The sequence below is a fragment of the Musca vetustissima genome, unplaced genomic scaffold, assembly GCF_032173495.1.
Source record: "Musca vetustissima isolate MV318-11 ecotype Yass unplaced genomic scaffold, APGP_CSIRO_Mvet_v1 utg3767, whole genome shotgun sequence".
Classification (NCBI taxonomy): domain Eukaryota; kingdom Metazoa; phylum Arthropoda; class Insecta; order Diptera; family Muscidae; genus Musca; species Musca vetustissima.
Window position 1 is genome coordinate 675,545 of NW_026886007.1, and position 72,089 is coordinate 747,633.

Below are 72,089 nucleotides of genomic sequence, written 5' to 3' on the forward strand. Positions count from 1 at the left end.
GAAATTTGGTACAACGTATTGAATTAAGCCTAGAATGCTGTGTGCTAAGTTTCGTGAAAATCGGTTCAGATTTAGATATAGCTCCCATATATATTTTCGTCCGATTTAAGGTAAATGGTGCACAAAAGACTCTATATATCTTTCGATTTGCACGAAATTTGGCATAGAGTAGTGACTTAAGCCAGAATGCTGTGTGCTAAGTTTCGTGAAAATCGGTTCAGATTTATATATAGCTCCCATATATATTTTCGTCCGATTTAAGGTAAATGGCTGCAAAGTCCCATATATATATATTTTCGATTTGCACGAAATTTGGCATGTACTGAATTAGGCTCCCATATATATTTTCTCCCGATTTCAGGTCAGAATGATGTGTGCTAAGTTTCGTGAAAATCGGCTCAGATTTATATATAGCTCCCATATATATTTCGGTCCGATCTAAGGTAAATGGGGCTCCAAAGTCCCTATATATGTTTCGATTTGCACGAAATTTGGCATAGGGTACTGAATTAGGTTCAGAATGATGTGTGCTAAGTTTCGTGAAAATCGGCTCAGAATTAAATATAGCTCCCATATATATTTTCGTCCGATTTCAGGTAAATGGTGTTCCATCGATTTGCCCGAAATTTGGCATAGCGTACTGAATTGATACCTAAAGTCGTGAAGGGTATCATATAGTCGGCCCAGTCGGACTTTACTACTTTCCTTACTGTTTTTTTTTTTCGATTTCATTATAATCTCATTACATACATGCCAACCCACATCTATACAGATAATTACCTTGTCACATTGCAAATTACACTAATTACAATTTATGTTACATAAAACTGCATAGCGGCGAATATTTAATTCAATTTATTTTATGGTCATGAACTAATTTCCAGCATTTTGTGCTCAATGGGTGGCGGATGGAGGTGTGACAGATTAGAAATTATTGAAATAAGTATTTTAGCAGGGCCTGGATTTTTTTAAATATTTCTTCGATAGCCAACATAGGCGTGGCTTTTTTAAAAATATTTTTTCAAGACCTACCCATAGGCGTGGCTTTTTTAAAAATAAAAACCTGACACTAGGGCGTATAAGTAACGTCATTACTTATACGCCCTAGTTAAATCGTTTTCATTGTCTTATACAATCAATTACATTTCCTTTCTAAGTACCGACTTACTCGAAGTTTTACATAACAATTAATATTTAAGTATTTGTGTGTGTGTGACACGAACACACACACAACCACACACAAAGTAAAAATTAAGCCACAGCTCTATAAATTATATAATGTGAACTTTAATGTTCGGCACAACAACAACAGCAACAATTACTACAACTAACAAGTAATTTATATGTAACATGAGATTTTTAGGAGGGTAGGGGTGGGGAGCTGAGGCGACTACTTGCCGGGGAGTTGGGTGTGCATATGTGTGTGTGTGTGCGTGAGTGAATGTTTGTAAAACAAATGTTTATCAATGTCTTTTCACGACATGCTAGAAACCCAAAGCCAAAGGACATCACCATAATCACAATAACGTGAGTTGAGAAATTAATTAACAGCTTTCGGAGGGAGGGAGAGAGGGAAGTGCTGGTAGGAGATCTTTGGAGAACGATGAACATATTTTTCAAATAAACTTAGAAGGAATATCAATTTGCTACTGACACAAGATAAATATTTCTTTACTGCAAGATTTTGCAACCTAATGGCTTGGTGGAGAATAAGGGAACTTATTTTTCAAAATATTTGACTATGCCCTTTAGATGATTCTGTTTTGTGTATACTGATCTATAGCTGGTCTATACAGGCATCACAGGGCTGCAGGTCCTCTACACAGGCACCTTAACCCTTTAGCTAGATATCTGTGCCACTTTGCTAGTCTTTATAGCCTCTTGAGTAGTTTTACCTGACACCTCCATCGGGCCTGCCTAGATTTTTTGGAGTAGGTAGCCTGACGAACGCCACAGTAGATAAGGCGAAGGTTACAGGTACCTATATAAAAGTATCGAAGGGCAACAACGTTACTGTAAAGACTACATGAGCCAATAGAGACCTGAAAATCTTTAGAAACTTATACAGACCCATTGGAGGCTGGTGAAATTTGTCCAAACTACCTGAAGAGGGGACTCCAGGTAGTAAGATCAAGTAAAAGGGTCATGATATTTACTGTAAAGCCTAAAGGAACCAGTAAGGTCATACTGAGGCCAATCGACGATTATTCAGATTCTATAAAGTTCTTCGAAATCTTTCAAGTCTAGCTGAAGGGTAATGCTGAAGAGCTGAAGTCTACGGAAGGGTTTAAGAGCCTAGTAAGTCTGGTCAAACGTCACGTCATATACGCCGAAGGCCACCAAACCATACAGAAACCTATAAGGGCTTACTGAGTCTTACAGCATTTATTCGCACCCGTTGAAGGTCTCTGAATTCTGACAAGACTTGTTGATGGATCATCTAGAAGAACATAAGCCTTTTGCTGACCCATACCTACGCGGAGAATGACCCAAATGTTTAGTAGAAATGAACTGAAGCCAATAGAAGCCTGTAAGGGAGAACTGATCCATATAGGAGTTTATTCAGGCTCATTGAAACCAAAACTTGGTGAAACTCACAGGAGGCTCAATACACTCACTGAAGGCCCAATATAGACAAGCCGAAGCCTACTGAATACAATTAATACTTCCTGGAGGCCTTGGAAGTCGAGTAAGGCTCCGCGAAATTCAGGGAATAGAAGGCGATGACCACAGCAACCTATAAAGGTAAGAGGAAGGCTCACCGAATTCGGAATAGATAAACTGAAGCCTGTAGAAGCTCATAAAGGTCTACTGAAAGTCTATGAAGACTCGTTGAATGTCTCTGAAGTCTTTTTAGAAGTTCATGAAGTTCTCCGGTGGCCATGAACACTCTCGGAAGTGTTATATGTACAAACTGAACAGGAACCTCTAGAGATGAAATGAAACCCCACAGTATCTTTTTAGATCAACTGAAGCCTATAGAAGCTCCTAAAGGCCTATTGAACGCCCTTTTGAAGGTCTCTGAAGTGTTTTGAGATTCCGCGAATGTCTCAGGTGGCCATGAACACTCTCTGAAGGATCATATGAACCAACCCGGGCCTAGTGAAACCTGCAAAGAGTTGAAGTAGGCCATATGAGTCTTGTAAGACTCCACGAAAGCCAAAGAAAATAAAAAACGATAACCTTCGAAGCCTATAAAAGCTCATAAAAAGCTACTGAGAGCTATAGAAGGGTCATGCGGTCCAACCCAAGAAGGGTCATGCTTCAGGACCCAAGTAATGCTCGATAAAAGTCTCATAAGATATGACGAAGTCCACAGGAAGCTATAGAGATGAGATGAATAGTCACAATATTCGGTAGAGATCAACTGAAGCTTATAGAAGTTCTTAAAGACCTACTTAAGGTCTCTGAAAGTCCGTTGAATGTATCTGCTGTCTCCAAGACTTGATAAAAATCGCAGGAGGCTATGTAGACTCACTGAAGGTTCATATAGATTAATCGGTTCTGGAACTCTAGTAAGTCCGTACGAAAGTCCCAAGAGATCTAACCATGACTTCAGAAACCTACATAGTCGAGAGGATGAGCCACATGGTTCCTTATAGATAAAGTGAAGCCTACAGAATTTCACAGAGATCTACTAAGGTATACAGGAGTCTAGTACAACTTGCCGCAGGTATACTATGTCAACTGAATCTGAAGGGTCATGCGGATCAACTGTAGACTATAAAAACTTTATGAAGGCTATAGGACAGCCAGGAGATATTACATAGTGCACAGAAACCTATAGAGATATAAACTAAAGCCTATAGAAGCTCATCAAGATCTACTGAAGGTCCGTTGAAGATCTCTAAGGCCTCTTAAGATTCAATGAAGGCCTCAGGTGGCTATGAAGTATTATATGGATAACATCTGTAAAACTATGAACATCTGTAAAACTCCCTAGAGACCAAGAGATAGACCATTAAAACTCTACTGCGAAGACCTTTAAAGATATTCTAGAGACCATGAGAGTCCATATAAACTCCATAAAAATCACAGGAGATAAAACGATAACCCTATAGAGATAAAAGGATGGACCACAGGACTGGGAATATATAAACTAAGGCCTGCAAAAAGCCATAAAGACCTACTGGGTGCTACAGAAGTTAATTACGACCCATTGAATGCCTCTAAGGTCTATGCTTCTATTCACAGAAGCATTTCTGTGAAATGTCATATGAATGAGGCGAAGCCTACGGAACTCTCTGAAGACTTGCTGATATCCACGGTAGTCTAGTAAACCTCACAAGAGATAAAACAATGACCACCGGAACCCATAGAGATGAGGCAAAGGATCACAGGGTTCTCTATGGATAAATTGAAGTCTGTAGAAACTCCTTAAGTCCTACTAAGGGCTACAGAAATCGAGTAAAACACGTTACGGGCCTGAGAAGTCTACCAAGTCTTGCTGAAAGCGGATGAACTATAGCCTATAAAAAATTTCTGAAGACTCCGATAAGACTCGTTGAATGTCACAGGAGATATAGATGTAGCCTACAGCTGTTCATAAAGATCTACTGAGGATTGCAAGAGTTTATTCAGACTTGTTACTAGCCTCTGAAGTCTTTTGAGATTTGGTGAAAACCACAGGGGGCTATGTACACTAAATTAAAGGTCAAATAAAAGCCTGTAAAAACCCTGTTGAAGTCTAGAGGACTTTAATAAGACTCAATGGACGCCACAGGAGATAAGGCGAATTCGACAGCCGAGAATACAGGCCGTAGTGGGCCTCAGCCGGCCTTTGAGAACTAAACATAGCCTAAATTATGGATCTTGTTGACTTGAATAAATATGCAGACTCCCGCAGACTTGTAGAACCTTTAGAAACCGAAATATACGAGAAACATGACCACAGAGACTGGCTAAAGGCTATGATAGCTTCTTGAGACATGATGAGAGCCACAGGCCGTAGAATAGACATTTGTCGAAGGCCTTAGAATTCAATTTAGGTCAAAAGAACGCTCCATAAGCTCCCAAAGGCATTCGAAGGGTCACTGGAGTTAAGATCTCTCAGTTTAAGATATCGTTGAAGATTTCAGGAGGCTCGTTGAAGGTCACAGGAGGCTATTTAACCTCGCTGTAGTAACATATAATAAGATTAAATAGACGTTGCAGGTTATGAGGTGAAGTCCACAGTCGAAAAGACAGGTCACAATCGTCTTCAGTCGGTCTTTGATGACCAGAGGTAGCCTATAATTGTGATTAATATGCAAACTCTGTGGATCATATGGACTTAAATTATTATGCAGGTTCTGTGGCGATATATTCCTTAACATCGATTTCTAAAGCTACCTTTAACTACAAACTGAACCATAAATACTGCTAAAAAATTTCATTGCTTCGTATGAAGAGGCAATTCGCTTAATATCCAGGTCATTGAATAAGCAAACCGGACAAATAAAGATACAAAATTTACACAAAAAACCCATACTGTAAAAAAATCCGAATATCCTATAGTATCATTTAGAGGATAGCAAATACACAATCATTCGCACTCACACACACACACTGTCACATTGCTTTCTTTCCTTCCTTTTCGTTGTCCATTTAATGGATCTTAGCTTTATTTCTTTGGCACTCTGAACAGAATTGAGAGCAACACTCCAGCTCAGTTGAAGAGGCATTTCTTCAGAAATATATACAACGGCAAGAATGTAGAGCCAGAGGAGGAGGAGGAGAGCAGAAGGTGGGGAAAATATAAATAAAAATAACAACACTTGTAAGCTGTTATGCTGTGCATTTAATGGACAAATAATTGCCACACAGTAAAGATAGCGCTGAAGAAGAAGTGTGCGGATGAAAGAAAAAACGAAGTAAAAAAAAATGTGGAAAATCGGAAACTAGAAGTGGATAAATGGATGAATTTTAAATATTTAAATTTGTGTTGAATCCTTGGCGTATGATTAATATTCGTGGAATGAAATTAATAACACGCATACGCCCTGAATTAATAATAATTATACGCCCCTATGTATGTGATATTTTATTTTTTAATCCGAACATTCCGACCTGAGCATTGAGTTGGAAAATGTAAGTGGGAACTTTTTAAATATTCAAATTCTGAACACCCCTTGCGTATGATTAATATTTAACCAATGTAGATTATATTACTCATACGTCCTGAATTAATAATAGTCATACGCCCATGTGTGCAATAATTCTTTTATTTTTAGCCCATGACCCTGAAAATAAATATTGTTGCATGACCTTTGGGCCGCCAAAAATTAATTGATTAACTTAATCCTCACTTACATAATTCTTCTGCTTGCCGAAATTCTAATTGGAATTTATTGATTCGTTCGTACGAAGTGTAAGCCGATATTAGCCCAGGTGACGTCAATCGATTTCAATTATCGAAGAAAAAATTGAAATGAGGAGATACGAAGAAGTTCACAGAAATCTGTAGAGATGAGAGAAAGGCTCACAGAATTCGGTATAGATAAATTAAAGCCTATGCTTAATTTAAAAAGGGAGAGAAGGGGTAGAGTTGCGGGAAGACTTCACGAGTCAGTCCAAAGCAGCAAAATACAGTCCAAAGCAGCTAGATAGTCTATATGAGCGGGCAGAGGGACTTTGGAGGTTTTGCAGAAAACCCATAGGCCGTCGGAACCAAATTAATTGAGATTAATGGTCACATGAGGCTTCCAGAGCCATTCAGCAGCCTCTGTGGTCATGATTATCGTCGTATTCTTTGGTCTTCGACTTATCTCATGTGGCTCTCTACGGTTTCATCAAGTCTTTACATGTTTCTGTGGGGTTCTATTTACCCACATAGTACTCCTACGACCTTCACCGGCTCTCCTGAGGTCTTCAACGAACCTTTATTAGACCCCTGAGACTTCCACTTCAGGCTTCAGACCTTCAACGGGCCTTAATAAACTCCAGTGGCCCTTCGAATGACTTCGGAAGCTTATGGAGGCTTCTTTTCGCCAACATTGAATTCTATGGCCTTAAATCGGATTCTAAGGCCTTCGAATATTTCCTGTGGCTCCCATCCGGTCTAAATAGGCCCACCTAAGGTCTTAACGATTCATTATTAGTCCCTGTGACTTCCATTGAGCCTTCAGAGGACTTCAACGGGCCTTAATAATTATGGAGGCTTCTTTTCGACAACATTAAATTCTATGGCCCTTAAATCAGATTCTAAGGCTTTCGATTTGTCTCTCATCAAGTCTCAAGAGGCTTCTAGAGTCTTCTGTAAGTTTTTATGGTCATGATTATCATCTTTTACGGTTCCTGGGATTTTCAATAAGCCTCAATAGACTTCTATAGCCTTCAACAAGTTTCTGTGTTCGTTCTTTTCAACTATTTAGGTACCTAATACCTTTATTGAGCCGGGCTTGACTTCTTTCAACTTTAGCAAGACCTTAATGAAGTCAGGTAAGCCTCAATGAGAGTCTCAGAAATCTAAATAGATGGACAGAATGTCCCCAGAAATTTGTAAAGTGATATAGAAGTCTATTGAGGCTCAATAAAAGTCTCAGGAACGGTAATAGATGATAATCATGGCCACATAAATTTTCTGAAGGCTCTAGAAGCCTCTTGAGACTTGATAAGATCCACAGGAGATATCTCGAATGCCTTAGAATCCGTTTAAAGGGCCATAGAATTCAATGTAGGTGAAAAGAAGCCGCCATAAGCTCCCAAAGGTATTCAGAAGGCCACTGGAGTTTATTAAGGCTCGTTGAAGGCCTCTGAAGCCTCAGTGGAAGTCACTGGAGACTAGTAAAGGTTCGTTGAAGACCTCAGGTGGACCGATGAAGATCACAGAAACTTGTAAAGGCTTGCTGAAACCGAAGAGAGCCACATGAGATAAGTCGAAGGCCGATATTAAGGGTCATAGAATTCAATGTAGGTGGAAAGAAACCTCCACAAACAACCGAAGGCATACTAAGGGCTACAGGAGCTAAATAGGGCTCATTGGAGACCTCTGAAGCCTCAGCTAAAGTCTCAGGAGGCTGTGTACCCTTATTATAATATAATTTGGATGAATAGAACCCTACAGGAGTCCTGTAAAGGCTTTCTGAACCTACATAGATGAGTTTAGCGGTTAAAGAGACTCGCTGAAGGCACTGGAAGTCCACTGAGACTCGATGAGAGGTACAAGAAATGTGACGAAGATCAAAACTGGTCAAATGAAGCTTCTGTAAACTCCCATAGGCATACTGAGGGCTACAGGGCTCGTTGAAGGCCTATGAGGACTCAGCGAAAGTCTCAGGAGGCATTGTACCCTCGCTGTATTATTATATGGATGAATAGAATCCTACAGAAACCTGTAAAGTCCTGTTGAAACTACATTGACTTGCTGAAGACCCTGAAAGTCCACAGAGACTTGATGAGAGATACAGAAGTTGAGTCGAAGACCAAAACTAGTCAAAAGAGGCCGCCTGCCCAAACTCCGAAGGTACACTGAGGGCTAGGAGTTAATTAGGGTTCACTGAAGGCCTCCGGAGACTCAGCGAAAGTCTCAGGAGGCTATGTACCCTCGCTGCGTTATTATATGGATGAATAGAATACTACAGGAACCTTTAAAGGCTTGCTGAACCTACATAGACGAGATTGAGGACCACCGAGACTTGCTGAAGAACCTGGAAGTCTAGTAAAATTTGATGAGAAGCAAAGTAGATAAATCAGGGGGCTTCCATCTTGTCCTTCTAGCCTACCATGATGACTGCAGATCATCCACTAGGTTTATATAAACTTCAGATGCCTCCAGTGGCCTGCGAATTTCAATAGAGACTTCTATGCTACATCTGTTAGTCTCTGAGCCTCCGACAGTCCTTCAAATTGTCTCTATAGACTCATCTGGGCTTCAGCTAATCTACATATATTACTGGAACATGGAGCTTGTCCTCCTAGCCAAATTCGCTTTAGGTTCCTCTAATAAAACTCGTCGAACAGCCTGTATTCTTCGATTCTCATGCATTGTGACAGCTGTTATACGCCACATGGGTCTCTTATAATAAAATATTAACCTCTTTGAGCAGCAGCTATAATTTGCTGCATCTACAGAGATTCCTGCAGGCCATCCAGGAGGTTTATATATAGACTTTACATGCCTCCAGTGCCCTGCGAATTTCAATATCAATCTCTACGCTATGCCTGTTAGTTTATGAGCCTTCGGCAATCCTTCAAAACGTCTCTATGGACCCATCTGGGCTTCAGTTGATCTACGGAGATTCCTGGGCCTTTTAGGTCTCTCTCCTAGCCTCTTTCGTTTGTCATTCCTCTTTAGAATCCCTTTAATTTGCTTATTTTTTTGATTTTCCGTTGTGTACAATGTGGCGTATACTTGGTGACAGTTCGTATACGCCACTTAGGTCTTCTATACAAATATGAGCTTCCTTACACATTTTCAATTGAATTTTTAAGCTACATTTCTAATCGGAACCCTTAACATTAATTCCAATTTTTCTCCATCTTCTAATTCTAGGTTTCCGAACAAAAACCTATTGTCAATTTACTACCACGACGAATTTTACAACCGAAACGCTAATCCCATTGTACACTTAAAAAGGTTGCCGATTCCATTCAATTACCTTTCACCAATGTTCCGCTCAACCTGACAATGGCTTTGACGACACTGACACCCCAGTATGAACCTAAATCATCGCCGACCATTGCCGAAGCATCAAATGATTTGAATGTTGCTGAAAATCTACACAAGGCTGCTGTGCGATTGTTAACTAAACGCAGTGTCGTTATCCAAAATGCCATTGAAACGAAAGGTGGCAATGAAGCGGTTGGGCGCCAACAACATCTTGACCATCATCAGCCCAGTAGCGTCAGTGTAATAATGGATCGAAATTTAGCTGAGAGCATAGCAACGATACGTAAAAATGTAACAAGGGTGTTGCAGATGTATTTTCGTCAACTAAATGAAACGACAACAACAACAGCAGGACCAAGCATGCCCGAGGCTACTAACACACACCAACTGCTGACCAACGATATACAAACAAATGTAACGACAACGACGACGATGATGATGACGAACAGTACACCTACACATTTTGTAGCCAATGTGGTCGGAACAATGACTTCGGAAGTTTTACAAAATTCCACCAATGTTACCTATTACAATACCAGCCTAGCAAGTAGCGACAGCAACAACAACAACAGCAACAATGTGATATCAACAGCAGTGTCCCATTTAGCGGACGTTGCCAATGCCACCTTGGCTACGTCCACAACGCAAGCCACCAACCCGTCCCTAACATCGCCACACACCACCCTGACGTCGTTAATAAGGAATATAACATATCCTAGTTATGGCATACCAATTAGCAGTGCGGAAAATTGTTCGGCAATATTTAGCAGCTATACGCCACCGCAAACAGGTGAGATACAATGACTTATATTTCAATAGAAGGTATTCAAATCTATTTTAAAATTCTTCGGGTTTCATATTTTGGGTGTATGAGTAATAAAAACCTAATAAAGTTGTAAATACGCCCCCAGAGCCCGGCTAATTATATTAGTTATGCGCTCCAGGGTCCAACTTTCTGTAATTGGTAGAAAAAGAGAAGAAGGTTTAAGCTTCCGTAAGTTAGATAAAGGCCCTTGTGGGCTTCCTGGTTAAATATATAGGTGATTAAGATCCTCCAGCTGTCACTCAGGCTTCTGAGACCTAGCTGCTGCTCCTCATAAAGATACTGGACCTTTCTTGGCCCTTCAGCTCACCTTCATAAGCTCAGGTGGCCTTCACTATTTCTTCACATCCTCCGACAGCCTTTCAGCTTAGTCGGAAAGACATTTTGGGCTTTCACACCGTTTAACAAGACTCTTTTGGAACTTCAGCTCACCTATATAAGCTCATGTGTCCCCTCAATACCCAGCAGAAGCCCACAACGGATCGTTAGATCAAATACAAATAGTACTCTAGCCTTCATCTTGCCTGTATAACTCATTTTAGTCTCCGGCCGTCATTCTAGTCGATCATCTATATAGACTTCTGGGCCTTTCCGATTGTCTCCCTAGCCTGTTTGGTGTCTGTTTCCTCTTTGAATTGCTTATTTTTCAGATTTTCCCTGGTGTACAATGTGGCGTATACATTGTGACAGCATTTATACGCCACAGAGGCCTCACTGCAAATGATAATAGGAATACGGGCCGTTCATGGCTCCTTAACTCATCTCATTAAGTTTATGTGGCCTTCAGTACTTCTCCACATCCTCCTACAGCCTTTCAGCTCGATCGAAAAGCTTCATTGGACCTTCAGGTCGTCTGACAAGATCTTCGGACTTCAGCTCACCCATATAAGCTCATGAGCTCATTCATTTTGCATACAATCACCTCTCTAGACTACAATTAGCCTTGACAGAATCATTTGACCTATTTCGGACTCCATTAAAAGAACTCCATAGGCCTGCTGCAAGCCTTCAAGTCGCTTTTAGAGTCTCCCGAAAACTTCTGCAGCCTCGCACGATCTTCCTCTAAAATATGATGGCTTTCGATTCAACTTCCGAGACTCATGCCTCAATCTCCAATCCTCAATTATACTAGAGAGACTTATGTTGTCTCCGATGGCCCTCCAAAACTTAAACAGAGGTCCCTATATAGTTCCTAATCCTTCGATGTAGACCCTGTGGTCTTCAGATAGTCAACAAAGACTTCTCCACGGCTTCAGTGGATTTTCATTGACTCATGAACTCCTCAGCTCAATTGTACAGACTTCTAACCCAAATGTGAAATTCTTGGGCCTTTTAAAGGCTTTGGAGACACCCGAAACCTTCAGCTCATCTTTGCAATCTCCCTTTCCTGCAAAGCTTCCTCTGAAACATATAGGCCTTCAAGTCAACTTCGGAGACTCATGGTCTCAACCTCGGAACCTCAATTATACTTTAGCGACTTTTCTGGTCTACTGTGACCCTCCAAAACTTATACAGAGGTTTCTATATACTTCCTAACCCTTCTATATAGAACCTGTGGTCTTCTGCAAGGCTTCAGTACATTTTTATTGACCCACAACCTCCTCAAGATTTCCGAAATCTACTGCAGGTCTTTCTAGCATCGTTTGATCTTCCTCTGAACTATATAAGCCAATTTAACTTCGGACACCCATGGCGTCTTCATCTTATAGTTATAGGCTCCTGTGACCCTCCAGAACATTCTCAGAGGTTCCCAAAAATGCCTAACGCTTCAATGCTGAACCTGTGGCATTCTGAGTGTCAATATAGACATTTGTGAGGCTTTAATTTTTTTTTTAAAGACCCCTAACGACTTCCGTTCAACTATACAGACCCTCAGCTCAAATGTATACCCTCCTGAGACCTTCAAATCGCCTAGGGAGACTTCTAAACCCCTCTGTTCGTCTCTATAGCTTCGCATGAGCTTCCTCTGAACTATATATGCATTCATCATAATTTCAGAGACTCATGGGCTCTTCACTTGGTTGGTATAAGCTCTTCAGCTCATATATATACTCAACATTGGCCTTCAGCTGCTTAATTTCCGGAAACTTTATCTCCTCTGACCCCTCAGCCCTACTACGAAGTGATATCAGATTTCCTGTGGCATTCCAGAACTGATGCAGAGAGGATTATGTAGTTCAATACTTCTCATGGCCTTCAGATAGTCAACATAGACTTTTGTCAGGCTTCAGTTAATTTTTTTTTTTTTTTTTTGACCCAAACCCTCGTCCGCTCAACTATACAGACATCTACCTGAAATGTACACATTCCCAATCACTTCATATCACCTATGGAGGTTCCCGAAAACTTATGACTGACCTTCAACTCAACTTCGTAGCCTCATGGGATCTTCATTTGGTCGGTATGGGCTCATTACCTCAACCACATACTCCAATGATCACTAGAACTATCTTTACTCTCTAAATTTGGCTTTCAGCTGCCTAATTTCCGCAAATTTAATAGCCTCTGACCCTCAGCCCTACCACAAAGTTTTATCAGATCTCCTCTGGCCCTCCAGACCTTTTGTAAGGCCTCAGTTGATTTTTATTGACCCAAAACCTCGTCCTATACAACTATACAGACTTCTAACTCAAATGTTTACATTCCCTAGCCCATCAGATCACCTATGGAGGCTCCCGAAAACTTCTGTTTTTCTCTTTAGCCTCGTATGACCTTCCTCTGAACTGTATAGGCCTTCAACTCAACTTTCGTTGCCTCATGTTCTTTTCATTTGGTCGGTATGGCCTCATTAGCTCATCTACATGCTCAAATATCGTCTTCAGCTCCCCTATACCCCCATACTAAGTTTCCCCAGACCCTTAGCCCCACTAAAGAGACTTATCTGATCTCCTGTGGCCATCCAGAACTTATACAAACATTCCTAATGATTTCAAGTCGCCTAAGTAGCCTCGCATAACCTTCCTATGAACTATATATTCCTTCAACTCAACTACATAGATTCATGGGGTCTTCAGCTTGTCAGTATAGTCTTCAACAGCTTCCTGCACTTCTTCAGTTTATCTTCAGAGTAATATGTGTCCTTCAGCTCCCCTATTACTCAATACATAGTCTCCTCAGAACCTCAGGCCTAGTAGAGAGGCTTATCAGGTCTCCTTTGGCCCTCCAGAACTTATACAGACGTTCCTAAGTATTTCAAGTCGCCTAAGTAGCCTCGTATGACCTTCCTAGGAACTGTATAGGCCTTCAAGTCATCTGCACAGATTCATGGGGTCTTCAGTTTATCAGTATAGGCTTCAACAGCTTCCTGCACTTCTTCAGTTCAACTTCACAGTAAAATATGGCCTTCAGCTCCCACATTACTCTACACATAGTCTTCTCAGAACCTCAGCCCCATTAGAGAGACTTATCTGATCTCCTGTGGTCATCCAGAACTTATATAGACGTTCCTAAGTATTTATATTCTTCTATGTAGCCTCGTATGACTTTTCTCTGAGTTCTATAGGCCTTCAACGCAACTACATTGACTGATGGGGTCTTTTGTTTGTCGATGTAGACTTCGGCAGCTTTCTGCACTTCTTCAGTTCATCTTCACAGTAAAATGTGGTCTTCAGCTCCCCTATTACTCTATACATAGTCTCCTCAGAACCTCAGCCCCATTAGAGAGAGACTTATCCGATCTCTCTTGGCTCTCCAGAACTTCCTTCGTACTTTATTGCATTTAGGTAGCTTCGTATGACCTTCCTCTAAATTCCATAGGCCTTCAACTCAGCTATATCGACTCCTGGGCTCTTCAGCTTGTCAGTAAAGACTTCAACAGCTTCCTGCACTTCTTCAGCTCATCTTCGCAGTAAAATGTTGCCTTCAGCTCTCCTAGTTTTCTATACTTAGTTTCCTGAGAACCTCAGTCCTACTTGAGAGACTTATCTGATCTCCTTTGGCTCTCCAGAACTTACTAAGTACTTCATTTCTTTTAGATAGCTTCGTATAACCTTTCTCTGAACTATATAGGTATTCAACTTAACTCCATAGACTCATGGGGTCTTCAGCAAGTCAGTATAGGCTTCCGCAGCTTCCTGTACTTCTTCAGCCCATCTTCACAGTAAAATGTGACCTTCAGCTCCCCTAATTTTCTATACTTATTTTCCCTTAGCCCTAATAAAGAGACTTATCTGATCTCCTGTGGTCCTCCAGAACTTATATATAGGTTCCTAAGCTATTCAGTTCTTTTTGGTAGCCTCGTATGACCTCTGTCTGAGATATAGAGGCCTTCAACTCAACTACATAGACTCACGGGGTCTTCTATTTGCCGATATAGGCTTCAACAGCTTCCATCTTCCTTTTCAGTTCGTCTTCACAGTAAAATGTGGCCTTCAGCTCTCCTATTACTCAATACATAGTCTCCTCAGAATCTCAGAACCTACTAGAGAGACCCCTTTGGCTCTCCAGAACTTATACAAACTTTCTTAAGTACATTAATTCTCCTAGATAGCCTCCAATGAACTTCCTCTGAACTATATATGTATTCACCACAACTACACAGACTCATGGGATCTTCTGTTTGCCGGTATAGGCTTTGACAGCTTCCTGCACTTCTTCAGCTCATCTTCACACTCAAATGTGACCCGCAGCCCCTCAATATTTCCTGCTGGGACCTTTAATTCGACTTCAACGAACTCTCACATAACTTCCGCTGGCTCCTCTACATTTCTTTTCAAAGAAGCAGAATTTTTTTATTTTTTTTTACCTCCACCTGCTTCCTGTCCTGCACCAATTGCTGCAATTTTTGTCCAATCAATTATTGCAAATAATGAATTCCATTCACTTCAATTCAGTTCCTCGACAATTACGAACAAAAATTAAATCATTAGAAAAAACATTGTTGCCAGGACACTTCGTAGCGGGGGTGGTAGTGACCCAAATAAGTTTACTTTTAGTTCGGACATTTCTAAGATAAGGGTAAATAAATATATAGAAGCAAAATAATAGTTGTAAACGAAAAAGAATGCAAAAAGAAGAAGAAAAGGTAAACTCAACGGAAGCCTGGGTAAATATAACGGGGGAGGAGAAAATGGAGAAGAGGAAATTTTACAAACAAAGGTGGAAAGAAAGAAATAGCCTCAGCAAAAAAGAAGGTGTAGTAGCAGGAAATGTAAATTTCTGGTGAATTTTAATAAAGCAATTAGTTGTCCGTTTTCAAATTTAAGTTTTGAAATTTAAAAAAAATATATTCTTTTCCTATGGAAATTAAATTTATTGAATTAATAATAATCATACGCTCCCTTGTATCCTACCTAATATTGAATTATTATTAGTTATACGCACCCATGCTCTTGTATTAATAATAATCATGCGCAGAGGGCATGCAAAGGTCAAAAAAATCATATTTTCTTAAATTTTAAAATTTTTTAAAAATTTTTTCCACTATTTCCAAAATCCTCTCGAAATTTCCGATATTTCCATAATTTTTATTTTTGTCCGTAATCCAATACCGCAAACATTTACCAAACGTTAATTTATTTCTCTAAATTTTTTTTTGTTCCGCAATTAAATACCTCGTCCAATTACAAGTTTTTATTGTCACGGTATATGTGTGCGTGGCCGCAGCTTTTATGGTAATCATCCTTCCATCGTAATTTAGCCACTATCAACGTCACTGTCGTGTTTTCTGTTTTTTTGTCTCATCAAATCACTTGCCATTAACCACACTTTATCACTAATTGTCGTTATATCCCCTTTCTCACTTTTCTTTGTGGGTGTCTGTGTGTGTGTTTTTTTTTAGGTTTATTTTGCAACTGGACTTGGGATATGTTTACATGTTGGCCACCTACACCAGCTGGAGCATTGGCGCACATGGGCTGTCCATCGGGTTTTCGGGGAGTCGATGCAAGAAGTAAGTATGGAAATGTCAAGAAAAACTTAAAACCATGGAGAAAATTAAAGAAACCCAGTAAGGAAAGTAGTAAAGTCGGACTGGACCGACTATATGATACCCTTCAGCACTTTGGGTATATTCAATAGATGTCTCCTAACAGACGTCGAATTTATAAAGGACCAGTAAAATGAAATTGGATCCATAAACATGTCATTCTGCAACCGATACTAAATTTTTCATTTGGTCAGATATAGAAGCTATATCTAAATCTGAACCGATTTTCACGAAACTTAACACAAATCGTTCTAGACCTAATTCATTACGCTATGCCAAATTTCGTGCAAATCGAAAGATATATAGGAACCTTGGTACACCATTTACATAAAATCGGACGAAAGTATATATGGGAGCTATATCTAAATCTGAATCGATTTTCACGAAACTTAGCACACATCATTCTGGGCCTAATTCAGTACCCTATGCCAAATTTCGTGCAAATCGTAAGATATATAGGGACTTTAGTGCCTATATCGGGCGAAAATATATATGAGAGCTATATCTAAATCTGAACCGATTTTCACGAAACTTAGCACACATCATTCTGGATCTAATTCAGTTCTCTATGCCAAATTTCGTGCAAATCGAAAGATATATAGGGACTTTGGTACACCATTTACCTTAAATCGGACGAAAATATATATGGGAGCTATATCTAAATCGGAACCGATTTTCACGAAACTCAACACACATCATTCTAGACCTAATTCATTACGATATGCCAAATTTCGTGCAAATCGAATGATATATAGGAACCTTTTTGCACCATTTACTTTAAATCGGACGAAAATATATATGGAGCTATATCGAAATCTGAACCGATTTTCAGGAAACTTGAAACACATCATTCTGGGCCTAAGTCAGTACCCTATGTCAAATTTCGTGCAAATCGAAAGATATATAGAGACTTTAGTGCCTATATCGGGCGAAAATATATATGAGAGCTATATCTAAATCTGAACCGATTTTCACGAAACTTAACACACATCGTTCTATACCTAATTCAGTACCCTATGCCAAATTTCGTGCAAATCGAAAGATATATGGAGACTTTGGTACACCATTTACATTAAATCGGACGAAAATATATATGGGAGCTATATCTAAACCTGAACCGATTCTCAGGAAACTTAACACACATCATTCTAGGCTTAATTCAGTACGATATTCCAAATTTCGAGCAAATCGAAAGATATATAGGGACCTTGGTGCCACATTTACCTTAAATCGGACGAAAATATATATGTGAGCTATATCTAAATCTGAACCGATTTTCACGAAACTAAACACACATAATTCTAGGCTCAATTAAGTACGCTATGCCAAATTTCGTGCAAGTCGAAAGATATATAGGGACTTTGGTGCGCCATTTACAATAAATCGGACGAAAATATATAAAGGAGGTATATCTAAATCTGAAACGAAACTTAGCACATATCATTCTGGACCTAATTCAGTACCTTATGCCAAATTTCGTGCAAATCGAAAGTTATATAGGGACTTTAGTGTCTATATCGAACGAAAATATATATGAGAACTATATCGAAATCTGAACCGATTTTCACAAATTTCAATAGGGTTCGTCCTTAGGTCAAATAAGTGGCTTGTGCCAAATTTCATCCAAATCAGATCACATATGCGACCTGTACTTTGTTTACAATCTAACATCTACAGACGGACGGACAGACATGCATAAATCGCCTCAGAAAGTGATTCTATGCATATTCTCAAAAAGAACCGTGTGTCTATCTCGTTTCCTTTTGCCTGTTACAAACATATGCACAAAGACATAATATCCTGTGCTGAAGGGTATAAATATTGAAAAAGGTCCCAAAAAAATATTTGAGGTCTAAAATTTTTAAAAATATTTTTGAGGCCTATTTATGGGCTTGGAACTTTAAAAAAAAAATATTTTTTATGCTTTACTAATTTGAAATCTGTTTCTCCTTGCAGAATTTGCCAATCGCAAATGTGAACTGAACGGCCATTGGGGTGGCCGACCTCATGAGCCACCCAGTGCCAATGGTTGGACTGATTATAATCCATGCTTTAAGCCGGAAGTAAAAACGTTATTAGATAAAGTGCCGAATTTGGAGGTAAGTACTAGAGTTCTCACACCCTCTCTCTCTCCCTCGTCGATTCTCTATTAATTTCCTCCCCTTCATTCTCCCTATCTTTACAGCTAGTCGTTGAAATAGCTAAACGTACACGTACCTTGGAAATTGTTGGCCTTATACTGTCACTGGTGGCATTAATCCTGTCGTTAATCATATTCTGTAATTTTCGTTCGTTGCGTAATAATCGTACAAAAATCCATAAAAATCTCTTCATTGCCATGGGTCTGCAGGTGATCATACGGCTGTCCTTGTATTTGGAGCAGGCATTTCGGCCGGGTAAAACGGAAACGATAACGGGAATTGAAAATACGGTAAGTAAAAGTAAAAATCCAAGGACAAACCCTATTGAAATTGAAGAAAATCGGTTTAGATTTCGATATAGCTCCCGTATATATTTTCGTCCGATTTAATGTAAATGGTGCACCAAAGTCCCTATATGTCATTCGATTTGCACGAAATTTTGCATAGCGTACTGAATTAGGTCTAGAATGATATGTGCTAAGTTTCGTGAAAATCGGTTCCAATTTAGATATAGCTCCTATATATATTTTCGTCCGATTTAAGGTAAATCGTGTACCAAAGTCTGTAAATATCTTTCGATTTGCACGAAATTTGGCATAGCGTACTGAATTAGGTCTAGAATGATGTGTGCTAAGTTTCGTGAAAAGCGATACAGATTTCGATATAGGTCCCATATATATTTTCGTCCGATTTAATGTAAATTGTGCACCAAAGTCCCTATATATCTTTCGATTTTCAGGAAATTTATTATAGTGTACTGAATTATGTCTAGAATGATATGTGCTAAGTTTCGTGAAAATCGATACAGATTTCGATATAGGTCCCATATATATTTTCGTCCGATTTAATGTAAATTGTGAACCAAAGTCCCTATATATCTTTCGATTTTCAGGAAATTTGGTATAGTGTACTGAATTATGTCTAGAATGATATGTGTCAAGTTTCCTCCAAATCGGTTCAGATATAGATATGCTCCCATATATATATATATATATTCGTCCGATTTGATGTAAATGGTGTACCAAAGTCCTTATATATCTTTCGATTTGCACGAAATTTGGCATAGGGTACTGTATTAGATCCAGAATGATATGTGTCAAGTTTCGTAAAAATCGGTTTAGATTTAGATATAGCTTCAATATATATTTTCGTCCGATTTAAGGTAAATGGGGCACCAAAGTCCCTGTATATCATGCGATTTGCACGAAATTTAGGATAGCGTATTGAATTCAGCCTAGACTGATGTGTGCAAAGTTCTGTAAAAATCGGTTCAGTTTTAGATATAGCTCCCATATATATTTTCGTCCGATTTTATGTAAATGATGCACCAAAGTACCTGTATATCCTTCGATTTGCACGAAATTTGCCATAGGGTACTGAATTAGGTCTAGAATGATGTGTGTTAAGTTTTGCGAAAATCGGTTCAGATTTAGATTAGTTCCCATATATATTTCCGTCCGATTTAAGGTAAATGGGGCACCAAAGTCCCTATGTATCTTTCGATTTGCACGAAATTTGGTATAGGGTACTGAATTAGGTACAGAATGATGTGTGCTAAGTTTCCTAAAAATCGGTTTAGATTTAGATATAGCTCCCATATATATTTTCGTCCGATTTCATGTAAATAGTGTACCAAAGTCCCTATATATCTTTCGATTTGCACGAAATTTGGTATAGGGTACTGAATTAGGTACAGAATGATGTGTGCTAAGTTTCGTTAAAATCGGTTCAGATTTAGATATAGCTCCCATATATATTTTCGTCCGATTTAAGGTAAATAGGGCACCAAAGTCCCTATATATTTTTCGATTTGCACGAAATTTGGCACAGCGAACTGAATTAGGTCTAGAATGATGTGTGCTAAGTTTCGTGAAAATCGATTCAGATTTCGATATAGCTACCATATATAGTTTCGTCCGATTTAATGTAAATGGTGTACCGAAGTCTTTATATAGCTTCGATTTGCACGAAATTTTGCACAGCATACTGAATTAAGAGTAGAAAGATGTGTGCTTAGTTTCTTGAAAATCGGTTCAGATTTAGATATAGCTCCCATATATATTTTCGTCCGATTTAAGGTAAATGCTGCACCTAAGTCTATATATCTGCTTCGATTTACACGAAATGTTGCATAGGGTACTGAATTGAGTCTAGAATGACGTGTCCCAATTTTCGAGAAAATCGGGTCAGATTTATATATAGCTCCCATATATATTTTCGTCCGATTTAAGGTAAATTGGGCACAAAAGTCCCTATATATCTTTCGATTTGCTCGAAATTTGGGTTAGCGTAATAAATTAGGTCTAGAATGATGTGTGTTAAGTTTCTTAAAAATTGGTTCAAATTTAGATATAGGATTCATCTTTTGAATATACCCAAAGTGGTGAAGGTTATCATATAGTCGGCCCCGTCCGACGTTACTGCTTTCCTTACTGGTTTTAAATTAATTTCTTTCTTATTGCCCCCATGTTCTCTCTCCCACCTCCCTCCCTTACAGCTCTACCTATGTGAAACCTCTTATATTTTATTGGAATATGCCAAGACCGCCATGTTTATGTGGATGTTCATCGAAGGCTGGTATCTGCACAATATGGTCACTGTTTCCGTATTCCAAGGTAGATTCCCATATAAACTCTACTCGATTGTGGGATGGGGTGTACCCGTGCTGATGACCACCATATGGGCGATATGTACGGCCTTTTATTATGCCGATACGACGCATGACTGCTGGGGTAATTACAATTTAACGCCGTACTATTGGATATTGGAGGGCCCGCGTATTGTTATTATAACGGTAAGGGTTGTTGGATTTTTCTGAAATATTTTAAAATATTTTTTTTTAATTTTTTTTAAAATATTTTTTTTTAATTTTTTTAAAAATTTTTTTTAATTTTTTTTTAAAATTTTTTTTTTTTTTTTTTTTTTTAAATATTTTTTTTATCTTTTTATTTTTTTTTAATTTTGAAAATTTTATTTTTTTTTATTTTGAAAATTTAAATTTTTTTTAATTTTGAAAATTATTTTTTTGTTAAATATTTTTAAAAAAATTTCCCTTTTTTCAGATAAATTTTGCATTTCTTTTAAACATAATCGCCGTGCTGGTCATGAAGTTACGCGAAAGCCAGGCCAGCGATATCGAGCAAACCCGCAAGGCAGTCCGTGCTGCCATCGTCTTACTGCCTCTGTTGGGCACCATCAATATTTTATATTTAGTTCCGACCCTAGAGACACCCTGGAAATTTGCCTTGTGGTCCTATGTGACCCATTTCCTAAATACATTTCAGGGATTTTTTATAGCCTTAATTTATTGTTTCCTAAACGGAGAGGTAGGTGGAGATTTTCGAAAATAAAAAAAAAATCGGAAATTAATTTTTTTACAATTTTTTTTTTTTAATTGCAGGTAAGGGCAGTTCTACTTAAAAGCCTGGCTACGTATATGTCGGTGCGCGGCCATCCCGAATGGGTTCCCAAGCGAGCTTCAATGTACTCGGCGGGTTATAATACCGCCCATGATACCGAAAATCATCATCATGGTGAAAATAAACGGTGGGTATTGAAAAATTTTTAAATAATAATTTTCAAAATTAAATTCCAAAAATTTTATTTTTTTCCAGCAATGGCTCACCCTCCACCAAACGTCTGAATGGCCGCAAGGGCAGTTGCTCCACGGTCATACACCAGGCGAATAACAAACATCCTAAAATACAAAAATCTCCAAGACTATCGCACAGCAATGCCAGTGGCCAGGGTAATCATTTGCCACTGCCGCAAGAGCCTCACCATGGCCATCAACAGCGTTTGGGTAGTACGGGCAGTACGAATAACAACAATGGCGGCGGGATAGGTGGGGCTGCTGGCAGTGATACCAGCCTGCACTCACTAAATCGCCTGAATCATCACATACACCATCATCACCACCAGCTGCCGCATAATCGCCGCTCACATCACAGCTGGTTGCTGACACTGTGCTTTCGCGGCCAAAAGGTACTTAGGGTACCGCCAGCATCAACCGAACCTCCTGAGTCAGTTGTATTTGAGTTGTCAGAGCAGTAGTTCAATATAAAAAATATCAAACAAATCAATCACTTAGTTGCGCTTACTTTATTACTCTCGCAAAGTAAAATATTTTTTGTTCTCTCTATCTCTTGCAAAAAAATGCTTAAAAAATTCTCACATAATTATTTAGATTTTTAATTTATTTTTTTATTTTTATTCTATATATAGCAAGTAGTAATTATATTTATTTAAACAAATTATATTACTCATACGCCTAACTAGCCTAGCCTGCAAAATAATTATTATAAATCATACGCAACATGGCAATGTCAATTAATATTAATTATGCGCACTAGGGTACAATATTTATTTTCTTTAATTTCATTGTAGCCATTCATTGGATAGCATATTGAATTTTTATTTTCAATATAATTTTTCATATTTTTTATTAATTAAAAAAATTAACTTCTTAATACCCAAAAAAGTAAAAAAAAGTCGACTAGTGGCATTTTAGTTCTGCAACCAACTATTTTCCGAAACCCCAAAGGCCCAACACCGAATTTTCGAAACCCCAGCAGAAATATTGTAAATCTAGGTCATCTCAACAGATTTTGAAAGTTTAAATATTTTATTTCACGACCAAGAAATGCTAACAGCGATTTTTGTGCTGGCTGTGTAGATATCCCTTAAAAGAAATTGTAACAATTTTTAAAAAATTCTAAAAGATGTTGTAGCTTTCCGATCATCATAAAATTTTGCTCAAACATAAAGAACCCCTCTATGCTTCCCCACAAAAATTAACATAAATCTTAAAAATAGTTAAGATCGGGAAATTCTACAAATTCTGCTAACGCAAAATTTGAAAAATTTTCCAAATTTTTTCAGCAAAATTGATTTTCAAAAAATTCTACAGCCTAAAGTTTTTAATAAATTTTAATACAATTTGGCATAGAGGTAAATACAAAAATTACACTAGCAAAATTTGAAAAATTTTACAAGAAATTTTCAACAAAATTGATATTCAAAAAATTCTACAGCCTAGAGTTTCTAATAAATTTTAATAGAATTTGGCATAGAGGCCATAATATCGCAATTTTTTTGGTGAAATTTGAATATTTTTAAAGAAGAAAAACAGGAAACATTTGCAAAATTTCAAGAAAGTGCCTTTTTGAGAAATTTCATCATAAAATTTTGCTCAAACATAAACAACATTTTTTGCTTCGTTTTATAAAAAATAACATAAATCTTAAAAATCTTAACGCGAAGAATATTGTGTTTAAAAAATTTTAAAGCAAAATTTGAAAAATTTTCCAAATTGTATAAATTTTGTACAAATTCTGAAAGATGTTGTAGCTTTCCGATATTGATAAGATTTTGCCACAACTTCTAGATAGCCTCAAAGCTTCTCCACAAAAATTAACATAAATCTTAAAAATAGTTAAAGTTGGGAAATATCAAAAAGTCTGGTAACGCAAAATTTGAAAAATTTTCCGAAATTTAAGCAGCAAAATTGATTTTCAAAAAATTCTACAGCCTACAGTTTTTAATAAATTGCAATACAATTTAGCACAAAAGTAGAGTAATAAGCCTAGAATATTCACAATTTTTTTGGTAAAAATTAGGCCACTATTAGGGAAGAAAATCAAGATCGAAGCCATTACGCAAAATTTCTAAATGGTACTTTTTGGGAAATTTGAATATTTTTGGGAAACATTTGCAAAAATTCTAGAGGTTGTTTGAATTTTCCGATCGTCATAAAATTTTGCATAAACATGAAGAACTCCTCTAAGCTTCTCCACAAAAATCAACCTAAATCTTAAAAATAGTTAAGGTCGGAAAATGCCAAAAATTCTGCTAACGCAAAATTTGAAAAATTTTCAAAATTATACAAATTTTGTAAAAATTCTGGAAAATATTGTAGCTTTCCGATGTTGATAAAATTTTGCCACAATTCATAGATAGCCTCAAAGCTTCTTTACAAAATATAACATAAATCTTAAAAATAGTTAAAGTCGGGAAATAGCAAAAATTTTGCTAACGCAAAATTTGACAAATTTTCCAAATTTTTTTTAGCAAAATTGATTTTCAAAAAATTCCACAGCTTATATTTTTAAATGAATTTTAATACAATTTGGCATAGAGGTAGAGTAATAACCCTAGACGATCCACAAAAAATTTCATAAAGATTGGGTTGTTATTATGGATGAAAATCAAGATCGAAGCCATTACGCATAATTTCAAGAAATCACCTTTTTGGGAAATTTTGACATTTGTCGGTTTGTGTTCTCAAAAAAAATTTTTTTGAAAACATTTTCGTTTTGATGAAAATATCCTAAACCTTTTCTAACAAATCTAACTCTTTTCAAAAAATCATCACAGGAAAAAATTTGCTTAAAATGATTTTAGAATTAGGTTTGGGCAAATTATGTATAAAGTGTAGAGGGCGCTGTACTTTTCCAATGATCATAAAATTTTGCACAATGACACAAAAACTGAAAATTTTTACAAAATTTAATTTTCAACAAATTAAATTTTGTAAAATTTCTACAACTCAAAGTTTTTAATGGAATGTCATGAAATTTGGCACAGAGTTAGGCTAGTAACTCTAGATTATTCATAAATTATTTCAGCAAGATGCGGTCATTATTATGGAAGAAAATTATAATTGAATTAGATGCGCAAAAAATTTGAAAAGTAGCATTTTGGGGTTTTTAACAAATAATCTTTAAAAAAATGTTTTTTTGTTCTAATCAACAAAAGTTTTTACACAATGATAAATGTTCCTTGGAAGAATATTCCCATCGATTTTTATAAATCTTAAAATTATTTAAGTCCCTCAACTACCCAAAATCCTTACCACACAAAAACTGAAAAAATTTCGTAAATTTGTTCATCAAAATTGATTTTAGAAAAATTCTACAATCCTCGTGGTTTATCGAATTGATCTGAAATTCTGCACAGAGTTAGCCTAATGACCCTAAATTATTCATAAATTATTTCAGGAAGTTTCGGTCATTACTAAGGAAGATAGTTCCAATCGAACGAGATGCGCAAAAATTGTAAATTTTCAATTTTTTGTGGTTGTTAGCAAAAAATCTTTAAAAAAATATATTTTTGTTCTCATCAACAAAAGTTTTTTGCACAGTGATAAAAGTTCCCTGGAATAGTATTCCCATCGATTTTTATAAATCTCAAAATTATTTAAGTCCCGAAAATACCAAAAATCCTAACAACACAAAAACTGAAAATTTTTCGTAAATTTTTTCATCAAAATTGACTTTGGAAAAATTTTACAAACCTCGCAGTTTGCCGTATTGATCTGAAATTTGGCACACAGTTAGGCTAATAACCATAGATTATTCATAAATTATTTGATCGAGATTCCGTCATTATTAAGGAAGATAGCTCCGATCGAATGAGATGCACAAAAATGTAAAATTTGAATTTTTTGGGGTTGTTAACAAAATCTCTTTAAAAAATTTATTTTTGTTCTGATCATAAAAAAATCTTTTACACAGTGATAAAGGTTCCTTTGAAGGAATATTCCCATCGATTTTTATAAATCTTAAAATTATTTAAGTCCCGAAAAAACCAAAAATCCTAACTACACAAAAACTGAAAATTGTTTGTCAATTTTTTCATCAAAATTGATTTTAGAAAAATTCTACAAACCTCGCCGTTTGTCATATTGATCTGAAATTTTGCACAGAGTTAGACTAATATCCCTAGATTATTCATAAATTATTTCATCAAGATTCGGTCATTATTATGGAAGATAGTTCCAATCGAACAAGATGCGCAAAAATGTAAAATTTCAATATTTTGGGGTTTTAAACAAAAAAAGTCTTTAATTTTTTTATTCGACGATATTTTTTGTCTTATTAGAATTAAAGTTGTGTTTAACTTATTTTTTGAATTCATTTTTTAGTTTTGAATTTTTTTTTAATCCAGTATTTAAACTCATAGTAGGCTCTGGCATAGCTTTAGATTGTTTTTTGTGTTACAGCTTGGATGGAAATATTTGGGCACAATATTGGCTGTTGGATTCGGTCAAATTAATTTTTTTGGATGTAAATAAATGTTCGGGTATCTGTAGACGACCTTTGAAAGATTATCATTATCATGTATATATTAGATCTCTGCCTCTTTTCAACTTAATATTGTGTCCAAATATTTTGATTTCCTATTGTCAAAATTTTTCTAAACCTTCTTTTTTCCTACAAATAATCTTCACAGCTTTTGAAAACAAAAACTATTTCAAAAATTACTGCCTCTATTTCAAAGCATGTTGGCTTTTATTATCGTTAAACAAAATTACTTAAAAATAATTTTAAAGAATTTTTTAACCAAAAAAACTTAATAATAAAATAATTTATTTATGTGTTTTTGTCTTTCTCTCTTTTTTCTCCATATTTTCGTAAACATACGTGTGTGGTGTGTTTTGTGCATTTTGATTCTGGTTTTATATTCGTTTTTTTTTTCAAAATTTTTTCTTTTCTTTTGGAAATTTTTTGTCTGGTATTTTTTTGTCTCTCTCTCTCTCTTTCTCTCTCCAATTGCAGAACAAATGTGTGATGTCTAATACTGAAATGCCACCAAAAATATTTATGACAACAAAAATGGAAACATTCACTTAAAAATACTGTTGACCATTAATTTTGTTGTTGTATAAATATCTAATTTATTTAAGGAAAATATATATTTTATATTTAAAAATATATATAAAAAAAAATATTTCAATATTCGATTACAGGTATATTTTGAAAAAATTAAATTTAAGTTAATTGTAAAAAACCGAACTAATGATACTTATTGTACAGTAAAGAGAAATAATATTTTTATATTTTAATTTTTTTATATATATATAAAAATAAATGTATAAATGTAAAAAAATAAATCTGTAATTTTTTGGTTTCAAAACTCTTCAATGGAGAACTCATATTGAATAAAAAAAATATCATAAAGAAATAAAATACCTATCCTCGAAATTTATGAGAGCCCATAAGAGGTAAATACCTCCAGAAAAATAAAACCAACCCTCCTGTATAATTGATCTCAGTTCCTTGGAGCAGATTGCTAAGGGGTCATTTCCATAGCTTCGATTTGGACTATGTAAAACTTTCATCAAATTGTTTTAAAAAACTCCACAATTCCAATATCGACAAAGGTCGAAGGACCATTTCAACCCAACTAACTGAACGTACCTAACCTAAATAATTGATCTCAGTTCCTTGGAGCAGATTGCTAAGGGATAATTTCCATAGCTTCGGTTTGGATTATGTAAAACTTTCATAAAATTGTTTTGAAGAACTCCACAATTCCAATATCGACAAAGGTCGAAGGACCATTTCAACCCAACTAACTGAACGTACCTAACCTGAATAAATGATTTCAGTTCCTTGGAGCAGATAGCTAAGGGATCATTTCCATAGCATCGGTTTGGACTATGTAAAACTTTCATAAAATTGTTTTCAAAAACTCCACAATTCGAATATTGACAAAGGTCGAAGGACCATTTCAACCCAACTAACTGAACGTACCTAACCTGAATAATTGATCTCAGTTTCTTGGAGCAGATTGCTAAGGGATCATTTCCATAGCTTCGGTTTGGACTATGTAAAACTTTCATAAATTTTTGTTGGAGAATTTCACAATTCGAATATCGACAAAGGTCGAAGGACCATTTCAACCCAACTAACTGAACGTACCCAAGCTGAATAATTGATCTCAGTTTCTTGGAGCAGATTGCTAAGGGATCATTTCCATAGCTTCGGTTTGGATTATGTAAAACTTTCATAAATTTTTGTTGGAGAATTTCACAATTCGAATATCGACAAAGGTCGAAGGACCATTTCAGTCCAACTAACTGAACGTACCTAACCTAAATAATTGATCAGTTCCTTGGAGCAGATTGCTAGCTTCGGTTTGGATAAAACTTTCATAAATAGCATCGGTTTGGACTAAATGTAAAAGTTTCATCCAAAACTGTTTTCAAAAACTTTCATAAAACAATTCCAATATCGACAAAGGTCGAAGGACCATTTCAACCCAACTAACTGAACGTACCTAACCTGAATAATTGATCTCAGTTCCTTGGAGCAGATTGCTAAGGGATCATTTCCATAGCATCGGTTTGGACTATGTAAAACTTTCATAAAATTGTTTTCAAGAACTCCACAATTCAAATATCGACAAAGGTCGAAGTACCATTTCAACCCAACTAACTGAACGTACCCAAGCTGAATAAATGATCTCAGTTCCTTGGAGCAGATTGCTAAGGCATAATTTCCATAGCGTCGGTTTGGACTATGTAAAACTTTCATAAATTTGTTTTCAAAAACTCCACAATTTGAATATCGACAAAGGTCGAAGGACCATTTCAATCCAACTAACTAACACAAATAACGTACCTAACCTGAATAAGCTTCGGTTTGGATTATGTAAAACTTTCATAAATTTTTGTTGGAGAATTTCACCTTCGACAAAGGAAGATTGCTGGTACCTAACCTAAATAATTGGTATAATTTCCATAGCTTCGGTTTGGATTATGTAAAACTTTCATATAATTGTTTTCAAAAACTCCAAAATTCGAATATTGACAAAGGTCAAAGGACCATTTCAAACCAACTAACTGAACGTACCTAACCTAGAAATAAAAAAAATGTATCTGAATTAAAAACTAAAACACAAAAGTACAAGAGCAAAAATTATTATTTCCCATTTAATTATGGGGAAAAAATAAACACAAGCAGATCAAAATATTTTCAAATAAAATATTAAAAATTAATTATTAAAAAAAAATATTTTTTTTTAATTTAAAAAAATTTAAATATCCCGAATTTCAACATAAATTCCAGATACAATTTTTAACTACAATTTGAAAACAAAAATTTCAAAATTATTATTAAATGATGTATTTAGATTTAAAATCAAATTAAAATCTGAAAACTACTAAGTTAATTATTTTTTACAAATTACATATAGAAATAAAAAAACAACAACAAAACAAATTTAAATGTATCATATTTAAATTTAAATAAACTATACATGTTAAATATTTTTGTAAAAAAATAGAAGTTTTATTGTGCGGATTTTCTGAATAAAGCTTAGACGAATGATTTTTTTTTAAATATTTTTTCAGGCACCTAACATACTCAGTTGGCTTGTGACAGAACTTTCGTTCCATAAGCCAAGCTTAAAAAAGATTTCCAAGAGCGTCGGTCTTGTGCGCATCTTCTCCATTTTGAAAGACCACGTTCCAAGATGTTGTTTTCTACTTGGTCTCTCCATTTGATTCGTGGTCTTCCCCTTCTAGGGGAACCATCAGTAGGCTCGCTTTTATATGCCTTTTGAGCTGGGGCATTCTCATTCATTCGCACAACATGGCCTAGCCATCGTAGTCGCTGCAGCTCAATACGACTGACTATGGCACTGTAATGACACAAGTTTCCTCCGGTTGCTGGGGTGAGCTCACGGAGGCCAGGGTCTGTTTCAGAAATTTGCAATCTAGTGACTGAGAGAGTAATAACACAAATTGTTTGGGTTTTAATCAAAATTTTGTCCGCTTCACCGTCGACGCAGATCGGCCCATAGATCTTTCGAAGAATTTTTCTCACAAACACTCCAAGAGCTGCCTCATCTGCTGGCGCAAGTACCCATGATTCAGATCCATATAACAGCACGGGTAGTATCAGCGTCTTGTAAAGTGTAAAATGCTACTTAGACCATAGTAGCACCGGTTGGCCATCACAATCCTTCTCCGAATTTCATAATTGATGTCATTCGTTTTATTTATGGCGGTATCAAGGTATATAAAATCTTAAACTACCTCGAAGCTGTAGTTCTCAAGTTCCACAGTTGGTCAGAGTCTACTGGATGTCTTGCGCGTTGATACCATTAGCTTGGTCTTCTCGCTGCTGTTTACTGCCAGATCCACTTTGGCAGAGTCCTTCTCAATTTGTTCAAAGGGGTGGCAGTTACCGCTCTCAGGGTTCGACCCATTATATCGATGTCATTGGCGTAGGCAAGTAACATGTGTTGTTTGGTGTATAGAGTGCCATTTCACTTTGACTCTCGTATGACATTTTCCAGCAGGATGTTAAACAGGTCACACGACAAACTATCACCTTGTCTGAATCCTCGTTTGGTATTGAAGGGCTCCGATAGGTCCTTTCCGACTTTAACTGCTGACTTAGTGCCACTTAAAATTATCCTGCATAGCCGTATTAATTTTGCAGAAATGCCAAACGCAGACATGGCTTTATACACCTGTGAACGGATAGGGCTGTCGAATGTCGAGGTGGTATGTGTCGATGTGTTTTTCGTAGGTCTTTTCCAGCATTTGGCGCATAGTGAAAATCTGGTCAATGGTGGATTTGCAAGGACTGAAGGCGCATTGGTATGGTCCAATAATGTCATTGACCATTGGCTTCAGTCGTTCACACAGCACACTGGATAACACTTTATAAGCGATGGGAAGGAGACTTATTCCTCTATAATTGGCACATATCGTCTTGTCTCCTTTTTTTGTGACCGGGACACAGGATGCTGAGGTTCCAATCATTGGGCATGCATTCCTCTAGCCAAATTGTACTAATCAGCTGGTGCACGCTACTGACCAGCAAGCATCTGACCACCAGTTTTGAATAGTTCGGCTGGTAACCCGTCAGATCATGCTGCTTTATTGTTCTTGAGTCGATTATTTGCAATTCTGACCTCATCTTGGCTAGGTGGTATACACTCTATGAGTTCTGGGGTATCTTCTTCACAGCCACTATTTGATAACAGAAGTTTTTTCAAAATGCTCCTTCCAGATCCTCAGCACGCCGTCTCTATCTGTCACCTTCTTCTTCTCCACAGGAGGATGTCCCTGCATCAAAACCTTCGGTTTGGTGTTTTATTCGTTGGTAAAATTTTCGGACTTCATTCTGACTCCTGTACATCTCGATTTGCTTACGCTCACGTTTTTCTTGTTCTTTCTTCTTTTTTTCCTCTCTCCGTTTCTGCCGATAATTCTCCATCACATTACGTGTTGCTACTGTCTGCAGGGTTGCCCTATACGCTGACAAGAATTGCTTTCGTCAAGCAGGTGGGTATGATGAGCGGAGTAGACCTCGGCTACCTATTGTGTTTGCAGCTTTTCGGCGTCGAGTTTCCGTGTTGTGTTAGATCGCATCTTTGCTGCTTCGTGGAAGCTAAATTTTATCACAGTGGGACCAAAGATATTTCCCTTCCGATTTTTGCATTAAAATCTCCTAGCAGAATTTTAATGTCAGGCAGCCAGGGCAGCGGTCATATGCAGCTTCTAGACGCTCGCAAAATATGTCTTTGGTCTGTTCATCTTTGTCTTCCGTCGGAGCATGGGCGCAAATAAGACTGATGTAGAATAACTTCGCTTTTATACGGATTATAGCAATTTGCTCATCTACTGGAGTGAATCTGCAGACGAGGTCTTTTATTCTCCTATTAACCACAAATCCGCAGCCAAATTCATGTCTCGTTTCATGGCAGCTATAATACAGGGCGTAATCACATGATTTACTTACGCCAGTCCCTTTCCATCGCATTTCCTGTAAGGCAATAATATCGGCTTTGTACTTCTTGAGTACATCTGCCAAAGCGAACACTGCGCCTGTTCTGTACAACGTGCGTACATTCCACAATTGCCCACAATTGACACATAACCTTAGTCGTGGATTTTTTAAAAATATATTTTTGGGGCCTAACCTTAGGCGTTGATTTTTTAAAATTATTTTTGGGGGCCTAACCTTAGGCGTTGAATTTTTAAAAATATTTTTTGGGGTATAACCTTAGGCGTGGATTTTTTAAAATTATTTTTTTGAGGCCTAACCTTAGACGTGGATTTTTTTAAAATATTTTTTGGGGTATAAACTTAGGCGTGGATTTTTTAAAAATATTTTTTGGGGTATAAACTTAGGCGTGGATTTTTTAAAAATATTTTTTGGGGCCTAACCATAGGCGTGGATTTTTTAAAATTATTTTTTTGAGGACTAACCTTAGGCGTGGATTTTTTAAAAATATTTTTTGGGGACTAACCTTAGGCGTGGATTTTTTAAAAATATTTTTTGGGGACTAACCTTAGGCGTGGATTTTTTAAAAATATTTTTTGGGGACTAACCTTAGGCGTGGATTTTTTAAAAATATTTTTGGGGTATAAACTTAGGCGTGGATTTTTTAAAAATATTTTTTGGGGTATAAACTTAGGCGTGGATTTTTTAAAAATATTTTTGGGGTATAAACTTAGGCGTGGATTTTTTAAAAATATTGTTTGGGGACTAACCTTAGGCGTGGATTTTTTAAAAATATTTTTTGGGGTATAACCTTAAGCACGGATTTTTTAAAAATATTTTTTGGGGTATAGCCTTAAGCTCGGATTTTTTAAAAATATTTTTTGGGGAATAACCTTAAGCACGGATTTTTTAAAAATATTTTTTGGGGTATAACCTTAAGCACGGATTTTTTAAAAATATTTTTTGGGGTATAACCTTAAGCACGGATTTTTTAAAAATATTTTTTGGGGTATAACCTTAAGCACGGATTTTTTAAAAATATTTTTTGGGGTATAACCTTAAGTACGGATTTTTTAAAAATATTTTTTGGGGTATAACCTTAAGCACGGATTTTTTAAAAATATTTTTTGGGGTATAACCTTAAGCACGGATTTTTTACAAATATTTTTTCATGATCCCTGCTTTATTAACTACTTACCAATTTGTTTATTCCCAAAATAAATATTCAAAATTTTCTTTTTATTAAAAATTTTGTTAAAATTGTTGATTGTCGTTTTATTTTTTTTTATTTTTTTATTTCTTAAAATTAATGTCATTTTTTTGTTTAAGAAATTATTATTATTATAGTTTACAAACTAAAAACGAAAAAAATAATTATAAATTAACAAAAAAATAATAATAATTTTATATGATTTTATTTTCTATAGTGAAAAAAGGCCTTGTTTTTGCTTAAAGCAGGAAGCATAGGGTGAAACACTTTGTTATTAAAAAATATTACAGGGTGTAATAAAATAATATTACAGGGTGTAATAAAAATAATATTACAGGGTGTAATAAACGAATATTACAGGGTGAATCGTTATTTAAAAGAATATAATTGTTTATGTTTTTGTTCTGCTGATTCTTCTTCCCTTATTTAAAAATTTAGTTTTATATTTTAATTGTTTTTAAAGCATAACACAAAATAAAAAATTAAAAAAAAAATAAATAAATATTTAATTAATCTTAACTTAACCATTAGTATTTTTTCGAACAAATGTTTTTTTTTAATATATATGTCTATATATTAAAATTTTATTTTTAATAAACAAATTAAGTATTTAATTAATTACTATTATTATTTTTGTTTGTAATTTAACAATAAGGCAATGTGTAATTAAATTAAATAAAAACATATACAGGACGGAAATAGATTATTAAATTAATAATGTTTACAAAACAAATGGCTGCTTAAAACAATTTATTTTATAACTAAAACTATAATTATATTAATAATTTGTATTACTAAAAAAATATTTTGTTCATATTATTCGTTATAATTTTTTACAGTTTTAAAATCGATTTCAAAGTTTTTTTGTTGTTATTAATTTTGTGAATTCATTTCAAATCAGTGTGGTTTTCTTAAACCTAATATGATGATTATGGGAACATGTATACTACCTCTATTATAATTAAGTCTTTTTTAATTGAGGATTCGAGTCGAGGTCTAGGTTATTTCGCTACCCCCCAGGACCCCTCTTTTGCCTCATGTCCCACTCTCGACGACGTAAACGAAAGTCTAGAGTCGGCAGTCGGTTCTTTTCCTCAATCGAATAGAGGAAACCGGCTCCTTCCGCCTTATTCAGAAGATCATCCCGAATCAGCTCTGCGATGACTCGCCCTTGTCAGACGAGGAAGACATCATGGAAACTAGCACATTGATTAGCACTACGGTGAAAAACACGTTAGCGACTATAGTGTCTCCTCCGAAGCAAGGAGAGTCCTCCCCGTTGCTGACTAGGGAAGTAAACCCTGGCGAGGTTGAAGATCTGCAGGGTATCACCACGGCCTGTAGTGATGTCGCGAGATTACTTAGGTAGTTGGCTGTCGAAACGGATACTGGTACTGACGAGACCCCCCGTCGATATGATGGACGATTCATCAGTACCAGTAACTGCTAAGCAAGTTGATGCCAAGGAGATCGCTAATAAAAAGATATACCGGAGAGCAGTTAACTACTGCAACCGTTTCATCAAAGGAGTTCCTTTTAATCAAGAGGAATCTCAAATTTATCCGGAAGTTATCCAGGAACTATCCGAACGATATTGAAAGAATCACCCGCCGACCCAATTCTAAGACCCCCACTGTAGTCCCTTCAGAGAAGGAGCACATTCTATAGAAAGCTGATGCCTGAGAATTTTAAAAAGGGTAAACTAAGTACTCAGACGTCCCAGACACCAGCATCCACAAAGACGGAAGGTACTGTCGAAGTCGACCCGAAGGAGAGCCCGTAAAAAGGCCTCCAAGAAGACCGATAAGACATAAACACCCTCTGTCGAATTGCCAAAGCCGACGCCCAAGGCCCAAGTTGCTAGTGGATGCGCCAAAGGTAGCGAGCGCGAAGCAGTTGCCTGCGTCGACTGGGCATATCTCTGCTGCGGTTGCAACCCCGGGTGCCAAATCTCGCCCACAGCTGTCAAGAAAATGAGGTCCTCGGAGGAACAACAACCTGCTGCACAGAAACCCACGCAGTCTTCGGCTACAGAAAGAAAAGAGAATCCGGTGAGTGTGTGGTGGAAGCCAAACATGCAGGTAGGCCAGAAACCTACACATAAGGTTCCGGATGATCTGCGAGTAGCAATCATAGACCGAGCTGATCCTGACGGTATTATCAGCGAGGATAAAGGGTTGCTGGTCGATAGCTATCCTACGGTTTGGCCAGATCTCCTTGTACAAAGGGGCCAAAAGGTTGTTAATTGTCGTACTAAGGAGACTGCGGACTTCCTTAAGATGACAATTAACAACCTGGACGCTCTTTGGGAAGGTAGCAACAGACTGGCAGCTGTAGCGGTCCAAGAGATACCAAGCGTAACCACCCAAGGCAGAACACACTAAGGTTAGTGGTAAAGCAGAATTACGGCCTTCAGATGAGGAGGTGGGGAATCCTCGCCTTATTTTAAAGGAACGGCGGTGTAGTCGCGAAGCGTGGAGCGCGAAGATATTTTAACCCTTTCAGTGTCAAAAAAATTAAACTTTATTTTCTAAAAACCTCTCCTTTTTAGAAAATATTTTTCATGGCCTATTCTTAGGCGCGGATTTCTTAAAAGAATTTTTCATGGTCTATTTTTAGGCTATGGTTTTTTAGATTCATTTTTTTGAAATGCCCCTTTACTGAACTCCTAATGCTATACCATAATTTAATTTCCAAATAAATTCATACTAAATTTCAATAGTATTTTGAAATTTTAAGACCTGCTGACCTAACACACCTACTTTTCTGAACTAAATTACATACTCTATATTAAAAACTTATAGCTAGACAAAATTTTTGTTAGGAATATTATTTACATTTTTCTTGTAGATTTAACCTCTACGACCGAAAAATACCTACTCCAAGTTCCACCCTCCTACACCTCAATACTGTTTAAACTACCCGATGAAATATTGTCGTTGTGACTACCCAAACGTGAACGCTGTTTCATCATTGCCGCCCTCGCCGGCATTGGGGAGCGTTGAACTCGTGGACTACCACTGACCGTGATGGGTATACCTAAACCCCCATTGGGATTATTGGATAGAGAATTCAGACCATTCGTTGTATTTGTACTACCGCCAGAGGTGCGACGGGTACGCCTTAGGGAGGGTATTCTTGTTGTCGCCGCCGTCATATTATCCATATTCACCGCACTGGGATCATGACATGCAGCCAGTTGGGGATTACTATTGTTTTGTGAATAACTCATGTTCCGTACACCACCTCGATCTAGGGTACGTCTATGTTGTTCCATACTTGGTGTTAAGGGAGCATGACCATGATGGGTGGTGGGTGGCAAATGATGATTCATCAAAGCGGCATGATTATTATTTTGATGTGGCGGCACTGGAGGCGGTTGCTGATAGTCACCCCGTTTGGCCATCATTGTTGGGGTGGGTGGCGTCTGATAATACGGCTGAGCATGATGGATACCCTGCGATGCCAAATGGGATGCCTGTGAAGAATTATTTAAATTATTATTGGATGTGGATTTATGATTGGTCTTAGTGGTGGTTGTATGATTTGCTAATTTCGCTGCATTCTTGCCCGGCAATGGTGGCAATGGTTTGCACAAAGGCGAATTGGGATCTAAACCATTTGCGGTGGCTGTCAGGGGACAATTAATGCCATCGACAGCCTCCAAGGTTTCACACGATGATGTGGAACGTTGTGGTGGTGTATGAGGTGGTCGATCTTCTTCGATGGCATAGCTGTTCAATTTCTCTTGGCTATTGTGACAGCTGTTCTGCTGGTTGGTGTGGTGGCTACTGTTGCTATTGCTTTTACTGTGATTGGGAGTGCTGTGACTGCTGCTGTTGCTGCCGCTGTTATTGCTGCTGCTACCGGTGGTGTTGGTGGTGTTGTTGGTCATGAAGCGCAATTCCATAACATTACGATTCTAGAATAGATTACGCGAATATATCTGTATCTAAGCTAGTATCAGGTTTTTGGGGTTTTTTTACAAGAATATATTTGCAAGGGGAAGGTGGGGGGCAGGAGACCGTAAGCAAGTACCAAATATGTGTGGGATATTTACAAAAAATTTAAATAAGTTTGAAGAAGTGGAAAATGTAAGGAAAGTAGTAAAGTCGGACGGGACCGACTACATAATACCCTTTACCATTTTGGCTATATTCAAGAGATGCATCCTAACAGACCTCGCATTTTTGAAGGACCATTGACATGAAAGTGGACTACTTCACATATATGATCTGTGTCTATATGTGAACCGGGCGAACCATTTGCTGAAAACCCGACGAACATATATATGGAACCTATATCTAAATCTGAACCGATTTCAATAAAACTTGGCACACGTTAGGCCAAACCAACTTCAGTACGTTGTACAAAATTTTGTGCCCATCGGACTAAATGTGACTCTTTCAGGCCCCATTTGCTAAAAATCGGACGAAAATATATATGGGAGCTATATCTAAATCTGAACCGATTTCAATAAAACTTGGCACACGTTAGGCTATCATAACTTCAGTTCGTTGTGCAAAATTTTGTGCCAATCGGACTAAATTTGACTCTTTGGTGCACCATTTGTTAAAAATCGGACGAAAATATATATGGGAACCGATTTTCACGAAACTTAACATATGTAATTCTTGACTCAATTCAGAGCACTATACCAAATTTCGTACAATTCAAAAGATATATGGGGACTTTGGTGTGCCATTTACCTTAAATCGGACTAAAGTTTATATGTGAGCTATTATCCTAATCTGTCCCGATTTTCTCCAAACTTAACACACGTCATTCTGGATCTAATTCATTACCCCATGCCAATTTTCGTGCAAATCGAAAGATCTATAGAGACTTTGGTAAACCATTTACCTTGAATCGGACGAAAATATATGTGGAAGCCATATCTATATCTGAACCGATTTTCACGAAACTTAGAACAAATCATTCTGGACCTAATTTAGTACCCTGTGCCAAATTTCGTGCAAATCGAAAGATATATAGGGACTTTGGTGAACTATTTACATAAAATCGGACGAAAATATATATAGGAGCTATATCTAAATCTGAACCGATTTTCTCGAAACTTAACACACATCATGCTAGGCTTAATACCGTACGCTGTGCCAAAATTCGTGCAAATCTAAAGAGTTCCAGGGACTTTAGTGGACTATTTACCTAAAATCGGACAAAACTATATATAGGAGTTATATCTAAATCTGAAACAATTTTCACGAATATCAGTACACATCATTCTGGACCTAATTTAGTACCCTATGCCAAATTTCGTACAAATCGAAAGATATATACGGAATTTAGTCCACCATTTACATAAAATCGGACGAAAATATATATAGGAGCTATATCTAAATCTGAACCGATTTTCACAAAACTCAGCACACATCATTCTGGACCTAATTCAGTACTCTATGACAAATTTCGGGCAAAACGAAAGATATATAGGGACTTTGGTGCCCAATTTCCAGAAATCGGACGAAGATATATATGGGAGCTATAACTAAATCTGAACCAATTTTTCCCAATTTCAATAGAGTTCGTCCTTGGGCCAAATAAGTGACTTGTACCAAATTTCATTCAAATCGGATCATAAATGCGACCTTTGTTTACAATTTAACATGGACAGACGGACATGCATAAATCGACTCAGAAAGTGATTCTATGCATATTCTCAAAAGGAACCGGGTCTATCTCGATTATTTTTGCCCGTTACAAACATATGCACAAATACACAAATACCCTGTACCACAGTGTGGTGAAGGGTATAAAAAATAATTTTTAAAATTTTGAAAAAATTTCAAATGTTGATAAAAATTGGTATAGGTCACTTAATTGGCCCAAAGACGAACCCTACTGAAATTGGGAAAAATCGGTTCAAATTTAGATATAGCTCCCATATATATTTTCGTCCGATTTAAGGTAAATGGTGAACCAAAGTCCCTATATATCTTTCGATTTGCACGAAATTTGGCATAGAGTACTGAATTAGGTCCTCTATATCCGATCAAATGAAAAAATTAGTATCGGTTGCAGAATGACATGTTTATGAATCCAATTTCATTTTACTGGTCCTTCAAAAAAGCGACGTCTGTTAGGATTCATCTGTTGAATATACCCAAAGTGGTAAAGGGTATCATGTAGTCGGCCCGTCCGACTTTACCACTTTTCTTACTGGTTTTAATTATGAAAATATACCGTGTACCTTATAATTTCATCTATTACCTAAATATTTACATAAAGGAAAAATAATAAATAAAATAACAATAAAAAATATTTACAAAAAAGAAGATAAAGATTGTTTTTTTACAAGAAATTATCCAAGAGTTTTTGTTCTTGTTGTTGTGCCAGAAGAAAGACCCAGAGAAAACACACCATTTTGAAGAAGACAGACAGCCATCAGCCAGACATACAGACCGTAGAAGCAAATACATACAACCATTTGAGAATAATTTTTTTTTTTTTTTTTTGTGATAGAAAGTTATTGGAAAAATTGAATTTGAAGCAGTGCAAAGTGCCACAACAGATAAACTATTTTCTAGAACCGAATGTCATAATAGAAATATTCGGTATGATGTGAGCATCTTACCTTATCTGCCTCCTGGGCCAATGGATTGGGTGTAATATTCATGCGTGGCAAAACCCCATTCAAACGATGATTGCCTTTGTGATGATTGTTGACACCCAATACTTGAACTTGTGGTGAAACGAAATCCGATTGTATGTGATCCAATTGGGGTTTATTTTCATCTGGCGGAGGAGAATAAAAACAATTAACTTTTTTTTAAATTTTGTTGTTTTGAAAAATATTTCCCCTTACCCTCACTTTGTGAATTCTTGCGCCTCTTGACACAAAGACAGGCCGTAATGGTGGCAATCAATAGCAGAATACCACCACCAGCTGCCCCGGCCACAACAGGGAATATGGAATTATCCTCATCATTGGTTTTGGTGGCTGGCACCACAGCAGGCAGAGTGGGGGCAGGGGTTGTAACAGATTCTGAAAATTAAAATAAATTACAATTTTTTTAAAAAAAAAATAATTTCCGAACAACTTACTCTTCGTTTGCACCGAAACTATGGAACTAAATTCCGATGCAGCCACATCATTAAATGATTGCAGTTTAAATTCATACGCTGTACCGGCTTCCAGCATATCGATTTTAAATTTCCTTGTATGCATACCATCGACAGTGGCCTTTTGATATTCTCCCGCCGACGATGATGGCCGATAATAGGCATAGAAACCATCAATGTGGGAGCCATGCTGATTATTGGGTAATGTCCATTGTAAGAGAACTGCTGATTCCGATAATGGTTCAATGCGTGCCAATTCGGGTATGGGTAAATTTGATTTGGCCAAATCTAAGGCATCACCACGTTGTAGGAGAAATTTTGAAGAGGTATTACCCTCCTTATTGTCATCGTTATTGTAGACGGCAACAATACGAAAACGATAAAAACGATCGGGTTTCAAACCCGTAACAGAGGTGGTATAATTTTTTGGCCCGTCACCATTACGACGGCCATAGGGTATATCATCGTTTGTGGTTTGCCAATTTTCTTTGGGTATTTTGCGGGTAATGTCGCCCAGCATGCGATACTGGACTTTGAAGAATTGTATGGGTAGGCCATCATTGCGGGGTACATTCCAGCGCAGCATAACCGAATCGTCTGACAAGCGGGTGACATTTGGGCGTGAGGGTGGCACCATGGTTGCTGTTGGAAAAAAGAAAAACAAACAAAAATTAAAACAAATTTTTTAACAAAAATTTCAGTGAAAAAAAAAATTTCCAGAAAAATGCCCAAAAAGAATAAAAAACGCCAACGTGAAATTGATTGGTCTGCGGAGGCCAACTTCCAGAAAAATCGTTCCATAATCTACATAGAACATTCTATGGAATGTCCAATATTTTCCCTAAAGGCGGAGGAGTTTTTGAAATTTCTTCAGGACCAAATACCAGAACGTCAATTTGCCTTAATACGCAATGGCTATGGTAAGATGCAACCGCGCGCCGGAGCATTTGAAATTGAATTTGCACAAAATGCCCGCACATCGAGACACTGTTTGTGGTCCGGTTTGGATAAGGGACCACCGCGACGAGATAAATTTCCACAATTTGAAAATTTAATGCCAGCCATACAGAGAGTCTTGAAGAAATTCTATCCAGATCCAAGGAGTAGAAATTCAGCCGATGATGGTGAAATGGATGAGGCAGCAACATAATGATGGTGAAATGGGAATTCGGTTTTTGGAACAATTTTAAACGATTTTGTATTATTTTGTGGACATAATTTATGTTTAAATATTAACTAATTAGATTTCAAACTCTGTTTTAAAACTTTTCAAACCTTTTTTTTTAATAAAATCGCGGCATTTCACTGCCAAATGTATAATTTCATATGTTATCATTTCACAGTGATTTGCCATGTAAAAAACTGCACTTCGACGAAACACCCTGTGTTGAGTGCATTACATATGTTGCTTTCTGTGCCACTCTGTTTCTCTCTATCTCTGCCACAGCTTAGTGCAAAAAGGCACAGTGATGACAATAGAAACACAGTGTCCATTGGGTATGTTCAGTTAGCGAGAAATGTTTAAATACATAGAGCGATAATAAAAAAATAAAAAAAATTCTAATTGATTGCGTATCTGCAGCAAATGAGAGACCTCTATTGGTGTGCCAGAGCAAGATTTAAATGTATAAACACGAATAACCGCTAAAAATATAGAAAAACACATGAATTTACAATTGCGTATGTTCAGTGAACAACAGCCTCCTTTCACGCTGCCACAGAAATTTAAATTAATGTAACTGACTGTTAATAAAAGGAAATCAAATTGACAATTGAGTATGTTCAGTGAGTGAGAGACTCTGATTGCCCTGTCAGAGACGGAGTTAAAAAAACAATGCAGCAGACTGCTAATAAAAGGAATTGAAAATGAATAATAAGTATGTTCAGTAAGTGAGATATTCATTTTGTGTTGTTAGAGGGGTATGTTCAGTGAGTAAGATACACATTTTGAGCTGTCAATGACAGTTAAATGCATAATAATAAAAGGAAAAATAAATTAACCCATTGGACATGGGAAATTTATTTTGTGGCGTGGGGAGAGACAAGAACATAAGCAACACAACTAAACACATAAATAATTAACAATAGTTAAACCTAGAAATGCCTTCATTTCACAAAAACATCGACGATACACCCTGTGTTAATTTTGCTACAGCTGTTTTCTCTGGCTCTCTCTCATTGCATTGCCACACAACTAAACACATAAATAATTAACAATGCATATAAAACAGAAACGGGCATTTCACAAAAAATTCTGACGATACACGCACTGTGTTAATTGTGTGTGTACAGCTTTTTCAATTGGTTCTCTCTCATTGCATTGCCACCGATGGGAATACCTTAAAAGTAATGCCAATGCATACAAAACCATTTGATGTAGAAGAAAACTACAAAAAAATAATGCCAAACCATTATAAAGAGAGAACACAAAACAAAGACAACACAAGAAAAATAACTCGACTCACAAGACAATATCTAAAAACGAGCCATATTGTATTAGTCGCTCATTGATAGGCAATGTGAGTGAAGTAAAAATATAATTTTTGCGCGCTTTTCAACAACAAAGTTGAACGAGTAGAAAATAGTGAACAGGAAGAAGAAGCAGCAGATGAAATATGAAACAACACACAAGCAAACAAACAAAAAAATGAAATACATACCTAAAGAAATTATAATTAATGAAAAATAACAGCTAAAATATGAATATAGTTAAAAAAATAGATTTTCTGGAAAAATATATAAAAAATTATTGATTATATTTGAAAAATTATTTTGTGGAGTGCGGTGTTTAAAGTCATTTATAACTCTACACAAGAAAAGAGTGAGCAAAAAAATAATTTTATGAAGACAACGAGACGAGTAGAACAAGAGGAGACAACACAAGCAAGAGTGAAAAAGAAATTAGAGTGGAAATAATTGATTTGTTTGGCAAATCAAAGCAAAAGTGTTACAACAACAATAACCATTATTTTGGCAAAATTTAATAACAAAATAATCCAAAACAATGTCTGCTGGTGATGGTTCCCAGGCCACCACGGTCACAATTACTGTCGAAGATGGCTCAGCGGCGTCAGCCAATAACTCAAATGGCGGCGGCTCAGCCGGTGGTGCTGGTAATTCCAGCAAATGTCAAATGGCCCTAACACCACGCTTTACCCAAGAAGAAAAGGAAATCCTGTATAGCCTCTTCCATCAGCACGAAGAGGTTATCGATATAAAATTTCGTAAAAAGCAACGTTCCAAATATTCGATACGTGATGCCTGGGAACAAATTGTAAGGGAATTTAATTCACATCCCCGTGTCATGCAGATGCGTAATCTCAAGCAGATACAAAAATTTTGGTTAAATGCAAGGTAATTATCCATGAGATGCGATGGCGACGATGAGGCGGGCGGGCCACAACTACACAGTGTTATGTTGTTGTTGGTGGTGGCCCCCTGATAAATTGCACCTGTTACTGTTTTTTCCTCGTTTCGTAAAAACGAAAATATTTTTGTGTTTGGCGGGCGGTGTACGTGTGTGATGATGTTCTATGCCCCAGCAATTCATTGATATGCAAAATATGTTGTATGCCACCCATCATTATATCCCCCACAATTTTTTTTTGTTGCCACCACTTCCTTACCATTTGTTTTTTCTGTGCTAGTAATTTCAAACAAAAACAAAACTCAGCCAGCAACAACAAAAATTACTCACAACAAAAGCTTGCCTATGCCATAGATTTTCTCCTAGTCCGACCAATCGTACATAAAATAGAAGAAAAAAATTCTAAAGGAAACTACTCACAACAAACCTCAAATTATTACTCACAACAATGAAAATGGTTTGCCTACCCTACCATCAGCACCACCACTCATCATGATGTTAATAATAGTTATTTATTATTGTTTTCTTTCTTTAGAAATTACTGTGATTTTCTTCCACTTGTAATTTTATTTTCATATACACAATCATCTTTCAGTATGTTTTTTTATTTATAAGAAATAATTGGGGTTTCTTTCCTGCCGTCGGACTGTCACACAGAAATATACAGCTGCTCTAATGTACAGAGATGGAAATTTGTATGTTAAAAAAAGATTCCAACATTTTTTTGCTTGCAACTATAATTTTCTTCTAATTATATTCCCGATACATTATTTAAGTGGCATTTCTTTATTACTTTTCATGAAAAATCATGATATCCTATGTTTTGTTTTTCTTATTTTTTATTTTATTCTCTACTAAACACTCTTGACATGTACTAACTTGTCCATCTCTGACCTAGTGGCAAATAGATGAGTGTGTGTATATGTGTTATTGTTTCCATTTTCGTCTCATTGTTAAACGATAGTGTTGTTGTTGTTATTGCTTATTTCTTTCTACCTACAAAACGACAGAACGAGTACAGTTGTGAGTGAGACTCTTTAGGCAAAATGGAGTATAAACAGTAACAACAACACTGCAAAGGGAGGAGTGTGCGAGAGTGAGGTAGAGCTAAATCAATAGAGCGAGCGCCCTCTGCGAAAAGAACAAGCAAATTGAGTATGTTCAGTGACTGTTGTGTATGTTCAGTGAGTGAGCCAAACATTTTGTGTTGCCAGATGTGACTTAACAGCTGTTTTGACATTTATGATCAACAGGCAGTGGCCTGCGGCGGGAAATTAATTGAAAAGAGTTTAATAGGAAAAACTAAATAAAATAGTTTTATATTAAATGGAAAATAAATATAAAATATATATAATTTAATTGTTGTGTATAAATGAAGTAAAATAAAATGTGAATTAGTTGAAACACAGGTAGAAAAGGTAGTGCCAAAATAAGGAGAAGAGATACATAACAAAATGACATTTTAAAACAACAGGTGGCAGAAGCGGGAAATAAAATGAATTTAATGGGAAAATAATTAAATTTATTTGATATAAAGTGAAAAATAATAAAGAAAAAAAAACTATGGTAAAGCAAACTAAGTGCAATTGTAAATAAAGAACTGAATTAGGCGAATCAGTAGGGAAAAAGTAATAGATAAGGATAGGCAACATGAGAGAGACTCGTCAGAGAGTAAACAGCTGATTTGATTTACAACAAATGACACTTGCTCAAAAGAAGGCGGGAAATAAAATGAAATTAATTTAATAGAAAAATAAATTAATTGGAATTATTTGATATTAAGCGCAAAATAATACAAAAAATAATTAAAATTTATATATAATTTTTAAATTGTGCACACACTAAACTTTAGTGGCTAAAGCAAGAAAATTATAACTACGCGCAAGCCCAGGGACTATGAAGGACAAGGCAAGCAAAGAAATGTGACAAGCATGCTCAGACAAAGTGAATAGTAATGGGGGGTTTCATACAAGAATAAGCAAAGTGCCCTCTCTGACTTAAAGGCTCTGAATTATTGAACGGAATAAATAAATTCAGTACTGGCACAATTGCAGAAATTTTTCCAAAGCTGCCTTTAGATACAAACTTAAAAGGTTTTAAGTTGGCAGATCATATATTTTTATTTCTTTATAATATAAAAATTGTCAATCCTATTTATCCTCCTTTCTATCCCCAATTACAGATTACGCAAACAATATCCCTTTCGAGCGGCTGGACAAAAACTAAATGCCAATAATCAACATCAGCAGCAGCAACATCAACAAAATTCCGAACATTCACAACAACATCAACAGCAGCAGCATCTAAACAATCATGTTATTAAGGATGAACCCGATTTCAATATACACAATAGTGAAAATTCGGAAAATAATGAACACAACGAATCCTTTGAAGAAATGGAAATGGAGGCAAATAATGTATCCGAATTGGACGAGGATCCCTTGGATACTGATCAACAACAGCAACAACAAGATTTACAACAACAAGTTGCGGCAGCACAACAACAAGCGGCAGCCGCAGCCGCCGCCACAATACATACCCAACAAATAAGTGTGGATCAGATCTCGGCGGAAAAGTTAACCTTAAATGATTTGTTGCAATTTAAGACGGCCCGGCCAAGGGAGGAGATTATATTGCAAATAAAACATCCGGCAGATAATACGGGTAAGTAGGGCAAACCGATTCAAATAGAAACATATTTTAATAATTTTTCTTTTTCAATTTATAGGAGCAGCTCAAATTACCATACCCTCACCGACACGCATTACAATACCCCACCATCAGGCACCACAGCATACAATGGCCACCATCACAACAAATGGCTATAATCAGCAGATAATCAGCGAAATTAAACCACAACAAATCACCTTGGCTCAATATCAGGCTCAACAACAGCTGCAGCAGCAACAATTGGCGGCCCAGCAGCAGCATCAATTGGCCCAACAGGCACAATTGGCTGTGCTGCAACAGCAACAACAACAGCAGCAGCAACAACAAGCTGCCGCAGTGGCAGCAGCGGTACAACAACAACAGGCTGCGCAACAGCAGGCGCAGCAACAGCAAGCCCAACAGCAGGCTCAGCAACAGGCCCAACAACAACATCAACAGCAGCAGCAACAAGTTAAAATGGAATTGCGGACCACGCCCACCGTTAGTACACAATTTGCCACCGCCACACCCACCTTTACATGTACCACATTTAGTGCCTTACCCACAGGAGCGGCTGCAGCAGCTGCTGGTCAAAATTTAGCCAATGTGGTGGCCAACACCAATTTAGCTGCCTTCAATACCAATGCCACAGCCAATTTAACAAATGTTAGTGCTGCCGGACCCATTATTAATCCTGGCGCCGTTTCAACTGTTACCATTGCTCCCAATAATGCCACAAATGTTATGGCTGCAGCGAACGCCGCCGCCACCGCACAACAACATGCAGCCAATCACATTAACATCAACACCGCCGCCACCACCACCACAACAACACCTCCCACTAACAACGATGCCTTTGAGGAGAAAATCAGTTATTTCCGCATGAAAGAAGCCGAGCTACGTTACAAAGAGCAACAGGTTGCTTTGGAACGTAAAAAAATCGAGCTTACCCATGCCCAGGAACAGTTGAAACATTTGCGAGAAGTACATCGACTGCAGGTGGAAGAATTAAAAGTGAAAATACGTATACTCCAGGAAGAGGAAAAGCATTTACGCAAAGATGTTGGCTCACCCTTAGATAGTTAAGTTAGTTTTATTATCGGCAGCTTTCCTTTCCCCAAGGGGGAGGGTGTCAGCGATAATAATCACAAATTGTAATGTAAATGTATTAAGAAAGAAAGATAAGAATTGTTTTACAAATAGTTACATTTAAAAAATATATTTTTAAGTTATAAGATTTGTTTTTTTAAGTTTTCAAACACATGCGGAAAAAGAAAACAGAAAACCAAGCCTATCTCTCTCTTCCATGCCCATGAAGTATAAACGTATGTTTTTTTAATTATATTTTAATGGAAAATCTCTAATGAACTTTTTTGGAATATTTGAAAGAAATTGTAAAAAGAATATTAATTTAAAAACAATCATGTTTAAAAATAAAATCAAGCTGGTATCACAATACCGATAGAGAATATATATTTTGGAAAGAATATACTCTGAACAAAACAAAAACCTTTGGAAAGAAAAAATAAAGGAATATGAGCAACAAGTACACACCTTTGGGTTAATGCCTACAGTAAGGAGAAGAAATGGAAAACAGAGTCCTAACCTCAAATAAATAGACCTAGTTACTGGGGGAAATTTTAAATATTTTAGACATATATGGAAACGATTTTGATTTTCAGATTCAGTATGGGTATAGACTCAGAATATATATACACTTTCTTTGGGTTAATGCCTCCAGTAAGGAGAAGAAATGGAAAATAGAGACCTAACCTCAAATAAATCGACCTAATATTTGGGGAAAATTTAAATTTTTTAGACAAATATTGAACCGAATTTGCTGCGGCTTGGCAGTTGATCTTGAATATGGGTAGACTCAGAATATATGGTTCCTCAAAAAAATGTCAATATTGTTCAAAATTTGGGTATAGCTCCCTTTAGAGGTGCCGATCGATTTGAGGGATTTTGGGAGATTTTCACAAATTTGTCAACCCATTCTGCTGTAACTTGGTAGTTGGGGTTCTCTATGGGCGCCAAATCTCCCTACGAAAAATTTTCAATATTCTTCAACATTTGGGTATAACTCTCCTTAGAAGTTCCGCCCGATTTGAGGAATTTTGCGAGATTTCTGTCAGATTTTCCAATCGATTAAGCTGTAACTTGGTACCTGGGTTAATCGGTGGGTAGAAAACCTTCATGTAAAAAATTGTGAAGATATGTGCATGTTTGATCATAGCTCCCTTTAGAGGTGGTACCCGATTTAAGGAATTTTGCATATTTTCTGTCGATTTTTCTAAACGATTTAGCTGAAACTTGGCTCCTGGGGCTCTCTGTTGGTAGGAAACCATCATGCAAAAAATAGTGTAGATAAGTTGAAAATTGGCTTTAGCTCCCTTTAGAGGTGCGGCCCAATTGAAGGAATTTCGAGAGATTTCTGCCGAATTTTCTAAACGATTTAGCTGAAACTTGGCTCCTGGGGTTCTCTGTGTGTAGGAAACCATCATGCAAAAAATAGTGTAGATAAGTTGAAAATTGGCTATAGCTCCCTTTTGTGGTGGTACCAGATTAGAGGAATTATATAGGATTTCTCTCGAATTTTCTAAGCGATTTAGGTGAAACTTGGCACCTGGGGTTCTCTGTATGTGGACAACCATTATACAAAAAATTGTGAAGATAGGTGCAGGTTTGATCATAACTTCCTTTAGAGGTTGGACCCGAATTGAGGAATTTTGGGAGAATTCTCTCAGATTTTCAGGCCGATTTTGATATAACTTCGCACCTGGCTTTCTCTGTGGGTAGAAAACCTTCATACAAAAAATTGTGAAGATATGTGCATGTTTGATCATAACCCCTTTAGAAGTGGTATCCGATTTAAGGATTTTTGAGAGATTTCTGTCGAATTTTCCAAACGATTTGGCTGCAACTTAATACCTGGGGTTCTCAGTGGGCACACAATGATCATGCAAAAAATTGTGCAGATAACTTCACGATTGGGTATAGCTCCCTTTAGAGGTGATACCCGATTTGAGGAATTTTTGGTAGATTTCTTTCAAAATTTCCAACCGATGTAGCTATAAATTTTTATTGTACTTACGTTTATGCTTCTTGCGCGAGCCTTTCTTAGAGCCTCCACCGCCACCACCACTAACTTCTTCATAACGAGGACGTGGTGTGGCCGCTCCCGCTGAACCCGAAGAGCCATGGATTTGTTTGGGGTTAACTTTCAGAAGATTTGCATCACTGGTCTGAAACGAAATGACCACAAATAAAAATGTAAAAATAAATTTTAATCTTGACCACAAAAGAGGACATTCCCTCCCACCCTTCCGAGTAAAAAAACTTACCTCTCCAACTTCATTTTTGGCAAAACACTGCACAATTCCCGCATGGCGCTTCTGAACATGTTGTATAACCAAACGTCTACCATCATGTTGAACTTCCGGATCCATTGAAGTATCCTGACCATTGATAAGCCAATATATATCCGGATATGGATAACCCGCTGCCGAACATTCCAATTCCAGGGTATCACTTTCATTAGTTAAAGTGCTGGCGGGGCCCCGCAAAATTGAAGGCTTCTCAAGGACAGTCAATTTAATCAAATGCACCAAGGCCGGTGCAATGCCATTATCTAAACGGCACACATACGGGCCCTGATCCTCCGGTACAACATCCACTATTTGCAGCCCATAGGGTACAATTCGTGTACGATTATTGTTGTTGATATTAACAATATTCGGTGAACTCCAAACAGCTATGGGTGCGGGGGAACCCACACCTGGACATTCCAAGACCACAGTATCTCCCGGCCTGGCTGTCACTTGATTGGGTGGCTCCTTAAGAAAATGTGGCGCGGTACGATCGCTATAGCTAACCAACAATTCAATGCGTTGAGGCAGCTTTACCTCCTGGCTGGTAATCGGATTCATGGCACTACACGAATAGTTACCCGAATCTTTAGTGCTGACCGTATTCAAGACCAATGCTCCATTGGCTGGTATCAAATCGGATTGTGGAATTTTTTCACCATTACGAAAGAAAGACCAAATTGCAGCCGGATTTGATGTGACGGTTCCGCATCGTAAGAGAATGCAATTTTTCGGTGCCACATTATAGCGTATGGTGTTACGTGTATAACCATTGGAATTGTCAATGGAAATGGACACCAGGGTGAGACGGGCCGGCAGTGAAGCTATAGCTGCCGAACCATATGAGGCAACACATTGATAATCACCCAACGAATCGGTTTGTACAACTATGCGTAATTTGGAGATGCGATCTTGATGGGTTATGTTGTAACCATTCTGTAAAGAGAGAAAACAATTTTTTTGAGGTTATGTTCACAGAAATATTTTGAGGTTATGTTTTTAAGCAGATTTTCCAACCGATTAAGCTGTAACTATGCAATTTGTAGTCTATGATGGTCTACAATCACTCTAGAAAAAATTGGGAATATCGATTCAAATTTGTTGTAGTTTCCTTTAATGGTAGAGGTGTCGATAGATTTGTAGAATTTGATGATTTCTAACAGATTTTGTCGACCAAATTAACTGTAACATAGAAGTTAGGGTTCTCTATATGTGTCAAAACTCCCTAGAAAAAATTGTGAAGAATGGTCCATGTTTGGGCATGACACCCTTAAGAGGCCCCGGCCGATTTTAAGAATTTTTACGATTTCTATCCGATTTTCCTAACCGATTTAATTGTAGCTAGGTAGATGTATGGGTGCCCAATCTCTCTACCAAAAATTATCAATATTGGTCCACTTTTGGGCATAGCTTCCTTTAGAAGAGCCGCCCGATTTGAGGAATTTTTGTGATTTGTAATAGACCGAATTAACTGTAACGTGGATGTTGGGGTTCTCTATGGGTACCAAAATCTCCATACAAAAAATTGCCAATATTGGTCAACATTTGGGCATTGCTACCTTTAGAGGTCCTATCCGATTTGAGAAATTTTGGGAGATTTTTGTCGAATTTTCTAAGCGATTTAGCTGAAACTTGGCACCAGTGGGTAGACAACCTTCATGCTAACAATTGTAAAGATAAGTTGATCCGATTTGAGGAATTTTGGGAGATTTCTCTTAGATTTTCCAGCCGATTTTGCTGTAAATTGGCACTCGGGGTTCTCGGTGGGTAGACAACCTTCATGCAAAAAATTGTGAGGTTATGTTGAAAATTTGCTATAGCTCCCTTTAGAGGTGCTACCCGATTTGAAGGATTTTGCACGATTTCTGTTGAATTTTCTAAGCGATTTAGCAGAAACTTGACACATGGGGTTCTCGGTGAGTGGACAATCATTATACAAAAAATTGTGAAGATAGATGTATGTTTGATCATAGCTCCCTTTAGAGGTTGGACCCGATTTAAGGAATTTTGGGAGAATTCTCTCAGATTTTCCAGCCGATTTTGCTGAAATTTGGCACCTGGGGTTCTCTATGGGTGGAAAACCATTATACAAAAAATTGGATAGATACTTTGGGAATTGGCTATAGCTCTCTTTAGAGATGCTACCCGATTTGGGGAATTTTGGGAGATTTCTCTCAGATTTTCCAGCCGATTTTGCTGTAACTTGTCATCTGGGGTTTCTCGGTGGGTAGGCAACCTTCATGCAAAAAATTGTGAAAATAGGTGCATGTTTGGTCATAGCTACCTTTAGAGGTGCTATTCGATTTGAAGAATTTTGCTGGATTTTTGTAGAATTTTCTGAACGATTTTGCTGTAAATTGGCACCTGGGGTTCTCGTTGGGTGGTCAACCATTATACAAAAAAATTGTGAAGATAAGTTGAAAATTGGCTATAGCTCCCTTTCGAGGTAGTACCCGATTTGAAGAATTTTACAGGATTTTTGTAGAATTTTCCAACCGATTTAACTGTAACTTGGCTCCTAGGGTTCTCTGTGGGTGGGAAACCATCGTGCAAAAAATAATGAAGATATGTTGAAAATTGGCTATTATTCCCTTTAGCGTAGGAAACCATCGTGCAAAAAATAATGAAGATATGTTGAAAATTGTCTATGGCTTCCTTTAGAAATGGTACCCGATTAGAGGAACATTGATAGACTTCTCTCAGATTTTCCAGCCGATTTTGCTGTAACTTGTGGCCTTGGGTTCTCTGTGGGTGGACAACCTTCATGCAAAAAATTGTGAAGATAACTTAAAGATTGGCTATAGCTTCCTTTATAGGTTGGACCCGATTTGAAGAATATTGGGAGATTTCTCCCAGATTTTCCAACCGATTTTGCTTAAATTTGCTGTACGAGGCTTTCAATGCGTGGTCAACTTCCTTCATTGGAACGAACATATATAAATTTTTTTTTATTTTGGGTCCCCTTACCGATTCTAATTTAGGTTATGTTTGCGATTTTTGTTTCAACTTACCTCCTGTGTCAAATCCCTATAACCACTGCCATCCGCTGTGCGATTACTCGAATGTCGAAATTTCCATTTGAAACGATCGGGTGTTAAATTCATTTCACACTCAAAAACGACTTCATCGCCCTTGGGTGCGACAGCCGATTCGGGTGAACGTACCACATGGACACCGAGCTGGGCATGACAGAGTGTGCTCACAAAAACCACTAAGAAAATCACAGATTTAACGATGACAGATATTGGTGAGGTGGTAGCGGACGAAATGCAGGATGATTGTGATGATGGAGAGTGGCGTCGCGGGCAGGATGATGAATCAGACGAAGATGTTGTTGAAACTGAGGCTGCATCAGATGTTGGCATCAACCTTTGCATTATTGACAAGCAGGTGCTTTTGTGAAATGTTTTTGTCGGCAACATTGTGCTTGTCACTTTTGTGTCTCTGCTGCTTTTTCTGCTTCTTCTTCTTCTTTTTCGTTTTGTTGCATAAAATGTGTAATGTTTATGTTGTTGTTGTTGTTGGTTGAGTCCTCTTTTAGATTCCAATTACATTGAACTGCAAAGAAAAAGCAAAAAAAGAAGGAATCCATTAAATTATTGTTGTTACAATTTTTGAACATCTGTCCATTTTTATGAAAGGAAGAAATCCAAATACAAAAAAATTCGAATTCAAACCTTGACCATAAATCAAATTGAAAAAAAGAGAACCCCGGCAAGTTGTCATTACAAGAATTACAAATACAAATCGAAAAGAAAAAAAAAAAAATAAAGAACAGAAAAACGATGGGTCCAGAGCAAAATGAACATTCGCGTTCAATAATCATTATCAAAAGTTGCCCAACAACACCAACAAACAAGAACTTGAAACATTCCATTGGTTCCAGCATCCCCTGGACAGAAATATCCAGTTTTTGTTTTGCAAATGTTTGTAAAGTTAAAATTTATGGCAAGATTTAAACGAAGGATAACATTCACAGGCGATATTGAATCATAAAAATAGCTGTTGTTGTTGTTATTGTTTTTTTTATTGCTGTGGATTTGTTGTAGGCCCACGAAAAACAAGAAGAACAGAGCAGAGCAACCAGCCAGTCAATACCAGTCGATGTCTTTGGAAGACATATTTTGTTGTTGTCGAGTGATCAATAAAATATAAAATGCAATGGAGGAATGCATTCCAACATGAGGCAAAGGATATATTTGTGCGGGTTTTGTGTATGGTTCCCTTTAGAGGTGCCTTCCGAACTGAGGAAATTTAACGATTTCTCCCAGAATTTCCAATCGATTTAGCTGTAACATGGCGTTTGGGAGTCTATGGGGGTATAAGGTCTTCCCACAAAAAAATTGTAAAGATAGGACCAATTTTGGACATACCTCTCTTTAGAGTTGCCACCCGATTTGAAAAAATTTGACGATTTCTGCCACATTTTTCAAACGATTTAGCTGTAATTTGGTAGTAAGGATTATGTAGGGATACAACACCTTCCTACAAAAACTTGGAAAGATAGGTCCAAGATTTGGAATAGCTCCCTATATAGGTGCCACCCGGTTGGAAGATTTTTGGACGATTTCTGCCAGATTTTCTAAGCGATTTAGCTGTAATTTGATAGTTAGGGTTTTGTAGGGACACAAAAACTTCCTACAAAAAATTGTGAAAATTGGTTCAAAATTAGGCATAACTCCCTTTAGAGGTGCTATCCGATTTGAAGACTTTTGGCGATTTCTGTCAGATTTTCCAATCGATTTAGCTGTAATTTGGTACTAGGGAGTCTGTAGAGGTTTAACACCTTTCTACAAAAAATTGTGAAGATAGGTCTATGTTTAGGCATGGCTACCTTAAAAGGTGCCTCCCGATTTCAAGATTTTTGACGATTTCTGTCAGATTTTCCAACCGATTTAGCTGTAATTTGGCATTTGGGATTCTGTAGGGGTACAACAGCTTCCAAAAAAAAAAAAAAAAAAAAAAAAAATTGAAGAATTGTTCAGGTTTGGGTATGGTTCCCTTTATAGGTACCATCCGATTTAAAGAATTTTGGCGATTTCTGCTATATTTTCCAAGCGATTCCGTTATACCTTGGCAATTGAGATTCTCCGAAGATACAAATCCTTTCTTTAAAAAATTGTAAAGAATGGTTCAGGTTTGGGTGTGGTTCCCTTTATAGAAGTCATCCGAAGTGGAGAATTTTGTCGATTTCTGCCAGATTTTCCAATCGATTTAGCTGTAAATTGGCATTTGGGATTCTGTAGGGTTACAACGTCTTCTTACAAAAAGTTGTGAAAAATGGTCCAGGTTTGGGTATAGCTCCCTTTATAGGTTCCATCCGATTTGAAGACTTTTGACGATTTCTGCCAGATTTTTCCAACTGATTCAACTGAAAATTGACTGTTAGGATTCCGTAGGGATAAAAAAATCTCCCTACCAAAAATGTGTGACGAATAGTTCAGGTTTGGTTATGGTTCCCGTTGGAGGTGCCTTCCGAACTGAGGAATTTTGAAGTTCTTTTGCCAGATTTTCTAACCGATTTTTCTGTAATTTTTTATTTTGGGATTCTGAAGGGGTAAAAAACCTTTCTACAAAAAATTTTGAACATAGGACCACGTTTAATCATAGCTCCCTTTATAGGTGCCATCCGATTTGAAGATTTTTGGCGATTTCTATCAGATTTTCCAACTGATTTTGCTCTAATTTTGCAGTTCGGATACTGTAGGTGTACAACATCGTCCCACACAAAATTGTGAAGATAGGTCCAAGTTTGAGCATAATTCTCCTTAGAGGTGCCTTTCGAACTGAAGAAAATTGAAATATGCTGCCGAATTTTCCAAACGATTTAGATGTAACTTGTCAGTTGGGAGTCTGTAGGGCTACAGCATCTGCACACAAAAAATTTTGAACATATGTCCAAGTTTGAGCATATCTCCCATTATAGGTGCCATCCGATCTGAAGATTTTTGACGATTTCTGCCAGATTTTTCCAACTGATTCAACTGAAAATTTACTGTTAGGATTCTGTAAGGATACACAAATCTCCCTACAAAAAATGTGTGAGGAATAGTTCAGGTTTGGGTATGGTTCACCTTGAAGGTGCCTTCCGAACTTAGGAATTTTTAAGTTTTGAGCCAGATTTTCCAATCGATTTTGCTGTAATTTGCCATTTCGGGATTTTTTAAGGGACACACCACATTTCCACAAAAAAATGTGAAGATCGGTATAAAATTGGGAATTATTCCTTTTAGAGGTGTCTGAGAAAAATTGAGATTTTCGGCCGAATGTTCCAACCGATTTAGCAATAATTTGACAGTTAGGGATCTATTGGGGTACAACATCTTCCTACAAAAAATGTTGAAGATAGGACCATGTTTGCACATAACTCCCTTTAGAGGTGCTTTCCGAACTGAGGAATTCTGAAGTTTTTAGCGGAATTTTTTTAATCGATTTAGGTCTAATTTGGTAGTTGGGAGTCTGTAGGGCTGCAACATCTTCCTACAAAATTTTTTGAGAAATTGTTCAGGTTTGGGTATGGTTTCCGCCCCCCCGGCCTTCCGAACTGAGGAATTTTGAAGTTTTTAGCCAGATTATCCAATCGATTTTGCTGTAATTTGGCATTTGGGATTCTACAGGGATACAAGATCTCTCCACAAAAAATTGTGAAGATAGGATCAACATTGGGCATAGCTCCCTTTAAAGTTGCCACCCGATTTGAAGAATTTTGGCAATTTCTGTCGGATTTTCCAACCGATTTAGTTGTAACTTGGCAGTTGTGAGTTTGCAGGGGTACAACATCTTTCTAAAAAAAAATTGTGAAGATAGTACCAAATTTGGGCATAATTCCCCTTAGAGTTGCCCTTCGATTTGAATAATTTTTGTCGATTCTGCCAGATCTTTTATCCGATTCAGCTGTGAATTGGTAGTTGGGCGTCTGTAGGGTTACAAAATCTCCCCACCCAAAAATCCCGGGTTAAGTTGGGACTCAGAAAAGTATTTAAAAAAAAAAAAAATCCGGCTTAAGTTGGGACTTAGAAAAGTATTTTTTAAAAAAAAAACCGGCTTAAGTTGGGACTCAGAAAAGTATGTCCAGGGTTATGCTGGGACACAGAAAAGAATTTCTAAAAAATCCACGCCTATGGTTAGTCTCAAAAAAGAAGCCCTTAAAAATATTTTTTCAAAATTCACGCCTATTCTTAGACCATAAAAATATTTTTTAAGAAGCCTATCTCTTAGTCGGTGTGATCCACCATTTTTTATACCCCATTGTTTTTTTTTTGTCCTCCTTATGTTTGTCAGTTGTTGTTTTTCTTGTTGTTCCTGGCCCATTTGAATTGGTAAATTATAACAAAGCCCAAACGCATTGCGAATAACAACAACCTGAACAAGAAGGATTGACCGTCAACCAGCCAGCCAGCCAGGCAGTCAGTCAACCATCCAGGCAGGTATCATCAACATTCACACATACCCAAAGAAGATGAGGATGAAGAAAAAAGAGCGAACAATCGCCTTAAAAAATTCCACATATTTCTTTCCGCTTGATTATTATCGATTTTTGCTGGAGAATTCTTCGCTTTTCGGTTTGCAAGTGATAAAAAAATAAAGATCATCTTCTTCTTCTTCAGATGGCTAAAGATTGGGAAATAATGGTGATGAGATGGCGATTCGGGTGATTCGAATGACAATTGATGATCTGATCTGGGCTGATGTTATTTGGTGTGACTTTAGATTTGTTTCTTTTATTTTTGGGGGGAGATCAACACACCTCTGAAGGATCGTAAAGTTGAAGTATGTTTTTTTTTTTTGGTTTGTTGATGGAATTTTTAAAAGCACATCAAAATTTATTGCACATCCCTTTTTGCTGAAATATAATTTTCGAAGTTCTCTTTTTGAAACAATTTTTAAATTGGCATAAAAACCAATTTTCAAAACAAACGATTTTTAAATTTTTTTCTCTGGAATTTTGGAGGATATTTCACAGTTATTATAAGCAAATGGAAACAATATTTAAGTGGTCCAGATGATTCATTATTTGCACACACACACTCACAAACAACCATTAACATTAATCTTTTGCAGTTTTTCGGTCATTAGGGGTTTTGGTTTTAATTGGCTGGTCCTTGAGACAAAAATATTCTTAAAAAATAGTTTCTCAAGCCTTGAAAAAATATTCAGCAAACATCCAATAGTCGAAAAAAAAACTATTCTTAAAACCTCCACTTTTTAAAGATGTCAATAAATAATAGCTCCCCTTCGATACCATTCCATCCAGAACAAATAACCAACAGGTTGCTGTTTTTTTGTTTTTAGCTGGCCATCGGCCATAATTTAAGAGGACAATTGTAAATAAAGCATCCAGCCATCCGATCAAAACAAAAAAAACTAGTTGAAGTTGTTAAATATCGGTTCGGAACTTGTAATCTTCTCTTTGCCATGACCAGGATGGAACACATGCTGAGCGAATGGTAACAAAGGTAGTGGCCATGGTAGTTCAGCATAGCAGCAAACGAGAGGTCGTCTGGTCGTGAATATTTTTTAGAGATTACCCAGAGGTGTGGATTCTGAGTCCCAACATAACCCTAGATTTTTTTAAATACTTTTCTGAGTCCTAAGGGTGTAAAGGCCTTCAAAATCCCATCTGACAAATTAAATCGAGTGCACCAAAGACCCTCAATTTGCTTCGATTTTCACGAAATTTGGCACAGCGTAATGAATTAGGTATAGAATGATGTGCGTTAAGTTTCGTGATAATCGGTTCAGATTTAGATATGGGTCTCATATATATTTTGGTCCGATTTAATGTAAATGGTGCGCCAAGGTCCCTATATATCTTTCGATTTGCACGAAATTTGGCACAGCGTAATGAATTAGGTCTGGAATGATGTGTGTTAAGTTTCGTGAAAATCGGTTCAGATTTAGATATGGGTCTCATATATATTTTGGTCCGATTTAATGTAAATGGTGCACCAAGGTCCCTATATATCTTTCGATTTGCACGAAATTTGGCACAGCGTAATGAATTAGGTCTGGAATGATGTGTGTTAAGTTTCGTGAAAATCGGTTCAGATTTACATATAGCTCCCATATATATTTTCGTCCGATTTAAGGTAAATGGTGCACCAAGGTCCCTATATATCTTTCGATTTGCACGAAATTTGGCACAGCGCAATGCATTTGGTCTAGAATGATGTGTGTTAAGTTTCGTGAAAATCGGTTCAGATTTAGATATGGGACCCATATATATTTTCGTCCGATTTAATGTAAATGGTCCGCCAAAGTCCCTATATACCTTTCGATTTGCACGAAATTTGGCACAGCGTAATGAATTAGGTCTAGAATGATGTGTGCTAAGTTTCCTGAAAATCGGTCCAGATTTAGATGTAGCTTCTACATGTGACCAAATGAAAAATGTAGTATCGGTTGCAGAATGACATGTTTATGGATCCAATTTCATTTTAGTGGTCCTTTAAAAATGCAACGTCTGTTGTATAACCCAAAGTGGTGAAGGGTATCACATAGTTGGCCCCATCCGACTTTACTACTTTCCTTACTGGTTTAAGGTCTAATTACAGGTGTGGATTTTTAAAATTAATTTTTTTTCTGGTATAACCATAGGCGTGGATTTTTTAAAACTATTTTTTTCATAGCCCAGCCTAGCCTTTGGCTTGGATTTTTTAAAAATATTTTTTTCGTAGCCCAGCCTAGCCTTAGGCGTGGATTTTTTAAAAATATTTTTTCATAGCCCAGCCTTAGGCGTGGATTTTTTAAAAATATTTTTCATAGCCCAGCCTAGCCTGGGCGTGGATTTTTTAAAAATATTTTTTATAGCCCAGCCTAGCCTAGGCGTGGATTTTTTAAAAAATATTTTTTTAAAGCCTATCTAAAGGCGTGGATTTTTTAAAAATATTTTTTATAGCGCAGCCTAGCCTAGGCGTGGATTTTTTAAAAATATTTTTTTAAAGCCTATCTAAAGGCGTGGATTTTTTTAAAAATATTTTTTTAAAGCCTATCTAAAGGCGTGGATTTTTTAAAAATATTTTTTTAAAGCCTATCTAAAGGCGTGGATTTTTTTAAAAATATTTTTTTAAAGCCTATCTAAAGGCGTGGATTTTTTAAAAATATTTTTTTAAAGCCTATCTAAAGGCGTGGATTTTTTAAAGCCTATCTAAAGGCGTGGATTTTTTAAAAACATTTTTTTCAGGTATATACTTTTCGAAGCCGATCCTTAGGCGGCTTGTAGGGTACAAATATACCTCCATCTGTCATTCATTCATTCTTGTACATTAATTACGTTTTTCTGTTGTTGTTCTTTTTTTTGAGTTTTCAACCATCATCCTCATCAACAATGAACGTCTCCAATCATTGTCAGCCTCATCGTCATCTTGAGCAGTTTCGGCCATCAACTTATAAATTCAGTGCTCAAGTTCGTTTTTTGAATTTTCATTCCAACTGTTGATGATGCTGCTGTTGCTGCTGCTGATGATGAAGATGAAGTAGCTCCAGTTTAAATGGAATTTCTGGCCTTTTGTATTTAAGCCGCCTTTAGCATTCACAAATCAACAACGCATTGCCATTGAAACGAAATGTCAGTCAGGACGACATCAAGGAAAGAACTAACCCGCCGAACTCCCCTCACCACCATCACCACCAGAAAAACCAATAAATGTAGATTCTGTGAAATGGTTGAGGGGCTTAAAAATATGCATACATATGTATATGGACAAGTGGACTGGAATGTGTTCTGTGTGTGCATCCTGGATATATGGGTTGCCAGGGGTTTATACAAAAATATGGATATTTTTCTGTTTTTTTCTAATCATCAGCTTCAAAAAAAAAATGGTAAAAAACATTTTTGGTGGAAAAAATGGGCGGGTTTTTTTAATGAAAGAAATCAATTTTTTATATTTTGGTTTAAAAAAAAAATTGGTAAATTTTTTTTATAAAATTTTTGGTCGAAAAAAAAATTGGTCGAATTTTGTTTTAGTCGTATTTTTAATTTATGTGCTAAAATTTAAAGAAAAATAATTTTTTCCAAAAAAAATTTTTTTTGGTCGGAAATTTTTGGTAGAAAAATTTGGTATAATATATTTTTTTTGGTATAAATAAATTTCAAGAAAAATAATTTTCCCAAAAAAAAAAAAAAAAAAAAAAAAAATTGGTCGGAAATTTTTGGTTGAAAAATTTGGAATTCATATATTTTTTTTTTGGTATAAATATATTTTTTATTTTTCTGATCATCAGATTGAATAAAAAATTTAAAAAGAATTTTTGGTAGAAAAAAAAAATTGCTCATTTTTTTTATAAAATTTTTGGTCGAAAAAAATTGGTCGAATTTTGTTGTAGTGGTACTTTTAGTTAATGTGCTAAAAATTAAAGAAAAATAATATTTCCCAAAAAAATTTTTTTGGTCGGAAATTTTTGGTAGAAAATTTTGGTAGAAAATTTTTTGGTCGAAATTTTTTTGTTAAAAAAAACTGTAATATAATATTAGTTGTCCATATTTTTTTGTTCGCATTTAAATTTTTTTGAAAATGGCAACCCTATTCCCTTCTGGCTTTAACGACAACAACCTGCCAACCAGCTTTACAAGCGCTTAAATTCGCCTGTGTATGCGTTAAAGTGTAGAAAAATACTGAAAAACATTATCGTTTTTTTTCGAGGCTTTTATGTGTTCCTTTCGTTTGGTAGAGGGGGAATCGAACAGATATAAGTCTTAAATGCAGATGTGTACAGCAGATACATCTTTGGGACATACCAACAAAATAACCGACCACTTCGCCACCATTCAAGTTTTGCTTAACTTATTATTATTGCCAGTGTCCTGATTGTTGTCGTTCTTTGTTTTTTTTGTTTTCGTCTTTGTTGTTGTTGTGATATTGTGTGTTAAGATGCGTATCGAAGTGTGGCTCTGTCCATCCATACGACCAGTGTCTGTAAATCGCACATTATGCGCTCTGGTTATCTGAGATGCATATATGATTACCAAGAAGAAAAAATAAATAAAATAAATCCTTTGATGATATCCAGGTTTGCAATTTTCAAATCGTTTTAATGTGAAGCGATGGCTTTGGGGTAGGCAACAGAGAGTGTGGCGGGGTGAGGTAAGGGTATTCCATGGACCAAAAAGAAATCCATATGATTTTTCGTGTAAAAAATAAAATATTTAATTTCGTGAGGACCTTTAAGCTTCTGATTTGGAGGCCAAATCTACCCCAAGACCTCATTTTAGGGGATTGGTGTCAAGGCAGAATTTGTTCGGTATAAAATTTCATTACAGGTCTCCGAACAAAAGAAATCGGTATATATAACATATAGCTCAAAAAATCGCTTCTAAATCGTATATACACACTTTTGCATATTTTTAAAGCTTATTTATAGAGTGGGTTCCATTTCGGGCCATTCTCACCCTCTTCTAAATATTTTAGCGGATTGATGTAGAGGAGAAAAATATTCTATACAAAATTTCACTATAGGTCGTCGAACAAAGGAAATCTGTAGAAATTATACATACCATGGAAAAATCGGTTCTAAAGCGGATCTATAAAATAATCGATTTTTTCATGTTTATGTTGACTTTATTCGATTTTGTGCCTTTTTCACCACCAAAGGAATGTCTCAGCGGGTTGGTGTAAAGGTAGAAATTATTGTAGACAAAATTTCACTATGGGTTTCCGAACAAAAGAAATCTGAGGAAATCATAAAAATCATTATAAAACCGGTTCTAAAATAGATCTATAAAATTATCGAATTTTCAAAGCTATTTATTGACTTTTTGCAATATTGGGCCTTTTTTACCACCAAAGGGATATCTCAGCGGGTTGGTGTAAAGGTAGAACTTATTCTAGACAAAATTTTACTAAGGGCCTCCGACCAAAAGAATTTGGGGGAAATCATATATGTCGTGGGAAAATCGGTTCTAAAGTGGGTATATAAAATGATCCAACTTTTAAAGCTTTTTATTGACTTTTTTCGATTTTGGGTAATTTTCACCGCCAAAGAGGTATGTCAGAGGGTTGATGTCGAGGTAGGAAATGTTCTACCCAAAATTTCACTATAGGTATCCGAACAAAATAAATCTGAGGAAATCGTAAATAACATTATAAAACCGGTTCTAAAATAGATCTATACAATGATAGAATTTTCAAAGCTATTTATTGACTTATTTCGTTTTGGGGTCATTTTCGCCGCCAAATAGATGTCTCAGCGGGTTGGTGTAAAGGTAAAACGTATTCTAGACAAAATTTCACTATGGGTCTCTGAACAAAAGAAATTGGGGGAAATCATATATATCGTGTAAAATCGGTTCTAAAGTTGGTATATAAAATGATCCAATTTTTAAAGCTTTTTATTGACTTTATTCTATTTCGGATCATTTTTCGCCACGAAAGAGATATCTTAGGGGTTTGGTGTCGAGGTAGAAAATGTTCTACACAAAATTTCACTATACGTCTCCAACCAAAAGAAATTTGGTGAAATCATATATATCGTGGAAAATCGGTTCTAATGCGGATATATATAAAATGATCGAACTTTTAAAGTTTTTTGTTGACTTTTTTAGATGTTTGGCAATTTTTACCACCAAGGAGATGTATTAGCGGGTTGGTGTCGAGGTAGAAAATGTTCTATACAAAATTTCGCTATAGGTCTTCGAACAAAAGAACTTCTAAGGAAATCATGTTCATAATAAAAAAAATCGGTTCTAAAAAGGATATATCAAATTATTGAGTTTTTAATGGATTTTATTGGCTTTTGGTCCTTTTCACTACCAAGGAGATGTCTCAGCGGATTGGTGTCGAGGTACAAAATGTTCTGCACAAAATTTTACTATAGGTCTTCGAACAAAAGAAATTTGTGAAAATAATACACATGATGGAAAAATCGGTTCTAAAGCGAATCTATAAAATGATTGAATTTTTAAAGCTATTTAATGTCTCTTTTCGAATTCGGGCCATTTTCACCACCAAAGAAATATCTCAGCGGATTGGTGTTAAGGTAGAAAATGTTCTACACAAAATTTCACTATAGGTGTCCAAACAATAGAGACCTGTGGAAATCATAAATAACATTACAAAATCGGTTCTAAATGTAATATATCGAATTATGCACTCTTTAAACGCATTTATTTGTTTTCGAGACATTTTTACCACTTCGAAGGTATTTTAGCGAAACGAAGCCAAGGGGAAATATATTCTCCACAAAATGTCACTATATGTTTGGGAACAAAAGAAATCGGTATATATAACCGTTATAGTGAAAATATCGGTTAAAATTCGGACATATAAACAAAAAATGTATCTATGCTTAAATTTTCGATTTTTTTCAGAGTTAGATACAATTTCTCCACCAAGCCCTCATTTTAGAGGCTTGGTGTCAATGGAAAAAATATTCTACACAAAATTTCACTATAAGTCTCCAAAAACGAGATATTCGAATATCGAAGCTATATCAATAAAATAACGGGTACAATTTAGCTTACAAATAATAAATTAGTTTTAAGTTTTTATTTATGAGTTTTTCAGAGTAGTGCAAAAATTCTACCTCAACCCCTAATTTTAGGGGCTTGGTATCAATGGAGAAAATATTCTACATAAAATTTCACTAAAAGTCTCCAAACAGAAGAAACCCGTAAATATTATAGACGACCAAGAAAATAGCTCTACAAACTTGGGTAAAAATTATAAAAGAAATAAGAAGAAATTGTCAGGGTTTTTTTTGTATTTTCTAATAATGACCCATTGGTCCCTTAAAACAGCATTTTTGGGGCTTGGTGTCAATGGTGAAAATATTCTACATAAAATTCCACTATAAGTCTCCAAACAAAAGAAATTTGTAGAAATCACACAAACCATTAAAAAATCCCCACAAAAATGATTATTAAAAAATGAAGACTTAAAATAACCTTCACAGAAGACTTTCCTTCAGAGGTCCCCTTGTCTTCGGCCGAACCCTTATCATCCTCATCACCGTTTTGACATCTTTACTGTAAATGATTTTCAATTCGATTTCGATTAACAAATAAGAAAAAAATACTACAAAAAAATCTTAATTTGTATCAATCAACTTTTTTATTACAATTAATTTATTTTTTTCTTGTTGCTTGTAAAAATCGACTCCCATCTTAAAGTATTAATAACAAAAACAACAGCGAACCGCATCCAATTCGGATGAATGCCTACAAATGAGGCGTAGTACATAGTTTTTTTTTTTTTGCAAAGTTAAAATGCGTGTTTGGTCAAATGGAGAATGTCAGTGGTTGGGTTATAATTGTCGATGGTGATGTTGGAGTATGGTTTGCTGATAGCGATCAGGGATGGGAGGATGGAGAAGATATATTATTTTTACGAGAAAAACAAAATCAACAAGTCTGAGAAAAAAAGATGGGAAGTGGGAAAATAATTTTCATTAGAAAAAAAGAAAAAAAAAATACATTTATATATCCTAATTTGGAGCAATATTTAAATGATATATATTGTGTATATAGATTTCTTTTGGTCGAAGACCTATAGTGAAATTTTGTGTAGAATATTTTTTCTATTGACACCAAGCCCCGAAAATGCAGTCCTGAGGGCCCAATGGGTCATTATTAGAAAATACCAAGAAAACAACATGAACTTTTATTTTCATTATTTTCTCCAAGTTTGTAGAGCTATTTTCTAGGTTGTCTATAATATTTACGGGTTTCTTTTGTTTGGAGACTTATAGAGAAATTTTGTGTAGAATATTTTTTTCCATTGACACTAAATCAGAAAAAAGAAGAATAGGGCCTCTAACTAGCTCCTGTTCAAAACCCCTATGAAAAAAGCTTTTTGAAGCCAATACATTTATATATTCGTTTTTGAACCGATTTTTTAATATTATAGGTTCTATACACATATTTGTTTCGTTTGCAGACCCTTAGAGAAATTTTGTGTAGAATATTTTTCTCCCTTACACCAAGCCCCTAAAATATATATAAGGGGAAAAATGGGCCAAAATAAAAAAAAAACTCCATAAATGAGCTTAAAATACACGTTTATTTCATATATCCAATATAAGGGTGAATTTTTAATGATATATATTGTTTTCTCCGATTTATCTTGTTTGGGGACGCATAGTGAAATTTTGCGGAGAACATTTTCCCCCTTTATAACAATCCCCTAAAGTACCTCTGTGGTGGTGAAAATGCCCTGAAATCGAAGAAAGTCAATAAATGAGCTTTAAAAAAAGCTATTCTTTTATATTCGTTTTAGAACCGGTTTCTACTAATATAGGTTAGATATAAAGATTTCTTTTGTTCGGAGGCCCATAGTGAAATTTTGTGGAGAATATTTTCTTCCTTCACATAAACCCCCTCAAACACTTCTGTGATGGTGAAAAGGACCCGATATCGAATGAAGTCAATAAATGAGCTTTTAAACATACTATTAGCTATATGTATTCGTTTTAGAACCGATTTCTAATGACATAGGTCATATATAGAGTTTTCTCATGTTTGGAGACCTATAGTGAAATTTTGTGTAGAATATTTTCCTCCTTTATACCAATCCCCTAAAATATCTTTATTAAGAGAAAATTGACCCGAAATCGAAAAAGGTCCATAAATAAGCTTAAAAAGACGATTATTTCAAATATACAAATTTAAAGCTAATTTTTATTGTAACATATGTTTTCTGCAGATTTCTTTTGTTCGGGACCCTATAGTGAAATTCGGTGTAGAATATTTTTCTCCTTTACATCAAACCCCTTATATAACTCTTTGAGGGTGAAAATGACCCGAAATCTAAAAAAGTAAATAAATAAGCTTTTAAAAATACTAGAATAAACTTTTTAGAACCGGTTTCTATTGCTATATTATATATAGAGATTTCTCTTGTTCGGCGATCTATAGTGACATTTTGTGTGGAATATTTTTCTACTTTATACCAACCCCCCTAAAATATTTTCATTAAAGGAAAAATGACCTGGCATCGAAAAATTCCCAAAATGAGCTTTAAAGAACACGATTAGTTTATTTCCAATTTAAAAGTGGATTTTTAATGAGATATAGAATTATTACCGATTTCTCATATTCGGGTACCCATAGTGAAATTTTGTGCTGAATATTTTCCTCCTTCGCATCAACCCCCTCATACATTACACCAACCGCCTCTAATATCTCTTTGGTGGTGAAATTGACCCGACATCGAAAAAACCAATAAATGAGCATTTAGAAATATTATACTTTGATATATTAATTTTTAGAAGCGATTTTTGTTGCCATAGGTTATATATACAGATATCTCTTGTTCGGCGACTTATAGTGAAATTTTGTGTAGAACATTTTCCCCCTTTATACCCACTCTCTAAAATGAAGTAATAAGGGAAAAGTGGGTGATAATTCGAAAGCAGTCAGAAACGGAACTTCTTTAACCCTTTCAGTGTTTTTGTCGAATATATTCGACATTTAAAAATACTCTCTTTCTTTGCGATTTTTCGGTTATCCTATGTACCGTTACTATTGATGTTTTTGTTTTTACTGGAAAACATACGAAACTGGCCAAGGATTAAAATGACAATTACTATTTTTTCTAAATTATGTCCCTTTATATGATTTTAAATACAAAATGTTATATTTTTATTTCGACAAAATTTTTCTTTGACACTGAAAGGGTTAAATTAATAAATATATATGTTCGTTTAAATGTAATCGATGATTTCCACAGATTTCATTTGTTCGGCGACCTATTATGAAATTTTGTGGAGATTATTTTTCTCCTTTACATCAACCCCCTCAAATAACTCTTTGATGGTGAAAATAAACCGTAATCGAAAAAATCAATAAATGAGCTTTTAAAAGAACTTTAATTTTATATATTCATTTTTAGAACCGGTTTTTAATGCCATAGGTTACATATACAGATTTCTCTTGTTCGGCGACCTATAGTGAAATTTGGTGTAGAATATTTTTCTCCTTTACATCAACCCCCTAAAATAACTCTTTGACGATGAAAATGTCACGAAATCTAAAAAAGTCAATAGATGAGCGCTTTAAATAACCTATAATTGCTATTTATTTTTTATGGACCGATTTCTAATGATACAGATGATTTCCACAGATTTCTTTTGTTCGGCGACCTAGAGTGAAATTTTGTGGGGAATATTTTCCTCTATTACATCAACCCCCTTGCATAACTCTTTGAGGGTGAAAATGACCCGACATCGAAAAAAGTCAATAAAGGAGCTTTTAGAAATATTATAATTTTATATATTCATTTTTAGAAGCGATTTCTGATGATGTAGGTTATATACACAGATTTTTCTTGTTCGGCGACCTAGAGTGAAATTTTGTGCAGAATATTTTCCTCCTTTACATCAACCCCCTCAAATAACTCTTTGACGTTGAAAATGACCCGAAATTTAAAAAAAGTCAATGGGTGAGCTTTTTAAATAACCTATAATTGCTATTTATTTTTTGGGACCGATTTCTAATGTTATAGATGATTTCTACAGATTTCATTTGTTCGGCAACATATTGTGAAATTTTATGGAGAATATTTTTCTCCTTTACATCAACTCCTTCAGAGTACTATTTGATTTTGAAAATGACCCGAATTCGAAAACTGTCAATACACGAGTTTTTAAAATCTATAACTTCGAACAATTAAACATTTCCATCTCTGCTTCAGATTCTGCCTTCAAGCTGTTACAGGGTTCTTATTATAAAAGTCTGTCGGCCTGTCTGTCTTTCTGTCGTTACGTTTGTCTGCTTGTTTTTTTTTTGTTACTGTGTTTGTTGTTGGTCTTTGGTGAGCAATAATCAATGCCTCGGCATGATTTACATTTGGCGATCCTGTATAGCTGTTGTTACGAACTGATGATGGTGTTGCATTGATGGCAACAACATTAAATGATGTTGTTTTGGTGTTGTTGTTATATTTTTTTGCAGCTGTTTTGTTATGTGCGTGCTTAATTTGAATGCGTTGCATTTTTGCCACACTTCTTTCATTGCACACACACACACACACACAGACACACAGAGAACACCAAGAAAAAAATACTGGTCCACACTTCGGGGAGATATGTAAATTTTTTTTGTGTAGAATGTCTCGGGGAACAACAACAAATAAAAGGGGACAGGGGCGTGGAAGGGTTTAACATGTATGGAAAGATAATATAGGTAACCAAAGCCTCAAAAAAACAATTAGCAACCGCTTCCAAGAATTTCTATTGGTAGACATGGCAAGCATCTCCCCCTTTACCTACCCCTCTGTTCAAAAACCAAATTAACAACAAATAAAACTAATAAAAAATAATGAAAAAAAAAAATACGAAACGAGAACATACATGGCTTGTAATGGTTTTTTGTGTCCATTTTTCATTTCAATATTTTTTTTTTGGTTTTTAATATTTTTGGGTTCTTGAATGTTGTTCGATATTGGATTTGAATTTTTTTATGCTTAACAAGATAATATTAGTCATTGAGGGTTATGGAGAGGATAGAAGATGAAGAACATACATTTCCAAACGTTTTTTTATTTTATTTTTTGGGCATTTTTTCACCTCAAAAAAATTTGGTCGGAATTTTGAAAAAAAAAATTATTTGATAAAATATGAGCTAATTACAGAAAAAAAATATTTTTGAAATTTTTTTGACCAAAAAATTTGGGTATTTTTTCGAACCTAAAAAAATTGGTCGGATTTTTTTTTTATTTTTTTAAAAAATCTAATTTTTAAGCCCATAGACATTTAAATATAAGTAAGGTAGAGAAAAACATAAATTTTGGATTTTATTCGACAAAAAAAAAAAAAAAAAAAAAATTGACCCAAAACAAAATTTGGTCGGTTTTTTTATTTTTTTAAAAATGCTAATTTTTAAGCCCATATAATTTTTTTTGCATGTTAAACAAAATTTTGACATTTTACATTTTTTTGTCCCAAATTGGCAACCCTAAACCCCTCTATAACTACACCACATGTCGTTTTATTACCAAACCTATTTTTGTTTTATTTATTTCCCAAAAACAAAAACCAATTAACTTCTTGTGTGTGTATTTGGGAAAAACAAAAATCTGTGAATTTTTCGACCAAAAAAAAAAAAAAAAAAAAATTGGATATTTTTTTGACCCAAAAAAAATTTGGTCGGATTTTTTTTTAGTTTTTTTAAAATGCTAATTTTTAAGCCCATATAAATTTTTTGGTATTCTAAACAAAATTTGGACATTTTACATTTTTTTATAATTTTTTGCTACCAAAATGGCAACCCTAAAACCCTTAAACCGACACCACATGTCGTTTTATTACCAAGATTTTTGTTGTGGTTTTATTTCCCAAAAAACAAAAACCAATTAACTACTTTGTGCGAATCCTTGCTCCTTGATGATACTCCCTGGTGTCGATAGGTACATAGGCTCACTTATAACCACCAGCACACCTCAATTAAATACCATAAATGGTAACCATTTTTTTTGTTATTCGCTTCGTAGGAAGTATTTTACGTTTTTTTTCTGGATTCCATATTTTTTTCAGAAATTTCTCAAATACCACAATTAAAATGATTTATGGTCACTTTTCATTTGGCCAGAACTGGCAGATGGGGATTTGTTGTTTTTTGGAACGAATTTTTTAATTACACTTTTTTATTGGATGGAGAGGATTATAACAAAAATAACAACAACAAAAATATTAAAAAAAAATCCTATTTTTAAAAAACCCCCACTTTGGGACAGACCATATTGTTTAAAAAATCCACGCCTAAGAATAGGCCATGAAAAATATTTTTTTAAAAATCCAAGCCTTAGGGAAAGACCCTAAAACCCTAAAAATATTTGTCGCATTTACGATCCGATTTGGATGAAATTTGGCACAAGTCACTTAATTGGCCCAAGTACGAACCCTATTGAAATTGGTGAAAATCGGTTCAGATTTAGATACAGATCCCATATATATTTTCGTCCGATATAGGTAACAAAGTCCCTATATATCTTTCGATTTGCACGAAATTTAGCATATCGTACTGAATTAGGCCCAGAAGGGTGTGTGCTGAGTTTCGTGAAAATCGGTTCAGATTTAGATATAGCTCCCATATATAATTTCGTTCGATATAGGCAGCAAAGTCCCTATATATCTTTCGATTTGCACGAAATTTAGCATATCGTACTGAATTAGGCCCAGAAGGGTATGTGCTGAGTTTCGTGAAAATCGGTTCAGATTTAGATATAGCTCCCATATATAATTTCGTTCGATATAGGCAGCAAAGTCCCTATATATCTTTCGATTTGCACGAAATTTGGCATATCGTACTGAATTAGGCGTAGAATGATGTGTGTTATGTTTCGTGAAAATCGGTTCAGATTTAGATATAGCTCCCATATATATTTTCGTCCGATATAGGCAGCAAAGTCCCTATATATCTTTCGATTTGCCCGAAATTTGGCATAGGGTACTAAATTAGGTCCAGAATGATGTGTGCTGAGTTTTGTGAAAATCGGTACAGTTTTCGATATAGCTCCCATATATATTTTCGTCCGATATAGGCAGCGCATTCCCTATATATCTTTCGATTTGCACGAAATTTGGTATAGAGTACTGAATTAGGTCTAGAATGATGTGTGCTGAGTTTCGTGAAAATCGGCTCAGATTTCGATATAGCTCCCATATATGTTTTCGTCCGATATAGGCAGCGCAGTCCCTATATATCTTTTGATTTGCCCGAAATTCGGCATAGGGTACTGAATTAGGTCCAGAATGATGTGTGCTGAGTTTCGTGAAAATCGGTTCAGATTTAGATATAGCTCCCCTATATATTTTCGTCCGATATAGGCAGCGCAGTCCCTATATATCTTTTGATTTGCATGAAATTTGGCACAGCGTACTGAATTAAGCCTAGAATGATGTGTGCTGAGTTTCGTGAAAATCGGTTCAGATTTAGATATAGCTCCCATATATATTTTCGTCCGATATAGGCAAAAAAGTCCTTATATATCTTTAGATTTGCCCGAAATTTGGCATATGGTACTGAATTAGGTCCAGAATGATGTGTGTTAAGTTTCGAGAAAATCGGGTCAGATTTAGATATAGCTCCCATATATATTTTAGACCGATTTCCTTAAAATATATTTATAAAAATTCTTTTCATTTTCAACAAAAATATTTTTATAATAAAAATCCTCGCCATTGGTTAGCCTTTACAAATATATTTACCCTACTGCTCTGCTCCCGAATATTCCACATTGTTGCAAACGAAACGAACATCGGCGAACAATTTTATGTGGCAGCTGTTTGCAATTCGTCGTTTTAAGAATTTTTGCAATAACAAGAATATTAGTGATTGTTGTTGTTGTAGTTGCTGTAGTTGTTGCTTTTAATAGAAGACATAAAAATTGATGAAGTGCTGCTGAAGCAGCCACATACGCGAACCCAAGAAAAGAAAACCCTGTCATCATCAAAAAAAAAAAAAAAAAAAAAAAA

At 36.1% G+C, this 72,089-nt stretch overlaps 3 protein-coding genes across 3 annotated transcripts; 2 read left to right on the top strand and 1 right to left on the bottom strand.

Annotated features, from left to right (window-relative positions):
- Positions 1–9,607: 9,607 nt before the first annotated feature.
- LOC133333447 (PDF receptor) lies at positions 9,608–27,112 on the top strand. Its single transcript, XM_061541767.1, has 9 exons — positions 9,608–10,379; positions 16,192–16,302; positions 18,295–18,437; positions 18,524–18,769; positions 20,977–21,273; positions 21,542–21,805; positions 21,880–22,025; positions 22,094–22,463; positions 27,038–27,112. The coding sequence occupies exons 1-9, from the start codon at positions 9,608–9,610 to the stop codon at positions 27,110–27,112; spliced, it is 2,424 nt and encodes an 807-aa protein (XP_061397751.1).
- An 8,999-nt stretch (positions 27,113–36,111) lies between these two features.
- On the bottom strand, positions 36,112–53,059 carry LOC133333448 (interference hedgehog). The gene is made up of 7 exons (XM_061541768.1): positions 52,694–53,059; positions 49,659–50,618; positions 49,409–49,559; positions 40,281–40,940; positions 40,042–40,221; positions 39,811–39,971; positions 36,112–37,137 (listed from the first exon to the last, which is right to left on the bottom strand). The coding sequence occupies exons 1-7, from the start codon at positions 53,057–53,059 to the stop codon at positions 36,112–36,114; spliced, it is 3,504 nt and encodes a 1,167-aa protein (XP_061397752.1).
- Positions 41,023–41,448, top strand: LOC133333441 (selenoprotein BthD). The gene has a single exon (XM_061541762.1). It carries the CDS (start codon positions 41,023–41,025, stop codon positions 41,446–41,448), a length of 426 nt encoding a protein of 141 aa, XP_061397746.1.
- Positions 53,060–72,089: the final 19,030 nt, after the last annotated feature.

Bases quoted from the DNA above. Each gene is read 5' to 3' on its own strand.
- LOC133333447 (XM_061541767.1), top strand. From the start codon at position 9,608: ATGGCTTTGACGACACTGACACCCCAGTATGAACCTAAATCATCGCCG. The intron at 18,438-18,523 runs GTAAGTACTAGA...CTATCTTTACAG, and splicing joins ATAAAGTGCCGAATTTGGAG to CTAGTCGTTGAAATAGCTAA. The intron at 22,026-22,093 runs GTGGGTATTGAA...ATTTTTTTCCAG, and splicing joins CATCATGGTGAAAATAAACG to CAATGGCTCACCCTCCACCA.
- LOC133333448 (XM_061541768.1), bottom strand. From the start codon at position 53,059: ATGCAAAGGTTGATGCCAACATCTGATGCAGCCTCAGTTTCAACAACA. The intron at 40,222-40,280 runs GTAAGTTGTTCG...TTTAATTTTCAG, and splicing joins AGTTTCGGTGCAAACGAAGA to AATCTGTTACAACCCCTGCC. The intron at 39,972-40,041 runs GTAAGGGGAAAT...CTCCTCCGCCAG, and splicing joins CAAGAATTCACAAAGTGAGG to ATGAAAATAAACCCCAATTG.
- LOC133333441 (XM_061541762.1), top strand. From the start codon at position 41,023: ATGCCCAAAAAGAATAAAAAACGCCAACGTGAAATTGATTGGTCTGCG.